Genomic DNA, 70160 nt, shown 5'->3' with positions numbered 1-70160 from the left:
GTGGGGTGGCCTGCATGCGTGTGAGGTAGGCTGCATATCTGTGAGGGTGGCCTGCATATGTATGAGGTGGGCTGCATGCCTGTGGGGTGGCCTGCATGCGTGAGGTGGCCTGCATGCCTGTGGGGTGGGCTGCATGCCTGTGGGGTGGGCTGCATGCCTGTGAGGTGGCCTGCATGCCTGTGGGTTGGCCTGCATGCCTGTGAGGTGGGCTGCATGCCTGTGAGGTGGCCTGCATTCATGCGTGGTGACCCCAGGGCAGTGAAGGGAAAAGCCCTGGCTCTCGGCTGGAGGGCTTCTCCCTGTGAGTCAGGACTGTACCTGAGTCACAGGATTCCTGGGGCTGCAGTGGCCTCTGAAGCTGCTCTCTGGGTCACAGAACATCTGCCTCTTGGCCTTTCTGGCTCTCCTGGGACCGGAGAAGGAACATCAGCCACCCCAGGATGCCATAGGCTCCAACAAGGTTGCTCATCATGTGAGTGTGAAGCTCTGAGCTGTGTTTCAGGCAATGGGAAGAGACTAGTAATCTGGGTGAATGGATCAGGGGGGTGGATTGCCTGAGCTCACAGGTTCAAGACCAGCCTGAGCAAGAGCCAGAGCCCGTCTCTAAAAATGCTGGGTGGCTCAGGACTGGTAGCACAGTGTTTATGGCGCCAGCCACATACACTGAGGCTGGCAGGCTGAACCCAGCCCGGGCCAGCTAAACGACAACTGCCAAAAAAAATAGCTGGGCGTTGTGGCAGGCACCTGTAGTCCCAGCTACTTGGGAGGCTGAGGCAAGAGAATCACTTAAGCCCAAGAGTTTGAGGTTGCTTGAGCTGTGACGTCATTATCACTCTACCAAGGGTGACAGTAAGCATCTGTCTCAAAAATAAATAAATAAATAAATAGGGGGCGCCTGTGGCTCAGTGAGTAGGGCGCCGGCTCCATATGCAGAGGATGGCGGGTTCAAACCCAGCCCCGGCCAAACTGCAAAAAAAAAAATAGCCGGGTGTTGTGGCGGGCGCCTGTAGTCCCAGCAGCGTGGGAGGCTGAGGCAAGAGAATCGCGTAAGCCCAAGAGTTAGAGGTTGCTGTGAGCTGTGTGACACCACGGCACTCTACCCGAGGGCAGTACAGTGAGACTCTGTCTCTACAAAAAAAAAAGGCTTAGTGCCCATAACTCAGTGGGTAGGGTGCCAGCCACATAAACCTAGGCTGGTGGGTTCGAACCTGGTCCAGGCCTGCTAAACAACGACAACTGCAACAACAAAAAAATACTAGGCATTGTGACAGGCACCTGTAGTGCCAGCTACTTGGGGGGCTGAGGCAAGAGAATTGCATAAGCCCAAGAATTTGAGGTTGCTGTGAGCTGTGATGTCACAGCAATCTACCGAGGGCATGAAAGTGAGATTCTGTCTCAAAAAAAAGGACGGCTTCTGTGGCTTAAGGAGTAGGGCATCAGCCCCACATACCAGAGGTGGTAGGTTCAAACCTGGCCCTGGCCAAAAACTGCAAAAAAAAAAAAAAAAAGAAAGAAAGAAAAGAAAAACTAGCCAGCCATTTGTGGTGGCAGGTGCCTGTATAGTCCCAGCTACTTAGGAGGCTAAGGTAGGAGGACCACTTGAGCCCAGGAGTTTGAGGTTGCTGTGAGTTACGATGATGCCACTGCACTCCACCCAGGGCAACAGAGTAATACCCTGTCTCAAAAAAGAAAAAAGTACGGGCGGCCCCTGTGGCTCAGTGAGTAGGGCGCCGGCCCCACATGCCGAGGGTGGCGGGTTCAAGCCCAGCCCCGGCCAAACTGCAACAAAAAATAGCCGGGCGTTGTGGCGGGTGCCTGTAGTCCCAGCTGCTCAGGAGGCTGAGGCAAGAGAATCGCGTAAGCCCAAGAGTTAGAGGTTGCTGTGAGCCGTGTGATGCCACGGCACTCTACCCGAGGGCAGTATAGTGAGACTCTGTCTCTACAAAAAAAAAAAAAAAGAAAAAAGTAACATTTATAATAATAACCAAAATAGGGAACATGGGGGTTTCCAGGCTGCCTGCACTTCTAATCAACTGGCAATAAGTTATGGGAATTCCCATGACCCCCTCAAATTGAGTAATTTTCTAAAACAACTCAGAACTCAATGAGGTCTGGGAGGGTCCCAAGGGTGAGGCTTCTGTGTCCTTGAGATGTGCCCCTCCTGGCACGGGGGTGTCCCCAGAACTTTGGCTCCGCGACTGAACTCAGTTGTTAGCCTTCCTCGCCTCTCCAGGATCATGAAGTTGTGCTATTGACTTGGCTCTAATCATGTAGTGGTCTTCCCAGTAAGGCCAGTCCCATCCTGAAACTATTTTGGGCCTTGCCACTAGGAGCCAACTATTAGCATAAAGTCAGGTAGGTCTGAGAGGCCCATCATGAATGAGAGACACTTCCATAATTTAGGGCCTTCTAAGGGTTTCAAGCCCGTAATAAGGCTTTCTCCCAGGAATCAGGGACACAGAACCAAGTTCTTTGTCACACACCATTGATAGTACCAAGGATGGTGAGTATCTGTGTCAAAGGAAATTCGCATGGCTGGTGGAAGTGTAAAATGATACAGCCACTGGAAAATCTTTTTATTGATACATTAAATATTTAGGTCATTTGTATCCATGGTTATTGATGATGGCTAGGTTTAGGTTCTAATTTTATGGAGAATGTTGGGATTTTTGTTTTAGCAGTCTATTGAGCTGGTTAGGTTCAGGCTATTCGAATCTGTGCTTGTGTGCAGTGGATTCCAATATCTCAGTTTTCTTTTTTTTTATTTTCCTTTTATACTAGCTTTTAACTAATAAATCTCATAAATTCATCCCTATTTTTCTTTTTCAGTATCTCTATTCTCAGAGCTTTGGTTCTCACACTTCGCTCTGGGATTTGCGATGAGCTTTGAATCTTAATGCAGTTCTCAAAGCCTTTGCTCTACTGCTCTGGGTCTGTCCTGAGACTTGTACAGGTTCACAGACAGATTTACTGGGTCTGCTTCCCCTGCCTCCTCCTCCTCCCTGAGGTCCACACATACACTCACTGGCCTTGGGGGGCCCTTTTTTCTGGTCCTCTTAGAGGATGTCCCATCAGGGTTTTAGCCAGCTCCAAGACTGAGCTGCCATCAAAGCAAAGCCATGAGACAAAAGAAAAACCAAGAAAGCAGGCAACTTGTCCCCTAATGGGTAGATGCCCTGTATCTTGATTCTCATCCACAACCTGCCTGCTTAATTTTCAGAGTCTTCCAGTAATTGCTTTGTGCATTTTGTCCTGAGTTTTTAGTTGGAATCAGCAGGGGAGGCTGTAGTGGCATTACCCTGCCAAAGCAGAACTGGAATTCTACTTTGTTTTTTAAAAAAGAGTCTCATTGTCACCCTGGTAAAGTGCCGCAGCATCGTAGCTCACAGCAACCTCAAACTCTTAGGCTGAAGTGATCCATTTGCCTCAGCCTCCCAAGTAGCTGGGACTATAGGTGCCAACTACAACGGCTGGCTATTTTTAGAGAAGAGGTCTCAGCCTGGCTCAAACTCCTAAACTCAAGCAGTCCACCCTCCCTCCACCTCCCAGAGTGCTGGGATTACAGGTGTGAGATGCCACACCTGGCCTCTTGTTTTTATTAAAAATAAAACCTTAATTTCCTTCTTTGAGAACCAGAATGAAGAAGCCTAGTAAATCATCCCAGATATTAAATCAGTGGTTCTAAACCTTCATGATACCTAATACTGCGACCCTTTAATACAGTTCCTCATGTTGTGGTAACCCCCAACCATAAAATTATTTTCATTGCTACTTTGTAACTGTAATTTTGTTACTGTTATGAATCATAATGTAAATATCTGATATGCAGGATGTATTTTCATTGTTACAAAGGGGTTTTGACCCACAGGTTGAGAATGGCTGTATTAAATCAAACAGCAGCTCACCTGTTTGGATGCAGTTCACTGTTGCTGCTGCTGTTCAAGAGAATACTAATTTACATTCATGCAGTAAGCCACATAAACAAGAGCTTCCACAAGGTAAAGCTAAATAGTTGTCCAGTCTCTGGACATTATTGCACTCTAAAGCAGAGCTGGGCAAACATCCATTCCTGCTGCACAGCCCTGTCTGTACATTGAGAGCACAGGACATTCAATTCTTAGGATGGATGTTCTTTTTTTTTAAGACAGGGTCTCACTATGTTGTTCTTGGTACAGTGCTGTGGCATCACAGCTTACAGCAACCTTAAACTCTTGGGCTTAAGTGATTCTCCTGCCTCAGCCTCCCAAGTAACTGGGACTACAGGCACCTGCCACAATGCCTGGCTATTTTTGCGTTGCAGTTATCATTGTTGTTTAGCTGGCCCAGGCTGAGTTCTAACCTGCTAGCCTTGGTGCATGTGGCTGGGGCCATAAGTGTTGGGATGAAAGAGAAGCAAGCCTAACTCCATTTTGATATAATTATTTTTCCTGAGAATCAGTGGGAAGGCAAAGCAGGCCTGATTCTGTTGTTTGCTACATTTTATTGCTTTAAAAGAAAACCGGTTCCGTTTGCCTCCCTACCCATGGCATGGTATTTTAAGTCTACCTGGTTAGAACTGTTAGAATTATTAGTAGTGTCTAGAAAGTCACTAACTACCTTTGTGATAACAACCCTTGTTGTTATGTTAAGGTGGTCTTCATGCCATCTGTATATGATATGGAAAATTTTTTTTTGCAGTTTTTGGCTGGGGCTGAGTTTGAACCCACCACCTTCAGTAGATGGGGCCGGTGCCCTACTCCTTTGAGCCTCAGGCGCCACCCTGATATGGAAATGTTAAAAGAGCAAATTTGACTCCACTTTACTGTTTACTCCTTTTCTGTTATATTCCATTACCTTTGAAACTGGTTCCTCTTATTTGCCCTCCCATTGTATAACTGTGAATGCATTTAACTAGGATTGTTAGTGATGTAGGTTACTGACTGCACTCCTGATTATATCCTTGGTGATTATCACTTTTTATGATCATGTTGTTTATGACCCTCAACTGTGAGTCCCCCTCCCTACACTGCCTTAGGATATTGTAGATTGTATTTGTTTTGTGAAAAAGAATTACTAAGTACTTGTGATCATAGCCTTGTAAACTGACTAAACTGCCTCATTCTAGTGATTTCCCCTAACTGCTGTCTTTCACTTCTGTAATTATGCATGCTTGCCCCCTGGAAAAGTTTTGCCTTATAAAAGTCAGAGCCTCAGGGAGGTGCCTGTGGCTCATTGAGTAGAGCACCAGCCCCATATACTGAGGGTGGAATTTTCGAACCCAGACCCGGCCAACCTGCAACAAAAATAATAGCTGGGTGTTGTGGTGGGCATCTTTAGGCCCAGCTACTTGGGAGGCTGAGGCAAGAGAATCACCTAAGCCCAAGAGCTGGAGGTTGCTGTGAGCTGTGATGCTACAGCATTCTGCCGAGGGTAACACAGTGAGACTCTGTCTCAAAAAAAAAAAAAAAAAAAAAAAGTCAGAGCCTCAGACAACTCAGGCTGCTCTCAGAAACCCCACGTTGAGACACCGAGGACTCTTCTTTAATTCATGTTGTTTGGTGGTGTGGTCTTTGAGAGACTCCTGGGCATAACATAACCACTGTGCTATGGGCACCAAGCCAGGATGGATGTTCTTTTTTTTTTGCAGTTTTTGGCCAGAGCTGGGTTTGAACCCACCACCTCCAGTATATGGGGGCAGTGCCCTAATCCTTTGAGCCACAAGCACCACCCCAGGATAGATGTTCTAATCAAACTGTGAGACTCAGCAATTTTTCTTCCACTTTTCTCCTGTTCATTTAGATGCTTTTATATATAAAAAAGTTACCCGACCCCAAGAGACTCCCACCACTCCAGAAACATGAGCACAGTACGGCCTGCTCCAGATGACTATACTGTGCTTCCCCAGAGCAGAAGGGGCTCCCTTCACTCCTGCCACATGGTCCACGTGGACCCGCCCCTCCCCCACCCCCTGCAGTTGCTCACAGAGTGGAAGATGTGCTGTCTCCACACTTGGGCTCAGAGGTGGCCTAATCTGGTTCCCAGGCCAGAGCTAAGAGGCCTTGGTAGCCAGCACATCTCCCAGGCACCAAATGAGACACAGCCACACAAACTCATCTGACAGGCAGTTCTCTTCTCTGTTCTGAAATCAGAAAAAGGAGCATGTATGGGGGGCAGGTGGGAAGAGAGAATAACAAGACAGATGTAGCAGCTTTTGCTAAAAATGGCTCATGTGCATTTTTTTTCAAATCTACTTATTTACTTAGTTAGAAAAACAATATTCTCAACCTCACCTAAAGTTGGGAAACTATGACAACCATGGGAGAGGCTGTGTGCTGTTGTCTGCCAGGCAGGGATCCTGAGACCCCACATGTGCACATTTGCAGACATCCTCAGCAATGTCCTGTGCAACAGCAAGCAATCACCACAACCCCAGATGTCAACCAGCAACAGCTGAACCCAGAGTGGTGTCAGGACTGAGCTAGGACAATGCTTGCACACAGCGGAATCTCACACTAATAATCTTGCACGAACTAAGACTTCTATATAGTATGATGCCATTTGTGACATTTAGAATCAAGCACAACCACACCACATATTATATGAATACCAGAGAAAATTCAGAAAAGTAGCTATCTCCAAGGAAAGGAGAGGGTGAAATTAGAGCATACACATGGGTAACTTAAATGATACTGACAGTTTCTAGCTAACCTGTGCTATGGCTACATAATCTGGGTTATAGTTAACGATATCATGATATAGTTTACTGTATCATGTTTTTTAAAAAATTGTTATTTTATTGGGCGGCGCCTGTGGCTCAGTAAGTAGGGCGCAGGCCCCATATACCGAGGGTGGTAGGTTCAAACCTGGCCCTGGCCAAACTGCAACAAAAAAATAGCTGCATTGTGGCAGGTGCCCGTAGTCCCAGCTACTCAGGAGGCTGAGGCAAGAGAATGAATCACCTAAGCCCAGGAGTTGGAGATTGATGTGAGCTGTGATGCCACGCACTCTACCAAGGGTGACAAAGCGAGACTCTATCTCTTAAAAAAAAAAAAAAAATTGTGGTGGTTATTGCTCAAGGCAGCACCAAGGCAGAGCAAGATGGCAGCCGTGTAACAGCTTCCTTGCATCTGGGCACCGTGAGTCTGGGGATATAGGACTCCAGGCATCTCTGGCTGGTGGGATCTGCCTATCATCACCCCTGAGAGGATACAGGGAGTCAGCGAGAGACTTCTGGACCCCAAGAGGAGGACTAAAACAGTGGAAAACCGGCAAGTGGTCGCGTGTGTTCAATCCGTCTAAACCCGCCCGCAACTTCCACAGGCATGAGAACTTAAAGAGCAAGAGGAAGTGAAAGGAAAATTAGGGCAAGGAAACAGATAAAAGAAATCACCCATGAGGAAGAATCAGCAGAAAACTCCAGGCAACATGAAGAACCAGTCCAGAACAACCCCGCCAAGGGACCATGAGGTAGCTACTGCAGAGGATTCCACCTATACAGAAATGTTAGGAATGACAGAAAGGGAATTTAGAATACACATGTTGAAAACAATGAAAGAAATGATGGAAACAATGAAGGAAACTGCTAATAAAGTGGAAAATAACCAAAAGGAAATCCAAAAATAGAATCAAATCAGAGATGAACGATATGAAGAATATAAAAAGGATATAGCAGAGCTGAAGGAAATGAAACAGTCAATCAGGGAACTTAACGATGCAATGGAAAGTATCAGCAACAGGTTAGACCATGCAGAAGAAAGAATTTCAGAGGTAGAAGACAAAGTTCTTGAGATAACTCAGATAGTAAAAGAGGCAGAAAAGGAGAGAGAGAAAGCAGAACGTTCACTGTCAGAATTATGGGACTTTATGAAGCGTTCCAACATACGAGTTATAGGAATTCCAGAAGGGGAAGAAGAATGCCCCAGAGGAATGGAAGCCATACTAGAGAATATTATAAAAGAAAATTTCCCAAATATCACCAAAGATTCTGACACACTGCTTTCAGAGGGCTATCGGACCCCAGGTCGCCTCAACTCTAACTGAGCTTCTCCAAGACACATTGTGATGAACCTGTCCAAAGTCAAGACAAAAGAAAAGATTCTGCAAGCTGCTAGGAGTAAGCGCCAGTTGACCTACGGGGCAAATCCATCAGAGTGACCACAGACTTCTCTAATGAAACTTTCCAAGCAAGAAGACAATGGTCATCTACCTTTAATCTACTTAAACAGAACAATTTCCAGCCCAGAATTCTGTACCCTGCTAAGCTAAGCTTCAAAATTGATGGATAAATCAAATCATTTACGGATATACAAACATTGAGGAAATTTGCCACAACAAGACCAGCTCTACAGGAAATACTTCAACCTGTTCTGCACACTGACCACCACAATGGATCAGCAGCAAAGTAAGAACTCATAAATTAAAGGACAGAACCAAACCTCCACACTGATGCAAAAGATAAAACTAAGCAATGGACTCTCACAAAATAAGACGAATAGAATACTACCACACTTATCAATTATCTCAATACATGTTAATGGCTTGAATTCCCCACTGAAGAGACATAGATTGGTTGACTGGATTAAAAAACACAAGCCATCCATTTGCTGTCTGCAAGAAACACACCTGGCTTCAAAAGACAAATTAAAGCTCCGAGTCAAGGGTTGGAAGACAATTTTTCAGGCAAATGGAATTCAGAAGAAAAGAGGAGTTGCAATCTTATTTTCAGATACATGTGGATTTAAAGCAACTAAAGTCAAAAAAGACAAAGATGGTCACTTTATATTGGTCAAGGGAAAAATACAACAAGAAGACATTTCAATTCTAAATATCTATGCACCCAATTTAAATGCTCCCAGATTCTTGAAACAGACCTTACTCAGTCTGAGCAATATGATATCTGATAATACCATCATAACAGGGGACCTTAACACTCCTCTTACAGAGCTGGACAGATCCTCTAAACAGAAATTAAACAAGGATATAAGAGACTTAAATGAGACCCTAGAACAACTGTGCTTGATAGAGGCATATAGAACACTCCATCCCAAAGATAAAGAATATACATTCTTCTCATCACCCCATGGAACATTCTCCAAAATTGATCATATCCTGGGACACAAAACAAATATCAACAGAATCAAAAGAATTGAAATTTTACCTTGTATCTTCTCAGACCATAAGGCACTAAAGGTGGAACTCAACTCTAACAAAAATGCTCGACTCCACCCAAAGGCATGGAAACTAAACAATCTTCTGTTGAATAACAGATGGGTTAGGAAGGCAGGAAGAAATAAAACAGGAAATCATTAACTTCCTTGAGCATAACAACAATGAAGACACAAGCTACCAAAACCTGTGGGATACTGCAAAAGCAGTTTTGAGAGGAAAATTCATCGCTTTAGATGCCGACATTTGAAAAACAGAAAGAGAGCACATCAACAATCTCACAAGAGATCTTATGGAATTGGAAAAAGAAGAACAATCTAAGCCTAAACTCAGTAGAAGAAAAGAAATATCCAAAATCAAATCAGAGATCAATGAAATTGAAAACAAAAGAATCATTCAGAAAATTAATGAAACAAGGAGTTGGTTTTATGAAAAAATAAATAAAATGGATAAACCATTGGCCAGACTAACGAGGAATAGAGAAGTAAAATCTCTAGTAACCTCAATCAGAAATGATAAAGGGGAAATAACAACTGATCCCACAGAGATACAAGAGATCATCTCTGAATACTACCAGAAACTCTATGCCCACAAATTTGACAATGTGAAAGAAATGGATCAATATTTGGAATCACACCCTCTCCCTAGACTCAGCCAGGAAGAAATAGAGCTCCTGAACAGACCAATTTCAAGCACTGAGATCAAAGAAACAATAAAAAAGCTTCCAACCAAAAAATGCCCTGGTCCAGATGGCTTCACTCCAGAATTCTATCAAACCTTCAAGGAAGAGCTTATTCCTGTACTGCAGAAATTATTCCAAAAAACTGAGGAAGAAGGAATCTTCCCCAACACATTCTATGAAGCAAACATCACCCTGATACCAAAACCAGGAAAAGACCCAAACAAAAAGGAGAATTTCAAACCAATCTCACTCATGAATATAGATGCAAAAATTCTCAACAAAATCCTAGCCAATAGATTACAGCTTATCATCAAAAAAGTCATTCATCATGATCAAGTAGGCTTCATCCCAGGGATGCAAGGCTGGTTTAACATACGCAAGTCTATAAACGTTATCCACCATATTAACAGAGGCAAAAATAAAGATCACATGATCCTCTCAATAGATGCAGAAAAAGCATTTGATAAAATCCAGCATCCTTTTCTAATTAGAACACTGAAGAGTATAGGCATAGGTGGCACATTTCTAAAACTGATTGAAGCTATCTATGACAAACCCATAGCCAATATTTTACTGAATGGAGTAAAACTGAAAGCTTTTCCTCTTAGAACTGGAACCAGACAAGGTTGTCCTCTGTCACCTTTACTATTCAACGTAGTGCTGGAAGTTCTAGCCAATACAGTTAGGCAAGACAAGGAAATAAAGGGAATCCAAATGGGAGCAGAGGAGGTCAAACTCTCCCTCTTTGCTGACGACATGATCTTATATTTAGAGAACCCCAAAGACTCAACCCCGAGACTCCTAGAAGTCATCAAAAAATACAGTAATGTTTCAGGATATAAAATCAATGTCCACAAGTCAGTAGCCTTTGTGTACACCAATAACAGTCAAGATGAGAAGCTAATTAAGGACACAACTCCCTTCACCATAGTCTCAAAGAAAATGAAATACCTAGGAATATACCTAACAAAAGAGGTGAAGGACCTCTATAAAGAAAATTATGAAATCCTCAGAAAGGAAATAGCAATATTAACAAATGGAAGAACATACCATGCTCATGGATGGGAAGAATCAACATTGTTAAAATGTCTATACTTCCCAAAGCAATCTACCTATTCAATGCCATTCCTATCAAAATACCAACATCGTACTTTCAAGATTTGGAAAAAATGATTCTGCGTTTTGTATGGAACCGAAAAAAACCCCGTATAGCTAAGGCAGTTCTCTGTAACAAAAATAAAGCTGGGGGCATCAGCATACCAGATTTTAGTCTGTACTACAAAGCCATAGTGCTCAAGACAGCATGGTACTGGCACAAAAACAGAGACATAGACACTTGGAATCGAATTGAAAACCAAGAAATGAAACTAACATCTTACAACCACCTAATCTTTGATAAACCAAACAAGAACATACCTTGGGGGAAAGACTCCCTATTCAATAAATGGTGTTGGGAGAACTGGATGTCTACATGTAAAAGACTGAAACTGGACCCACACCTTTCCCCACTCACAAAAATTGATTCAAGATGGATAAAGGACTTAAACTTAAGGCATGAAACAATAAAAATCCTCCAAGAAAGCATAGGAAAAACACTGGAAGATATTGGCCTGGGGAAAGACTTCATGAAGAAGACTGCCATGGCAATTGCAACAACAACAAAAATAAACAAATGGGACTTCATTAAACTGAAAAGCTTCTGTACAGCTAAGGAGACAATAACCAAAGCAAAGAGACAACCTACACAATGGGAAAGGATATTTGCATATTTTCAATCAGACAAAAGCTTGATAACTAGGATCTATAGAGAACTCAAATTAATCCACATGAAAAAAGCCAACAATCCCTTATATCAATGGGGAAGAGACATGAATAGAACTTTCTCTAAAGACGACAGACGAATGGCTAACAAACACATGAAAAAATGTTCATCATCTCTATATATTAGAGAAATGCAAATCAAAACAACCCTGAGATATCATCTAAGCCCAGTGAGAATGGCCCACATCACAAAATCTCAAAACTGCAGATGCTGGCGTGGATGTGGAGAGAAGGGAACACTTTTACACTGCTGGTGGGACTGCAAACTAGTACAACCTTTCTGGAAGGAAGTATGGAGAAACCTCAAAGCACTCAAGCTAGACCTCCCATTTGATCCTGCAATCCCATTACTGGGCATCTACCCAGAAGGAAAGAAATCCTTTTATCATAAGGACACTTATACTAGACTGTTTATTGCAGCTCAATTTACAATCGCCAAAATGTGGAAACAGCCTAAATGCCCACCAACCCAGGAATGGATTAACAAGCTGTGGTGTATGTATACCATGGAATACTATTCAGCCATTAAAAAAAATGGAGACTTTACATCCTTCGTATTAACCTGGATGGACGTGGAAGACATTATTCTTAGTAAAGCATCACAAGAATGGAGAAGCATGAATCCTATGTACTCAATTTTGATTGAGGACAATTAATGACAATTATGGTTATGGGGGGCGAATCAGAAAAAGGGACGGAGGGAGGTGGGTGGGGCCCTTGGTGTGTGTCACACTTTATGGGGGCAAGACATGATTGCAAGAGGGACTTTACCTAACAATTGCAATCAGTGTAACCTGGCTTATTGTACCCTCAATGAATCCCCAACAATAAAAAACAAACGAACAAAAAAAAACACATTGTTGTGGAGTTAAGAAATGATTAAGAAATGATTTATTCTCAAGTTTTTCTGATTCCAATGCTATTAATCTCTTACTGTACTATATTCCATAGATTATAATGTGATTCTTACATAAATAAATAGATGCCTTGCTTTAAAAAAAAAAAAATTGTTATTTATTTATTTAGACAGAGTCTCAGGCTGTTGCCCAGAGTAGAGTGCAATGGCATCATAGCTCACAGCAACCTCAAACTCTGGGGCTCAAGCAATCCTCTTGCTTTAGCTCCAGAGTACCTGGGACTACAGGCACCCACCACAAGGCCCACCTATTTTTAGAGATGAGGTCTCGCTCTAGCTCAGGCTGGTCTTGAACTTGTGAACTTAGGTGATTCACCTGCCTTGGCCTCCCAGAGTTAAAAAATTGTTATTTTATAACATGAAGTTTGGCTATGTTACCCAGGCTGGATGCAAACTCCTGAGCTCAAGCAATCCTCCAGCTGCAGCCTCTCTAGCAGTTGGGACTACAGGTACCATCATCCCCAGCAATACCATGCTTTTTTGTTTATTTATTTATTTGAGACAGAGCCTCAGCTGTCACCCTGGATATTGTGCTGTGGCATCACAGCTCACAGCAACCTCCAACTCCTAGGCTCAAGTGATTCTCCTGCCTCTCCCTCCTAAGTAGCTGGGACTACAGGCACCCACCACAATGCCTGGCTATTTTTTGGTTGCAGCCATAATTGTTGTTTGGCAGGCCCGGGTTGGATTCAAACCCGCCAGCTCAGGTGTATATGGCTGGCACCTTAGCGCTTGAACCACAGACGCCGGACCTACCACGCTTTTTTGTGTATTTGAAGTATTTTGTAACAACTTTGTAAAAATTAAAATAATAAAGCCTACCTCTCATTAGAAATGGTAAGAAATGGTAGATTGAAGGTTAAGTGTTTATCTTTATTCCCTCACAGAACACATGTGCTCAGGACAGCCAAAAGTAAGCACAGATAAGGAATGTCAACAAAATTTTAAAAGCTGACGTAGCCCATGGAGTCCTCTAACGAAAGCTGAAACTCACGCTGTAGGGTGTAGAACCTAGACAGAGAAAAAGTGTCCATTGCTGCAGAGCCCACAGGAGGCTCAAGAAGGAGAGGTCAGCACCTGCTGAGGCTAATTTGCAGATGGGCGTGTAAGCAGCAGGCCAAGCTCCAGGTCTCCTTCTCAGTCCCGCTGGGCTGGCATATAGCCTTTACTTAGGCCACAGAGCAGCAGGTATGTCTCTAGGGAAAGTGCAGGGGATAGGTCTGAGCATCAGGACATCAGGCACAAGTAAGGGCCAAAGAGTAACACCCTCAGACTCCTGCCCCTACACTGAGCCAGTGCCAGCGAAGACAGTGGCAGGTTCTTTCCTGGGAAGCTGCCCTAAAGAAAAGACCAGCAAACAATGAACTGTGAGCTCCCACTCCTAAAGGAAGGAGCCAGCTTCCTGCCTAGCTCTCCTGCAGGGAACACCCATTGACAATTCTCCACCACAAGCATACATATGGCTTATACCCAGTTTTCAAGTGGCTCATGCTATTTTTCTTTTTTTTAGTTAACCCATATAAATAGTTCCAAATCAAAGCATGGAACATTTCTAGCAACCTGTATCACCTTACATCTCCTCAACTCAATGTCCAGCCTAACCCCTGACGTCTGTCACAAGCTGACCAGCGCAGGCTCAGGGCCAAACCCTCCTACTGCCTGTTCACTCACACACTGCAGTGGCTCATTCACACCAAGGTAACCACACTGAGTAGCTGCAACAGAGACTATGTGACCCCCAAAGCTAAAATATTTACTCTCTGACCTTTTACAGAAAAATTGGCTGCCACTGCTTTGTCATCATGTGTCAGCACAGCCTGTCTTTGGACTTCACGTGAGGGGAATTATACAGTGAGAGCTCTTTTTAAATATGGTTTCCTTTGAAGAATAAGGAACATCAGACCAAGAGAGGTTGAAAAAAGAAGAAGGAATGACAAAGAAAGGCCCACCCCCATCTGCACTGAAGCCAGCCACCTGTCGTGGGATGGTACAGGTGCCACAGGTCTAGGTGGCTGGCAGCCATGAAGGCCCAAGCTCTGCCAGACCTTTCCTGCTTTTCTCAGCCCCACCAGTATGTCTGGTAAGTCCAGAGGTCCCCAAAGCCAGCCAGAGCTCTAGAGACACAAACCCACCAGAGGTCTGACCAGGAGCAGAGATGACTCAGTGTCTTGGACCCTGGCTTCCCCATCTGTGCTGGTGGCCCCCCCAGCCTGACCTTGTGCCCCGTGAAGACACATCCTATCCCAGGGGACTCAGCAAGTCCCATCTGTGCCCCACCCCAGTCCCCTAACAGCTCAGAGCAGGTTGTATCATCTGAGCACACTGGCACCCCAGCACCTGTCTGGAGTTGTTGCCTCCTTTGCGTGCTTAGTGACTCAGAGTCAGGTGCGGGGACCCCCAGCCTCCACCAGGAAACTCACACGAAGTTTCAGACCCTAGGCCCTGCCTGGATGCGCTCTGGCTGAGGCTCTAGAGACTAATCTTAACAAATTCTAGAGAAACTGAAGTAAAAGTTTCCTCACTATATAGCTGAAAACGAAAAGATATAACTTCAAAGAGATTGGGCGGCGCCTGTGGCTCAGTCGGTAAGGCGCCGGCCCCATATACCGAGGGTGGCGGGTTCAAACCCGGCCCTGGCCAAACTGCAACCAAAAAATAGCTGGGCATTGTGGCGGGCGCCTGTAGTCCCAGCTACTCGGGAGGCTGAGGCAATAGAATCGCTTAAGCCCAGGAGTTGGAGGTTGTGTGAGGCCATGGCACTCTACCGAGGGCCATAAAGTGAGACTCTGTCTCTACAAAAACAAACAAACAAAAAAAAACTTCAAAGAGATTAAAATCAAATACCCCTTTTGGGTTACACAGGTATATGCATTTAGCAAAATTTAGCTAATGGACACTGAAGATTTATTTCACTGAATGTAGGTTTTACCTAAAAGAAAAGGAAAATTAATTAAATATTAAATTCTAGTTAACAGGGAGGGAATAAGATACACTGAACAGAAGCACCTGGTGACAGGCACAGGGATTGATTCTATTATTCTGTATGTTTGAAATGCTCCACAATAAAAGTTTGAAAATCATGCTATGACACGAGATGCTGTTTTTAATCTGTCAGATTAGCCAAGATCAAATGTCAGATGGCACACCATGCTGCTGAGGGTGCACACACTACTGGTGGCACAAACTCTCCTTGGTAGCTGGGTCAGCACCTTTCAACATTATAAATGTGGATCTCTTGGCATCTAGCAAGTCTATTCTAAGGATCTGTCCTAGAGACTGGCCTTCTGGTATCTGAACTGATATGTATACAAGACCATTCACTGCAACAGTGAACAGTAAGAATGGGACAACAGAAAGACGCACAGCAACGGAGAAGCTCCCTGAGGGGACCTGCGTGAGCTGAGGGGGGTCCTGGGGCCTGAGGAGAGGAGGGAACATTGCCACTCTGCAACTTTTTTTTTTTTTGAGACGGAGTCTCACTATGCCACCCTTGGTAGAGTGCCGTGGCCTCACAGCTCACAGCAACCTCCAACTCTTGGGCTTATGCGATTCTCTTGGCTCGGCCTCCCAAGTAGCTGGGACTACAGGCGCCTGCTACAAGGCCCGGCTATTTTTTTGTTGCCGTTGTCATTGCTGTTTAGCTGGCCCAGGCTGGGTTCGAACCTGCCAGCCCAGATGTATGTGGCCGACTCTGTAACGACTGTGCTACAGGCGCCGAGCCACACTCTGCAACTTCTGTACCTTCTGAATCATGGATACATGTTACCCAGTCCAAAACCCAGTCATTTAAAAGACAACCAAAACCCTTAGCCAAACACCACACTATTCTCAAACACAGTCAAAGTTGTCCCACAACACCCCTTACTTACTGCAATGGGAATGAAGCCCCCACGTCCTAGACAATCCCCCACCCTGTGTCACTGCACAGAACTTGCCTTTAAAGACAGGGGACCTGCTGTCCAGGCAAGGTGGGAAAACCAAGGTCTCAGTACTGACCCAGGGACACATGGAGGACCAGTGACAGAAGTTCATGTGGGGTAGCCATCCCTGTGATGAGATCCAGGAAACTGAGCAGGCTATGGGTGCTGTCTCCTACCAGAACCTCAGTGCCACCCTGCACTTGGAGGGCACAGCAGGCATTGTCAGCCCACACCACAAGGCCAACAAGCCTCTGCCTCCACGTTGCCAGTGATAAGGTGGTACCTCAGACAAGGAGGCTGAGGACCAGCTGGAGGTGCAGAATTGGAGGTATCATATGCTCAAAAACAGAGGAAAAAAAAAGAAGGACAAGTGAAGAAACCCAGCCCAAGATAGATACCCAACCCTAGATACAGCCACTCAACCCCAGCTCATTCTTACTGGGTGAAATCTCACAAAACCTAAGTCAGTTTGCAGAGGACAAAATTCAGTTATTAGCAGTATAAATTATAGACGTTTAATACTATTTTCCAAGAAAAAAAAAAAAAGAGAAAAAACCCATGCCATTTTGGAGATCTAATTTAGGAACTTCCTCTCAGCTTGACTCAGGAAACTCTCTTGGAAGTTGTACAAATCCCAGGCTCGGCCATTTCACACAAAGGTTAGAGCGATGCTGGGTCCAGGCCTTCTGCGAGGCTCCTCGCAAACTGGCTAGAGTCTCTGGGGAGCAGATGAAGGACCATATGCCCCAGGGTCCACTGGAAAGGCCCTTTCCTTTGTAACAATGCCACTAAGTCCAGCCACAGACTAAGTCACAAACCCAAAAAACAAAAATTCTGTGCAGAAAACACATTTGTTCTAGGAACCCAGAAGGATTGCAGGAGCCATCTTGGGTTCGCTGCCCGCTCCCAGGAGCCCTTCAGGTCAGGAGACCATCATGCGAAATTCAGGATTCAACATGTATTTGATAAGACAAATGGGAAGCAATGGGACATACAGGTCCCAAACTGGCAGGACAAATAAACTGAAAGCAACACCACCAAGGAGGTCTCAGCAGGCCTGATCCAGCAGCCACAGGCAGCATCACAATTCAAAGGGTACTTTTTTTTTTTTTTTGGCAGTGTTGGCTGGGGTGGGGCTTGAACTTGCCACCCCGGGTATGTGGGGATAGCTGGCAGCCTACTCCTTGAGCCATAGGCACTGCCCCACAAAGGGTTTATTTTAACTGAGGCAGGAACAAATATTTAGCTCCTAGGTGAATCGGTACCTAAATTATTTTCTTATGATTAAAATTTATAATCAGAAATTTGAAAATACTGCCAGGGTTCAACTGATCGTGGCAGATCAATACAATGATTTTTTTTTTTCTTTAAGAGACAGAGTCTCACTTTATTGTCCTTTGTAGAGTGCCATGGCATCACAGGTCACAGCAACCTCCAAATCCTGGGCTTAGGTGATTCTCTTGCCTCAGCCTCCTGAGTAGCTGGGACTACAGGTGCCAACCACAACACCTGGCTATTTTTTTGCAGCAGTTTGGCCGGGGCTGGATTTAAACCCGCCACCCTCAGCATATGGGGCCGATGCCCTACCCACTGAGCCGTAGGTACCACCCAATACAACGATTTACTACCAAACCGTTTTTTTTTTTTTTTTTTCCAGACAGAGTCTCACTATGTTACCCTTGGTAGAGGGCCATGGCATTGCAGCTCACAGCAACCTTAAGCTCTTGGACTTAAGCGATTCTCTTGCCTCAGCCTCCCCAGTAGCTGGGACTACAGGCACCTGCCACAATGCCTGGCTATCTTTTTTTTTTTTTTTTTTTGAGACAGAGCCTCAAGCTGTTGCCCTGGGTAGAGTGCTGTAGCATCACAGCTCACAGCAACCTCCAACTCCTGGGCTTAAGTGATCCTCTTGCCTCAGCCTCCCAAGTAGCTGGGACTACAAGCGCCCACCACAATGCCTGGCCATTTTTTGGTTGTAGTTGTCATTGTTGTGTGTCAGGCCTGGGCTGGATTTGAACCCGCCAGCCAACTATCTTTTTGTTGCAGTTGTTTAGTTGGCCTGGGCTGGGTTTGACCTCTCCACCCTCAGTGTATGTGGCTAGCGCCATAATCACTGTGCTACAGGCGCCGGGACAGATTTACTACCAAACTGTTAAAAGAAGTATTCTGAGGATGTGAAAGAAACATTTTTGTTTTTTAAAAGATGGGATCTTACTCTCTATCCTAGGCTGAAGTGTAGTACAGATCACAGCTCATTGCAGCCTTGAACTCCCAGGCTCAAAGGATCCTTGAAAGAAACATTTTAACATGTTTAAAATTTATCAGGTAAGGGCAGCACCATAGCTCAAGCCTGTAATTCCAGCACTGTGGGAGGTCGAGGCAGGAGGATCCCTTGTGCTCAGGAGTTTGAGACTAGCCTGAACAAGAGTGAGACCCCATCTCTACTAAAAATAAAAAACTAGCCAGGTGTTGTTTCTGGCACTTGTAGTCCCAGCTACCCAGGAGGCTGAGGCAGGAGGATCTCTTGAGCCCAGCAGTTTGAGGTTGCTGTGAAATTATTGTGAGCTATGATGACACCATGGCACTCTAGACCAGGTGACAGAGTGAGACATTGTCTCAAAAAAATAAACAGGCTCAGCGCCACATACACTGGGCTGGATTTGAACCCGCTAGCCACATACACTGGAGCTGGCGGGTTCGAACCCAGCCCAGGCCTGCCAAACAACGACAACTACAACAAAAAAATAGCCGGGTGTTGTGGTGAGCACCTGTCGTCCCAGCTACTTGGGAGGCTGAGGCAAGAGAATTGCTTAAGCCTAAGAGTTTTAGGTTGCTGTGAGCTGTGACACCATGGCATTCTACCGAGGGCGACATAGTGAGACTCTGCCTCAAAAATAAATAAATAAAATATATGAGACAAGATACAGAAACAAACCACAAATGACACTACCACTACACTAAAACCAGGCACACACACACAAGGTAAAAGATAACGTACAAGAAGAAAAATAGCAGTCGTGTTTCAATGTCAAAATTCTGCACTAAGTTTTCAATGGAAATTTTTTTTTTTTTTTTTTTGTAGAGACAGAGTCTCACTGTACCGCCCTCGGGTAGAGTGCCGTGGCGTCACACGGCTCACAGCAACCTCTAACTCTTGGGCTTATGTGATTCTCCTGCCTCAGCCTCCCAAGCAGCTGGGACTACAGGCGCCCGCCACAACGCCTGGCTATTTTTTTGTTGCAGTTTGGCCGGGGCTGGGTTTGAACCCGCCACCCTCGGCATATGGGGCCGGCGCCCTACTCACTGAGCCACAGGCACTGCCCTTCAATGGAAATTTTTAAAAACTTTAGCACCATAGCTCTCACCACTCAGCACCCTGGTACAGACCTCCGGGCACCCATCCTGCACTATGTGGAGGCTGGAAGATGTACTCCCTTCCTGCAGCCACACAAAGACCATATTGTTTACAGAGCTCGAGGAACAAGGGCTTCTCAGAGTGGCCCAGGACCCTGAAAGAACCAGAGTACACCATGGGACACTCTTCCTGGGAGGCAGAGGAGGATGCATGGCCTTCGAAAGAGTCTCAAGAGAGCACAGGCCACTGTCCTGGCCAGAACTGACAGCTGAACAACAAACTACCTGTATTACTGTCAAAGAGAACTTCAAATTCTGAAATTCCCATGAGCCTGCTTTCTCATTATCTCAAAACACTTGAGCTGTGATAATGAATTTGAGCCAGGCGCCCCCTAGGATGGTTTGCAGCACCAGAAAAGGGAAGGGTCATCGTCCAGGGAACAAATGGCCAGATAGGGGACATGGAAAAGAACCCAGGCTTGCAGCTTTTGATCCACCCATAGGCTTCTCATCCTTGTTCTGTGTTTAGCATTGAAGACAGAAACACAGAAATTGTTAAACAGAACAAGAAAGATCCGGTGAGGGGCATCTAGGTTATGAGGCCCCTGAAGGCCTGTCCTGACACGGCTGAGCACTCTGCCTGCGGGGGCACAGAGACCAGCAATCCCAAGGCAGAAGGCAGGCAGGCTTTACAACCATGGCCTGGCAGGGCAGCCAAGCTGAAGACGGCCGGGAGAATGTGTGGAGACACCTGCACCCACTGCAGCTCCCAGGAGCACTGGGCTCTGCTGCAGGCCCTGTGCTTGTGCTCTTCCTGGACATTTTCAGCATGTACAGAACTTCTGATGGCAGGTAAGAACTCTTCACATCAAACTCTGAGATCAGCCTCCAGAAGGGAGGGCAGGGGCTCCTCTGGCTGCAGCCGTGGGGTATTCCTTCCTAAAGTGCAGAATCCTGCAGCAGACATGCTCACCTGGAGGTCTCTTGGGCAGTGCTGGTGGCCGGGGCAGCTCTGTGTTCACAGTGCCCCCTCTGAGTGGACAGGTGGGGCAGGATATGTTCTGAAGGACACTCCCAGTACCTCTTAGTCAAAGACAGCACCCCCTGGTCCTCTTCCTGGTCTGCTGCCAGGGGCTGCTGTGTTCCAGACCAGGGGGAGTGTGGTCACCTGCAGAGCTGAAGGAAATGCCCGGTCACCAAGCTCTGAGCCTTAGGGTCCGTCCTCAGGACCTGCCTGTGTGCCCCCTGCAGTCCTGACTTCAGCTCCTAGGGTTTGGGTATGCCACCTGGCCCCACCTGGCTCTTTAGGGGACATCATTGCTGACAGGAGCACATCACAAAGCACTACACATCCTTGTGTTATCCTTACTGCCCCGATAGCCCACCCTTCAGAGCTCATGGCCATACACCTGCTATGCCCTGGTCACAAGCCCCGCCTATGGCCCTTTAAAGACCTGCTGCTGCTCAGCTGCACCTTCCCAACCCACCCCCCTTCAGTCTAGGCCACTGCCTGACCTGTCCTAAATCTGGAATATTCTTCACCCCTTCTTCACAGATAGGGCCCATTCAGCTCCTCAGAACAGCAGTGGTCTCGGTGCAGAGGCCTGGTTCCCGCCTGGGACGCTGGCAGCATGATCCCAAGCTGTCTGCCCTGTGGTGCTAGTGGCAGTTACCAGTCTTGCTCCAGTTTCTTGGTTCCCCTGGCCTCCCGTCTCATCTCATTTGCCACTGCACAGCCCTTTGTGGAGAAACACTGCTCCCTGAGTCAGGGCTCAGGAATCTGCTACACACACTGAAAAGTGAGCTTTCACCTCGCACAGACATGCAGGTCATCAAGGAAGTGAGCCTTCCACAGCCCAGAGGGCTGGACCCCTTCCTCTGCCTACACCCCACGTGCTGGCAGAGACCACCAATCTCAGCATCAGACCCAGGGCCTCCATATTCCCCACCCCGGCACATTCCTGAAAAGCACTTTTCTGTTCTCCTCTTGTTCAAACCAACGTCCACATCTACTTCAGATAGCCAATGGGGCCTCCCATCTTTCCACACTGCCCACAGCAGTCAAAGGTGCTTCAAACTGAACATGTACCCCTCTCCCCAATAGCCACTGCCTACCACAGCCCTTCTGGCTGCCTCTGGATAGGTAGAGTTGGGCTTCAGGGTAAGAGCATTTCTGATTAAATGTGTGGGGTATGGTTGGGGCCTGATTTACAATGGCCCCCAAACTATGTGCCTAGCAGCAGGGGCCTTGGCGCTGAGAGAGGAAAAGTGCATACCACGAACCCGGGTTCTAGGATGCTGGTGGCAGGGGGAACCCTGTCCTTCAGGGGCCTGTTCAGGAGGGAGCCCACAAGCCCACATGGCCTACAGGAAGCACCTTCCTCATGATCTTTAAGCTGTAAAACATCACTTCACCTCATTTCCAGAATCTGTACTGACAAGTAGAGAGAGGGGTCTGCAAAGGCAGCCCCGAGGAGGTGCATTGGTGAGCATCACCGAGCAAAGTTGTCCTGGAAATGCAGGTGCTAGACAACTGACCTTATTCCTGTCCTGTACCTGCATGTGGACAAGGGTCTAGGCAACAGACTCAGCTCAGACAAAGACGAAATCTCATCTCTGCTTGCTGAGCCTTGTTGGGAAGGCAGAGTAGAAAAAGCTCTGAATAGACACAGCCCTGAGCTGATACACTCAGTCTGAGCCTAGGCCACCAGATTACAACAAAACCACCTCAGGCTTGAGGGCTACTCTCAGGAGCTCAAAAGACATCATCCCAAGACACCCTCCCCACAGGGCCAGAGACAGAATCAAGACATTCATGAAATTGTTCAACCCTTCTGTACACAAAAATACCATGATGCTGATGAAGGCCAGGGCTGGGAGGGCTCCGCTGGCAATCCCCATCAGCTGGGCAAGATCAGAGACAGACCACCCATCAACAAAGAGGCCCAGATGCCCCTCCCCCATCCCAACCATAGGATGGACATCAATGAGCCAGAGGGTGGGGGTGGTAAGACTGCAAGGTCTTGCCCCAGGGAGGCATGTGAGGTGGTAACCACGGTGTGCTGCAAAGGCTCCTACATGGACTGCAGCCCCAGGAGTGCAGCGTGGTACCCAGGCAGAAGCCAGCCTATAGGAGACAGCACAGTGGTCAGGATGGCAAGGATAGGGGTGGCCTGGTCAGGGCAGGAAGAGCAAAGGTGAGACTCAGGGAAGAAGACAGCAGCCCTAGAGATTTCCACAAAGTGATCTCACCAGGGGGTGCCGAGGTCCTCTGACCCCATCTGGGAAGCACATGGAGAGCAGTCTGTCTTCCTCGGGTACTGTGCATCGCTGATGCACCTGAACCCTGGATTCTCCAGCTTCTTGGGACACAAGCCCAGGCGAGCAGGCTGTAGCCATGAGGATGCCCTAAGGCTATTTCTCAGTGCCTACTGGACACCAACAGGGCCACGTGCCACTGGCCTCGGGACACATGGGAACCCACATGGCAGCAGTGCTCAGAAACCAAGGAGCCACCTGGATGGGGAGAACATCCAATACTAGTTCACATATAAAATAAATAAGGAATAGCAGAGGCTGTATGTGCCTACCATCCTGCCATCTCCTAAGGAGGCATCAACAGGACTTCAGAAGTCCAGATCTGTGGGTGAGAGGAAGAAAGGGAGGAGAAGGGCAAGGTCAGCATGGTGAGTGAGTGACAGCAGAGGATGCCAATGACTCCCTGAGAAGCAGAAGACCCAGCCAGATCGGATCAGTAGCCATACTCTACCCACTTCCTCTCCAGCAGTCTGTTAACCCTTTCAGTTTTCTGAACAAGTACCAAGAATGAAAGCAGCTCCTTGGCCTTCAGAGAGCCAGGGCTCAGACAAGGCAACCCATCCAGAAAACCCAAGGAAATCTGAAGGGCACTCACAAAAGCATCTGAAAAGCATGATTCTGCGTCAAGACAGAATAACTAAGTGGTCCAAAAAAGGCAACCCTTTGAACTTGGTACAAGAGACAAATAAAGGCTCGGGAGGGCTCAGGGCCCTTAGCATAGTGGTTACAGCGCTGGTCACATACACCAAGGCTTGCAGGTTCCAACCTGGTCCGGGGCCAGCTAAACAACAATGACAACTGCAACAAAAAAATAGCTAGGCGTTGTGGTGGGCACCTGTAGTTCCAGCTGCTTGGGAGGCTGAGGCAAGAGAAGCCCAAGAGTTTGAGGTTGCCACAGCACTTTACCAAGGGTGTCATGATGAGACTCTATCTCAAAAAAAAAAAAAAAAAGCTCTGGGAGGACTAGCCTGAGCAATGTAGCAACACTGCCTCTACTACTACAACAACAACAACAACCAAGAGGCCTGGTGCAGTAACTCATACCTGTAATTCCAGCACTCTGGAGGCTGAGGCAGGTGGATTGCCTGAGCTCATGGGTTCTGAGCAATAGTGACACTCCCCCGTTTCTAAAAATAGCTGGGTGTTGTGGCAGGTGCCCATAGTCCCAGCTACTTGGGAGGCTGAGGCGAGAGAATTGTTTAAGCCCAAGAGTTTGAGGGTGCTGTGAGCTGTGACACCATGGCACTCATGGCACTCTACCGAGGGCAACAAGGTGAAACTCTGTCTCAAAAAGAAAAAAAAAAAAGGGGAAAATTAGCTGGGTGTGGTGACGAGCACCAGTGGTCCCTATTACCTAAGGGCCAAGATGAGAGGATCACTTGCTCCCCAAACTGGAGGCTGCAACGAACTGGGATGGTGTCATCACACCCCAGCCTGAGTATACTGGGGGCTCTTGTTATAGAACATGCAGAACAGAGGTGTCCAGGATCCCTTCCCTCCAGGTTCCAGCAGGCACTGTAGCACCCACAACATGCCCTTCACTCCAGCGTGTCCCTCTGAGTTGCGACCCACAGGTTGAGAACTGCTACTTTAGTGCATCTAATTCTTAGATTTAGAAATAAAGGCCTCGGAATGTGGCTACAGATTTTTGACTAAGAAAATGACACTAAGCAGAACCAGCAGGCAAAGTCCTAAGGGGAGACCAAAACCTGAAAGGAACAGGGCCTCCAACGATGTCCCAAGGTTCAAGAATGTCTGGTTGTTTAATGAATGTCAGCAGAGAAGGGCCACTGCCACTCTTCAGGCTTCAAGAAGCCACCAGGCAGGCCAAATAAGGCAAAAGAAGCAGACGCCAAGAACCTTTTCTTGGTTCAGAAATGCACCCCCATCCCCCAGAAATCCATGGGTCTGATTCCTCACTGGCCCCCTGGCTTACATACCTCCAGGCAGGCATCCTTCTCTTCCTCTATGGCTAAAAAACAACAGTCAAGGGTGTAAAGGCAGAGAAAGGCAGTTACCAACTCTTGCGTACATCAGGGAAGCTGTGGTTCCAGGCTTTTACCTAGGTTCCTTTTCAAGTCAAATGAACGCTTTCATCCTGCTGAAAAATCCTGTTCTCTATAAACAGAAGTTGTGTTTTGAAAAGCAGCCGCCGTGCCTCCTTCTCCCTATAAGCAGCCCTCACGTGGCTGCTGGGAACTCAGAACAGCAGCCAAGTTACTGGGTCAAGGGAGTCTGGGCAGCTCAGCATGCCTGGGACAGGGTAGAGGGACTGGGGAGGCATCGTTGAGCTGTGAGCACCGCGAGGGAAGGACTGTGGAAGGCGCTCTACAGGGGAGAGAGCACCACTGGGGAGGAGGCGCCGCTGGCATCTGGGGAAAGGACTCAACTGAGAAGGGGCTGAGACTGGGGAAGGAGTTCCCCTATCCTCCAGGGAGGGACTAAGACTGGGGAGGCGGCTCCGCGGCGGAGGGACCATGGAACTTCCGGGCTGGCAGGCTACGAGGCTAACGGTGATACTATCTAGTGCAGCGGGCTCAGAGCGCAGAGCGGTGTGCGGGGCCCGGAGATGATGAATTCGGGGACCCCATTGGCCAGAGTCTCCAGTAGAGAGGGGCCCGGCCCGAAGACGCCTCAGGGCTGCCCGGACCGCGTCCCACTCCGACGCCACGGGCCCAGCAAACCCGAGGCAGCAGCGAATGACACCAAGGCAACGGGCCCCGTAGGTGTAATTTGCGGAAACCGGAACGGAGGGACATAGCCGCCCGAGGCCTCGTCTGGGACCCCCCACCCCCCCGCTACCTCGGGGCGGGCAGGGGAGTGACTCCTCACCCCGCCCCCCGCCTTCAGCCCCGCGCCCGGATCTTTCCACGCATTGGCCGAGTCCCCTGAGGTCACACCCCATCATAGGGCGGAGGCTGCGCATTGAATGCGGCAGTGGCCAATCGGAGCCGCTTTTGCTGCAGAGTGGTGGCTGCCCGGCAGTCGCCTGGGAGCGGAGTAGGCTAGCGTGCGGGTCGGGGGTCGCATCGCTGCCTGTCGCGTACCGCGTGGAACTTCTGAGCCGTCCGCAGACGGACGAGTGCCCGAGTGGGTCCGACGGGCTCTGCAGGCGCAGCATGGGCGTCCTTGACGCGGCGGCCCGGGCGCTGATCCGCGGTGCGGACAGGATGAGCAAGTGGACGAGCAAACGCGGGCCGCGCACCTTCTGTAAGGGCCGGGGCGCCAAGGGCACTGGCGTCTTCGCCGCGGGCCGGAAGTTTGTGCTCATAAAGGAAATGGTCCCGGAGTTCGTCGTCCCGGATCTGGCTGGCTTCAAGCTCAAACCTTACGTGAGCTACCGCGCTCCCGCCGGCGTCGACACGCCCCTCACAGCTCGGGAGCTCTTCGAGGCTGCAGCCGCGCCCGCCATCGAGAAGGACGTCAAGGACGGCACCTTCGACCCCAACGGCCTGGAGAAGTACGGCTTCGAGCCTACGCAGGACGGCAAGCTCTTCCAGCTGTACCCCAGGAACTTCCTGCGCTAGACGGCGGGCGAAACGGACCGCTCACCCGGGTGGGAGGGAGCGCCCTGGTCTCAATTCTATTAAAGGCCTTTGCCGCTCTGCACAGCATGTGTTCTTGGATCAGGTCGCACTTTAGAGACAGTCTCACTTTATCGTCCTCGGTAGAGTGCCGTGGTGTCACACAGCAACCTCCAACTCCTGGGACTACAGGTTCCTGCCACAACGACCAGCTATTTTTTGTTGCAGTTTGATTCGAACCCGGCCCCCCCTCGGTATATGTGGCCGGGCCCTACCCCCTTAGCCACAGGCGCCGCCTGGTCCCCCCAGAGGCTTAGCCTGAGAAACAATGAGCACATTTCCTATGGGGTTCCAAGGCCACAGGTTTGTTTTGGTTAGGTGAAGGTAACTATACCTCTTGGGGCAAACCTAACGTTCAGGCCACACAAAAAGTGCCAAACTGGGGTTTCTCCTATACACCAGTCTGTGTGTGTGCCTGTATCAGCGCATGGTCCCTCAGATCTTATGTACTTTAATATTAGTTGACCTTAAGTATCAATAACACACACCCTGTGGGAGGATTCAACATTTTTCTGTAGAAAAAAAAGGCCATTAGCTGGATTTTTTCTTTTGTTTTTTTTTGGAGACGGAGTCTCCCTCTATTGCCCTAGGTGGAGTGTAGTGGCCTCAGCCTAGCTCACTGCAACCTCAAACTCCTTGGCTGGACTACAGGTGCCTGCCACTACTGTGCCCTGCTAATTTTTCTGTTTTCAGTAGAGACAGGGTCTTGCTCTTGCTCAGGCTGGTCTCAAAACTCCTGACCACAAGCTGTCCACCCATCTCGGCCTCTGAGTGCTGGGATTATAGGCCTGAGCCACCATGCCAGGCCGATTAGCTGGAAATTTTGTTGCCTTAATGTAGAAAAATTTCTTGTAGCAGTCTGACCTACATTGGCATGTAGTGCCCTATCAGAAAAGAAGAAAGCAAAGGATAGAAGTGCATGTTTTCTGCTTCTAAACACCCATGTCTATTTGGGTTTTACAATGGTTTGTACTTTAGCAACACAGCTTCACCCCGAGAGACAAGAATATTCAAAGTGGGAGTCATGTCATACACCTAGTTTGTTGCTGCAGTCACCATCTATGTAAAATTTGGAAGCTAATAGTCCTTTTTTTAAGAGACAGAGTCTCACTTTGTCGCCCTCAGTAGAAAGCCATGGTGTCACAGCTCACAGCAACCTCCAGTTCTTGAGCTTAGGCGATTCTCTTGCCTCAGCCTCCCAAGTAGCTGGGACCACAGGTGCTCGGCTATTTTTTGTTGTAGTTAGGCCAGGGCTGGGTTTGAACCCACCACACTCAGTATATGGGGCCGGCGTCCTACTCACTGAACCATAGGCACTGCCCTGGAAGCTAATAGTTCTTTTAATGCCACAATTATGATGAAAGTCATTAGTGCCTCACACTGATTTAACATATTTCCCATTTATGAGGCACTAAGGCAGCAGTTCTCAACCTGTGGGTAACCCACAGGAACTCTATTTTTTTTTTTTTTTCACAGGAACTCTATTAAAGTGCCGTGGCCTTAGGAAGTTTGAGAACTATTGCCCTAAGGCAACATTTCTCCCTGGAGGAGCCAAGACCAGCAAAAACACTTGGGCTCAGAAGTGTTGCAGATTTCAAATTCTTTTGGATTTGGGAATATATGTATATATATAATGAGTTATCTTAGGGATGGGTTGATCCAAATTCAAACATGACATTCAATTATGCTTCATCAACATCTTATACACATAGCCTGAGGGTGATTTTATACAGTATTTTTAATAAATGGAACCTATCACAGGAAATTAGGTGTGGAATTCTCCACTTGTGTAGTAATAATGTCTGCATTCACAAAGTTTCAGACTTTAGAGTATTTCAGATTTGTGGGTTAGGCATGTTAAAACTGTACAAGTGTTTCTGGTGCTATGATGAGATCTTTTAAAGTCTTCATTTGAAATTACAATACTCTCATGTTATAAAGTAACTTTTGTTCTTAAGTTTCATTATAGTTAATATAAATACAGTAGAAACATCATAGTTGACCACTTTAAGTGATCCTAATTTTCATAGACTGGACGTGCATCACATGTGTGTTATCAGTGCAGTGGGCTTAGCTCTTTACGCTGACCACTTCAATATGTCGACCAGTTTGCTACAGCACCCTTAGGTGGTCAACTTACAGAGGTTCTACTCTAGGTGCTTAAACATGTATAAAAGGCTGAAAGTTAAAAGTCTCCCTGAGAAACTAACAAGTTGCAAGCTGGAAACCAAGTTTTTGTCCCACTTACTGCCAGACAGCACCACACAATCCACTTGCATGACCGGGCAGGGAAGCCAGCAGCATTTCTGACTGTCCACTGTCAAGATTCCATAAGGTGCAGTCACAGTCAGGGTTGCAGTGAGAATCTCAAATGACTCAAAAAGTCACATTCTTGGTTTACTTGTGGGAATGATCTTGAGCCCAGTTCATCTTCCACTTCCAGAGGTGGAGAGCATGATCATAAAAGGAGCAAGTGGCCAGCAGGCTTATGTCTGAGTTTACCCCTTCCAGGTACAGGTTGCAGTCACAGGGCTTGGCTTCCTTGGCAAGCGATTCAGTGCCCATCTTCCTCCTGTCCTCTGTGAGTGGTTTGGTTTCACGCTGGAGTTTGGCAGGGCCCTCCCCATCATCCACTATGCATTCAAGAGAGGGTGCTGGCAACTTGCCTGCAACCTTTAGGTCTCCTGTTCTGACTCCTGGGTCACTATGAAGACAGGACCAGGAAGGAACTGGCTGTGGAGAACGGACGAGGAGCCAAGACCAGTCAGCTCCATACACCAGAGAATTGGGTAACACTTGGGACACCAATACTGTCGCTTCTTGCCTCTCTGGAGTGAGAGAGAACACAGGGAACAACATTACCTAGAGTTGATTAGCCCCAATCAATGTCCCTGTCCACCCTCAAAAGGAGATTCCATGAGAGCAATCCCTGTAAGTCATGCAGAAGCATCAAGACCTGGATAGACAGGTGGAGAAGAGAACAGACATTTCACCTTGCAGCGTATGCACGTGTTCCTCAGAAAACAACAGGACTACAGACCATGAGGAAGGGGAGCTTTTCCAAGTTTGGAGAACTCAATAGTAGCTTCTCAGACATGGATGGATATACCTCAGGAAAGACTTAAAAGCAAAGAACAAAGGAGCCAGCCAAATAGGAGGGCAGGGGGTGTACGAGAAACAGGACAAGGAGAGAGAAGCCACAGCACAGAGAAGAGCAGCACACAGAACAGCGTTGCCCGCCCCACTTCAGAGCTTGGGTTTTAGCATGGAAGGGGGTCACTGATAGGGCTGCACTAGAAGATGGAGAGCAGGATGAAAGAGGTCTGGGAGCATGCCAGACAGGGCACAGCAATGAACAGTGTGCAAGGGACATGATGTCCAGGAAGAAATGAGGAAGTATGGCCACACCTGAGACCAGAGGTGGTCTGGGGTCAGAAGGCCAGGCCAGGGCTGAGAATAGTCATGGAGAGCCAGGAGGAAGTGAGCTGGGGGTGTAGACTGGCTCAGCATGGCCAGGAGGCCTGTCACACCACTCTGAAAGGGCTGTCCCTCACTACCTCTAAAGCACAGGGATTACTGCCAGAGATCTGAGTTGAAACCTGAATGACCACTGCTTGAAGAAAGGCTGAGGGCAGCACAGAAGGAAACTGGATTAGACCACATGCCGAGAATTTGGTCACAGCATCAGAGACTTGGCTCCCTGGCCCCAGGGCTTCAAATGGGCAGAGGTGGGGCCTAGGAGGAGCAAGATGCTGAACTTTCTGAGACAGGCACAGGGGCCTCAGGCAGGAAGCCCCAGAATGAGGCTGCTGCTGTTCCTGGGGGATGTTTCCCCAGCTAGTCCTTCACCTAATAGTCATCCAAAATGCCAGGACCTCTCCTATGGATTCAGAAAAGGTACCAAGATAGAGTCTGTGCCCTCACAGAGTTTACAATGAATGAACAGACAAAAGACAGTGGGAAGTAAGTGCTTCACAGATGGAGCAGGGAGGAGATGCCAAAGTGGGCGCTGAAGGTTCAAGTGCACGGAGGAGTGGGTGCAGTGGTTCATGCCAGTAATTCCAGCACTTTGGGAGCCCAAGGCAGGAGGATCACTTGAGGCCAAGAGTTCAAAACCAGCCTGTGCAACACAGCAAGACCCTGTCTCTATAAAAAATAGGAAAAAATAGCCGGGTGTGGTGGCCTGCACCCACACTCCCAGATAGGAAGCTAAGGTGGGAGGATCTCTTAAGCCCAAGCGTTGGAGGCTGTAGCAACCTCATTTGCACCACTGCCCTCCAGCCTGGGTGACAGAGCAAGACACTGTCTCTAAAACTGATGGCGCAGTGATGGCTCCCCTATCCCCTCTACTGGGTGAGAGGTATCTATAGGGCTCCCGCTACTGCTGCCAAGTGCTATCTCTATGGTGAAGAGGAGGAGGAGGAGCTTGAGCTCAGCAACCCAAGTACATAAATAAGAGACAAAGTATTTTATGAAAGAAGTCTTCAGCCAGGTGCGGTGGCTCATGCCTGTAATCCCAACACTCTAGGAGGCCAACGCAGGTGGATTGCCTGGAGCTCACAGGTTCTAGACCAGCCTGAGTAAGAGCGAGACTCTGTCTCTAAAAATAGCCAGGCATTGTGGCAAAGGCCTGTAGTCCCAGCACTCTGACAAGCTGAAGTGAGCAGATTGAGCTCAAGAGTTCAAGACCAGCCTGAGCAAGAGCGAGACCCTATCTCTACTAAGAATACAAATAACAAGCCAAGTGTCATAGTGGGTGCCTGAAGGTCCCAGCTACTCAAGAAGCTGAGGCAAGAGAATCTCTTGAGACCAAGAGTCTGAGGTTGCTGTGAGCTATCACAACACCACGGCACTGTACCAGGGGTGAAAAAGTGAGACTTTCTCAAAAAAAGGAAAATCTTCAATTAAACATAACATTTTAATGCTTGGCATCTAGGGTCCTTCGTGCCCTCACTATACCAGAGGCAACTGTAGATCACAGCCAAAGAGTCTGTCAAGTTTGGGTTTGCAACCTGGATAAAGAGATGAAGAAAATTCATCAAGTTATTCGAAAATATAATTATGTTGCTATGGACACCAAGTTTCCAGGTGTGGTTCCAAGACCCATTGGAGAATTCAGGAGCAATGCTATCAGTACCAACTACTGCAATGTAATGCAGACTTGTTAAATAACGATTCAGCTAGGACTGACATTTATGAATGAACAAGGAGAATACGTCTAAGAACTTCTTCAACTTGACAATTCAATTTTAAATTTATTTATTTATTTATTTTTTGCAGTTTTTTGCCAGGGCTGGGTTTGAACCCACCACCTCCGGCATATGGAGCCAGCATCCTACTCCTTTGAGCCATAGGCACCACCCTAATTTTAAATTTAATATGATAGAGGACATGTATGCCCAGGACTCTATAGAGCTACTAACAACATCTGGTATTTAGTTTAAGAAACACAAGGAGGGCTTGGTGTCTGTGGCTCAAGCGGCTAAGGCGCCAGCCACATACGCCTGAGCTGGCAGGTTCAAATCCAGCCCAGGCAACAATGATGGCTACAAACAAAAAATAGCCAGGCATTGTGGCAGTCGCCTGCAGTCCCAGCTACTTGGGAGGCGGAGGCAGGAGAATCACTTGAGCCCAGTAGTTGGAGGTTGCTATAAGCTGTGACACCACAGCACCCTACCGAGGGCTATAAAGTGAGACTCTTGTCTAAAAAAAAAGAATCAAATAAACGTAAATGCACTTCAGATAAATAATTTCACTAACACACAAAACTAATACAAGTAACTTTTTTTGGACATTGGTTTATTTATTTATTTTTTTTTTTTTTGTAGAGACAGAGTCTCACTTTATGGCCCTCGGTAGAGTCCCGTGGCCTCACACAGCTCACAGCAACCTCCAACTCCTGGGCTTAAGCAATTCTCTTGCCTCAGCCTCCCGAGTAGCTGGGACTACAGGCACCCGCCACAATGCCCGGCTATTTTTTGGTTGGAGTTTGGCTGGGGCCGGGTTTGAACCCGCCACCCTCGGTATATGGGGCCAGCGCCTTACCGACTAAGCCATAGGCGCCGCCCTGGTTTATTTTTTTTCTTCTAGAATTTTCTTTTTTTGTACCTATTCATGGGTACACAGTGATTTTTTTTTTTTTTTGAGACAGTCTCACTTTGTTACCCTCAATAGAGTGCCATGTTATCATAGCTCACAGCAACCTCAAACTCTTGGGCTCAAATGATTCCCTTGCCTTAGCCTCCCTAGTAGATGGGACTACAGGTGCCCACCATAATGCCCAGCTATTTTTAGAATCAAGAGTCTTGCTCTTGCTCAAGCCGGCCTCAAACTCCTGAGCTCAGGCATCCATCCTTCTCAGCCTCCCAGACTGCTAACATTTTGGGTGTGAGCCACCACACCTGGGCCCAGTGAAGTTTTGATACGTAGAAATGTATGGTAATCAGATCAGGTAATGATTACAATGTATCCATCTTCTCAAACATTTATCATCTCTCTGTGTTGGAAACATTCAATATCCTGCTTCCAGCTACCTCAAACTATTATATATATATGTAATTGTTAACTATAGTTATCCTGCAGTGGTGCAGAGTACTACAACTTATTCCTATCATCTAGCTGTAATATTATGATTCTTATAACTTTGTTTTTTAAAGCTATGTGGTCTCATGATGTTGTCCAAGCAGGTTTCAAATGCCTGAGCTCACATAATCCTCCCACCTCAGCTTCCAAAGCAGTTTACTCTCAGGTATTAGCTACTGCGCCTAGCCACCAGACTGACTAGGTACACCTTGATCTAAAAAAAAAAAAGAACTGCAGAAATGTCTTGAATTTACTTAATAAGTGTGCTTTTGATAGTACTAGCAGCAAACTTACAAGGTTAAGCAAGTAAGTAAATGTTTGCTGGGCACCAGGGTTCTCACCGGAGCTGGGAGATACACACGTAATGGGGAAGGCAAGAGAGGGCACTGTGATGTTAGGCTGGAATTAGAGGTGTCATGATGAGCGTGTGCTCATGACACACATGTACACACACATACATGCTTGGCTCTCTAGGACTGTGAGAACAACTGTCAATAGGACCTTGGCTTCAAAACACAATTCACCATTAACAGACTCTAGGACTCCTTCCAGAGACAGCTGATTGCAGGAATGGGAGGGAGAACACACAAAATGAATTTGGAATATCTTGTACCAAAAAGAGTTAAAAAAAAAAAAAAAGACAACAGAGGCCAGGCACAGTGGCTCATGTCTGTAATTGCAGCACTCTGGGAGGCCAAGACCAGTGGATTGCTTGAGCTCATGGGTTCAAGACCAGCCTGAGTGGCTCAGCACCTGTAGCTCAATGGTTAGGGCGCCGGCCACATACACTGGGGTTGGTGGGTTCAGACTCAGTCTAGGCCTACTAAACAACAATGACAACTTCAACAACAACAACAACAATATCCAGGTGTTGTGGCGGGAGCCTGTAGTCCCAGCTACTCAGGAGGCTGAGGCAAGAGAATCACTTAAGCCCAAGAGTTTGAGGTTGCTGTGAGCAGTGACGCCATAGTACTCTACCCAGGGCAACAGCTTGAGACTCTGTCAAAAAAATAAAATAAAAAATAAAAGACAATGGGGACATGTGAAAAGAACAGAGAAGCCAGCTAAAAGGGGCTTTCATGCTTAAACTCTAGGACAATTTGAACATTATAACAAATAATGACAATAATAGATTATGAACCGCTAAATAACAAAAAAACATGTATCTACATGGATATTAAATAAATATAGACAGACATAAAGAAGAGAAAGCTCTACCTTACAAAAGAATGTTAACTAATATAGAAGGTAAAGCATTCTATAATTATCACAGTAATAATTTATTCAGGCAAGAATCATCACTAAATTGGGTGAAAGTCTGGTAAGAAATAGTTACTTACACATTCAAAGACTCTCACCACAGATTATTTGTTGATTATAAAGAGAAAAATCACATCTCTACAATGATGAGATCTGGCAGACACCACCTGAACAAAACAGAGTTCAGGTCACCAATAATGGGTAAAGAGGCATCACAAACCTCTTGGTGTGAGGCACAGAGAGGTCACAGGGGCCAGGCCCAGTGGCTCACGCTTGTAATCCCAGCGCTTGGGGAGGCCGAGGTGGGTGGACTATCTGAGCTCACAGGTTTGAGACCAGCTTGAGCAAATGCTAGACCCCGTCTCTAATAAATAGCTGTGCATTGTGGGGGCACTTGTAGTCCCAGCTACTCAGGAGGCTAAGACAAGAGAATCATTTAAGCCCAAGAGTTTGAGGTTGCTGTGAGCTATGACGCCACGGCACACTAAGGAGGGCAAAAAAGTGAGACTCTGTCTCAAAGAATAAATAAATATTGGCTCAGTGCCTATAGCTCAGCGGCTAGGGCACCAGCCACATACACCAGAGCTGGTGGGTTTGAACCCAGCCTCGGCCTGTCATACAACAATGACAACTGCAACAACAACAACAAAATAGCCAGGCATTGTGGCAGGCACCTGTAGTCCCAACTACTTGGTAGGCTGAGACAAGAGAATTGCTTAAGCCCAAGAGTCTGAGGTTGCTGTGAGCTAAGACTCCAAGGCACTCTACTGAAGGAAACAAAGTGAGACTCTGTCTCAAGAAAAAAAAAATGTATGTGTATGATACAATAGCAACCATAAGAAAGCTTGCTGGAGGGTGGCACCTGTGGCTCAGTGGGTAGGGCGCCGGCCCCATATACTGAGGGTGGTGGGTTCAAACCCAGCCCCGGACAAACTGCAACAACAACAAAAAAACAGCCGGGCTTTGTGGCAGGTGCCTGTAGTCCAAGCTACTCAGGAGGCTGAAGCAAGAGAATCCCCTAAGCCCAGGAGCTGGAGGTTGCTGTGAGCTGTGTAATGCCACAGCACTCTACCAAGGGCGATAAAGTGAGACTCTGTCTCTTTAAAAAAAAAAGAAAAAAGGAAAGCTTGGTGGGGGGGAAAAAAAAAAAGAAAAAGAAAGCTTCAGTGGCTATACTGATCTCAGACAGAGTTGACTTTAAAACAAAAAATGCTACTAGATATAAAGAAGGACATTTTATATTGAAAACAAGGTCAACACATCTGGAAGATACAAGAATTACAAACAAACATACATCTAAAAACAGAGCTCCAAAATACAAGCGCAAAAACTGACAGAAATAAGAGTAGGAATAGACAGTTCTACAGTGATAACGGAAGATGTCGATATTCCACTTTCAATACTGAACAGACTAATCAATAAGGAACTAGAAAAGGCCAGGCACAGCAGCTCATACCTACAATCCTGGCTTTGGAAGGCTGAAGCAGGAAGACTGTTTGAGGACAACAGTTTGAGGCTTCATTGAGGTATGACACCACTGTGCTCCAACCTGTCTCTAAAAAATCATAATAACAATGATAAAGAACTAGAAGATCTGAACAACACTATAAACCAATGAGACCTAACAGATATCCATAGAACACTCAACCCAACAATGCCAGAACACACATTCCTCTCAAAATGTCAGATCATATTCTAGGCCACAAAACAAGTCTCAAAAACTCTGAAAGGGATCAACAGTAGAACAGAATTAGAAATCAAAAACAAGGCAGCACCTGTGGCTCAGTGTACGGTAGGGCGCCAGCCCCATATGACAAGGGTGATGGGTTCAGACCTGGCCTGGCCAAACAGCAACAAAAAAATAGCCGGGTGTTGTGGTGGGCACCTGTAGTCCCAGCTACTTGGGAGGCTGAGGCAAGAGAATCGCCTAAATTCAGGAGTTGGAGGTTGCTGTGAGCTGTGATGCCACAGCACTCTACCGAGGGTGACAAATTGAGACTCTGTCTCTACAAAAAAAGAAAAAGAAAGAAATCGATAACAAAAAGAAATCTGGGACACCTCACAAAAATGTGGAAAATATACGACACACTCCTAAATAATGGTTAAAGAAAAAAAAACATAAGGGAAATGAGAAAATACCTTCAGATAACTGAAAATAAAGATACAACATGCCAAACCGTGTAGCAAAAGCCATACTCAGAGAAAGGCTTATCACCATAAATGGCTACGTTAATAAAGACAAAACTCTCAGCAAGTTCTAAGCTGGGAAGTCTGGTGGTGTGCTCACATAACTAGTAGGAGTGATGCAGAAGGAATGGAGAAACTAAAGACGCAGAAAAGGCAGGCTAACAGTGCAGGAGTTGATTCCTGGGCAGAGGCTGCAGCAGAGCAGGAGCCTGGGTGTCACTGTGGCAGGGGAGAGGCGGCCCACATGCAGTGACTGAGGAAGGATGGTGGGAAGAACAAGCAGTTTTCCAATCGCTTTGTTTTGGAGGAGTGAAGAGGACAGATTGAGAGCTTACAGTGAGGAAGGAGGAGGGGATGGTGGGGGTTTGAGAAGAGAGAAAATATTCCAACAGCAGGAGATTAATGCCAGAGGGACGTCAAGGACCACAAGGAAGCACAAGGACCCTCTGGAGTGAGACCCTGAGAGGAGGGGCCTCCAAGTGGACTTCTCCCTGCAGCCACACTCCATGGCTCAGGCACAGAGAAGCACGTGCCCAACAATGCTGTGCTTTGGGGAGAATTTGAGAAGGTAGCAAGGGGAAAGAGTTGGAGCACTCTAAGAACATCAGGCCATGGGCTCAAACTACCTGCAGACAAGAGAGCTGGTAGTTATGCATGAACAACACAAGAGGAAGCAGTAGTGAAGAGTACAGAGCTCTCAGGTACTGGGATTGGCATGGTGACAAGTCATAAGTTCTAGGGAGTGAGCCTGGGAAAGTGTGAAAGATGACAGAAGAGCTTGAAAGGGTAAGGGGGGGAAAGGAGGCCCTCAACCCAAGGCCCAGCAGCCAGGGTTCCCACACTCACCGGCTGCCTTTTGGCAGTCGAGGATCTTGAAGCCACCGTGCATACAGGCCGCCAGGAGCAGGTGTGGGTGGGCAGGGTGCCACCTGAGCCTCCACACCCCGCCTTGCACAGGGGTGTCTGCAAACGGCTGCTTCATGTTCCGAGTGTCCCACAGTAGAACGTGCTCATCATAGCTGAAACCAACCAACCCCCACAGGCTGGCAGCAAAGCCCATGCTGGCTTATTCCCCAGGGAACAACTCCTAGGGACCCATCCCACTTGCTCCATGGGACAAAGTCCCCTTTCCCAAACCCAGACATCTGCACTCTGGCCACATGCAACACTGTGATTGGCTTCCACCAGAAAAGGACATGAAAGATGCAAGGGCCCCTTTGAGTCCACCCTAGCAGACTCACCTTCCAGTGGCCAAGATGTGCTCCCGATGGGGACTGCTCTGGATGCTGCACACGCCCATGGAGTGTCTGTGGGTGAGAGGATGGCGCCTGAGCGAGTGCCCCACAGGGACACTCTGTAGCAAAAAGTGCAGAGAGGAGGAGCTCAGACCCTGGGCCAGTTACCTCTGACTGGTGAACAGAGATGTGCCAGGTGCCCTGGTGTCCCAGCCCTTCAGAAGGCCATCATCTCCCCCTGAGTGAAAACAGAGAAGCCTGTCAACAATGACAGTGATGACAGGAAACGGCTGTTTCTCAGCCAGGCAATTTATGTCTGTCAGGCAGTTTTGTGGACCTGACCAGGCCAAAATTGGTCCACAAAACTTTCTGCGTGACCAGGAGAGCCTAGAAACAATATGCAGGAACAGTCACCCTATGCCCTGACCACCTACAGACTTGAAGCAGGGCCTGCAGGGAAGAAGGGACATGTCTCCAGTTCCACCTGTAGGAACAAAAGGGGAAAATGGTAACTATGGGCTTCAGTACCAGGCAGCTGCCGCTCATGAGGAACTAGTAGGTCACACGTGGCCAAGCTTCTGCGCCCACCACGTGTCCGAAAGGGGAATGGGCTATGTAACCTCAGAATGAAAGACACCCTGCACTTGTTGTAGAGGAACTAAAAGGATAAGAGGAGCAGAGAAGCTGCAGCACTGAGCCACCAAGACAGAGGTGTCCCGAAGGCTCAGAAGCAGGGCCCATGGGGAAAGTGACAGAAGCAAAAGGGCCTGGGCTGATTGATCTGCCCACCCACTATCTCTGGGGTGATGCCCAGGGCCTGTCCCCCACCCCCCACCGTCCTGCCCTGAAAGAGCAGTCTGCACCTGCCCCAGCTCCCCCATCTCCTCACCTCCTCTACCTTCATTCTTTCCAAAGTACGTATCACCTCTGACCCACACTGCAATCTCCTTATTTACTGTAGGTCAAGTTTGTGTTCACTCTCCCACTCCCCACTCAATGTACAAGTGATGGAAGAAGGAGCTTCTGCTTATTTTGTCCACTGGAAGGGTCCCAGTCACCTAGAACAGTGCCTGACACATAGTAAGGGCTCAGTAAGTGCTAAATGCATGGATTGGCCTGACTCATTAAATTGCTGCCCCACCACACTCCTGCCAAATCCAAGAATGAGAGACCTCAAGAAATAAAATTTTTATGGTTCTTACTGTTCAAAGTTGTGACAGCGAATAGAACAGACTAGGACCCCGCCCTCCAGGGACAGATCAGCCCTGAACACATGATCATACTGAGGATGACCCTGAGGAGTTGTGAGAAGGGTGGCAGGGATCGGGGAGTACGGGCTGCCAAGGGTGCATGTTCCACGTTAGCTTTTCCAAAGGTTTGCAGCTGAGCACGCCAGGAAAGTAGAATTAACCTGTGGAGGAAATGTCATATGATGAAAGACTGCACCTGGGGGAACACGGATCGTTTGAGGAAAGGAGATTGAGAGCACAGGCTCAGCACCTGTAGCTTAATGGTTAGGGTTCCGGCCACATACACTGGGGCTGGTGGGTTTGAACCCAGTCCAGGCCTGCTAAACAACAATGACAACTACAACAAAAAAACAGCCGTGCATTGTGGCAGGAGCCTATAGTCCCAGCTACTTGGGAGGCTGGGGCAAGAGAATCACTTAAGCCCAAGAGTTTCAGGTTGCTGTAGCAGTGACACCATGGCATTCTATCAAAGGCAACATAGTGAGACTGTCTCAAAAAGAAAAAAAAAAAAAGAAGATTGAGAGCAGAGAGCAATCATCAAACAGACTGGAAAGGTAGGTCTGCCCAAATAATACAGGGCCATGGGGAATCTCACCTTATGTTTTGAATGTTACCCTAAACGAAACACAAACATGAAGGGCTCTAACAATGAGTGAGGTGCGATAAACAAATGCTCTGGCCACTGGGCTGGAAGGGGCCAAGCATGAAAGCAGGGCCACCACTTATTACACTTCTGTCCAAATGTATGCAATGGTGGTGGCTGCAGGGAAAACAGCAAAAATGGCCAGTTCTGAGAGACACTCAGAAGACAAACCAGTGCACCTGGGACTCACAGGAGGGTAGGGACCCACCATGATGCCAAGTTTTTGAGCTGAGCTCTCAGACCACATCCTATGACAGAGATAGGGACAGAGATGGGGCAGGAGGTCTCCAGTAGGGTGGGACAGAGAAAAAGAGCCCAGCTGCACAGCAGGGCACAAAAACCAGGAAGTGTCCAGCAGGGACAGTAGGCAGCCACAAGACAAAAGGACCCACAGCCCAGAACAAAGATCTGGGTCCAACAAGGAAAATATTGTCACTTCTGGAATATAAGCAGTGACTGAAGTTAGGAGAGTAGGGAGAGGCGAGCGTGTACAGCAGAGGGGCACTGACCTGAGTACACAGTCTCTGTCTGCCAGTAATTAAAAGCGGCGATCCAGGCCTCGAAGTGATGGGCCTGCCATGAGGCCACTTTCTGCAGCCTGGGCTCCATCTCGCTCACTGTCAGCAGGTGAAGCTGCCCCTTTGAGTCACTGCTGATGATTTTCCAGGGCTGGTCACTGGCCCTAGACACAGGAACGATGGGGGAGTCAGCTGCACTTTACTCCCTTTAAGGGGAGCCTTTTCTAGTTTAAAAACCTGTCCCAGGAGAGGTTCTCCATAGATGTGACAGGTGGACACACCTCTTAAGAGACTTGCATAGGCATCTGACAAAGACCAAAACTGTCCCTTAGCTTGTCAAAAAAATCAGTATCAGCTTCTCTGGATAAAAATACTATTACCATTTACTTAAAATGCTGGACATTGGGGCAGCGCCTGTGGCTCAGTGAGTAGGGCGCCGGCCCCATATGCCGAGGGTGGCAGGTTCAAACCTAGCCCCGGCCAAACTGCAACAAAAAAATAGCCGGGTGTTGTTGCGGGCACCTGTAGTCCCAGCTGCTCAGGAGGTTGAGGCAAGAGAATCGTGTAAGCCCAAGAGTTAGAGGTTGCTGTGAGCCGTGTGACGCCACAGCACTCTACCCGAGGGTGGTACAGTGAGACTCTGTCTCTACAAAAAAAAAAAAAAAATGCTGGACATTTTCTTTCTTTTTTTGTTTTCTAAGATTACGACTGGGAGACTCTCAGGTCTAAACAGTGCAATCAAGGCTAACAAGCTCGATGCAGTGGCTCATGCCTGTGATCCCAGCAACTCGGGAGGCCAAGGCAGGAGAACTGCTTGAGCCCAAGAGTTCAACACCAACCTGGGCAACACAACAAGACCCCATCTCTAGAAAAGAAAGAAAAAGAGTTCTTGACCAGCTGGAACTAGAGCAAGACCCAGCCTCTAAAAATAGCTGGGCGTTGTGGCCGGTGCCTGTAGTCCCCAGCTACTTGTGAGGCTGAGGCAAGAGAATCGCTTTAGCCCAAGAGTCTGAGGTTGCTGTGAGCTATGATACCATAGTACTCCACCAAGGGCAACAAGTGAGACTCTTGTCTCAAAAACAAAAAATAAGTAAATAAATAAGCTGAATTAACCAGGCATGGTGGCTCATGACTGTAGTCCCAGCTACTTGGGAGGCTAAGGCAGGAGAAGTTTGAGGCTGCAGTAAACTATGATGATAACACTGCACCCTACCTGGGCAACAGAGAGGGTAGACAAAGCAAGAAAAATGGAGAGAGGGAGGGAAGGGAGGGAAAGGGGGAGGGAAAGGAGAAGGAGAGGGGGGCGTGGAAAGGGTAGGCAAGGAAGGTAAAGAAGGAAAAGGAAAGGAAAAAGGAAGAAGGGGAGGGGAGGAGGGAGGGAGGGGAAAGGGGGCCACGAAAAGGGAAGGGAAGGAAGGGAAAGGAAAAAGGAAGGAGGGGAGGGAAGGGGTGAGAGGGACGGGAGGGAAAGGAAAAGAAAAGGCTATCAGAAGGTGGCTTTAATTCTCTATAGCATGAAACCAGGAAGTGACCCTGGGAGGAAAGACTCAAGACCCCTGATCAACCCTGCCCCTTACCTTCCAGTTTTCCCAGTGGACCAATCCAGAGACAAAGCCAGACACCACTCCTGCAGGGCAAGGCTAGACAATGGCAGTAGTGTGTAACTGCTCTCCTACTGGAAATAAAGGAACTCTGTCAAAAGGAAACAGCCCCAAACCAGGTGCAGTGACTCACTCCTATAATCCCAGCACTCTGTAAGAGTGAGGCAGGAGGACTGCTTGAGGCCAGGAGATTGAGAACAGCCTCAACCACAGAGTGAGATCCTGTCTCTTAAAACAATAAAAACAAACAAACAAACAACAAAAAAAACCAAGGGCCAGGCAAGGTGGCTCATGCCTATAATCACAACACTCTGGGAGGCAGAGACCAGTGGATTGCTGGAGGTAGTTCAAGAGCAGACTGGACGCCAACAGCTCAGTGGTTAGGGCACCGCCCACGTGCATGGGGGCTGGTATGTTGGAACCCAGCCTGGCCTGCTTAACCCCCCCCCCCAAAAAAAAACCTGGGCGTTGTGGCAGACACCTGTAGTCCCAGGGAGGCTAAGGCAAGAGAATTGCTTGATCCCAAGAGTTTGAGGTTGCTGTGAGCTATGATGTCATAGCACTCTACCAAGGGCAACAAAGTGAGACTCTGTTTCAAAAAAATAAATAAATGAAAACAGCTGGGCATTGTGGCGAGTGCCTGTAGTCCCAGCTACTGCGGAGGCAGAGGCAAGAGGATCACTTGAACCCAGGAGTGTGATGTCACTGTGAGATATGACACCATAGCACTCTACCCAGGATAACAAAGTCAACAAAAACAAAAACAAAAAACAGGGAAACAGCTTCAGAACCCTAAAAAGATTTTTCCAGTTGTTTAGGTGAGCCATCATTCCCTCATTTACTCCTTATGTGAACATAGCATGTCAGTCACTGATTCACACATTCAACTAACATTGAACCCCCTGCCACATGCCAGACACTGAGAAGGACCTGAGGACGCCACAGTTCATGCACTTAGAGGAGCCCTTTCCCACACATAACCAATGAGGTAGAGGTCTTTTTTTTTTTTTGAAATGAGGACTTTCTTCTGGTTCTCACTTCAGAAGCCATTCAAATGTCATTTCTCGTTCTCAGAGGTGCATAAATGTAATGACGCCCCAACAACCTGGCCAGCTAGAAACCTGGTCCTTGGGCCCAGTCTTCCTAACACAACTCCTTCCCTTGTTTCTTAGATAGGGCAGCTGCTCTGAACTGGCCCGAAGCAGACTCTTTCTACACAGGCCCTCAGTGCCCATGAATCAAAGGCTAGCTGGACCTACACCCCAGCCCCTCACTGCCCTCACCAGTGTGTGTCCCTCCCTCCCAGCAATGGGGCACAGCCTCGTGGGCTGTTTACACCACTCCACCACATGACATCCCATTTCCCTACTCCACCACAATTAGATGAAGTCATTTTGTAAGTGCATGGAACAGGATTACTATAGACACTTGAAAAATTCAGAGGAATCTTATGCTTTCCTAATAACCTATGAGAAACACCATTTCCCCGTAGGAAATTCATTGCTATTCTTAGCTCCACCATCAATCCAAAACATACTTATCAGGCTTTCCTTAGAGAACTTTCAGGCTCACTAACAGGTAAGTGAACGCCTGTCACTCCAGACCTTCTGCTGGTGACACCAGACAAGCTCTTCTTCAAGTCAGATGTAGAACAAAATACAATTTAAAATAGATTCCATTCTATTTTAAAATATTTATGTATAGCTAACCATTGAAAAGAGATCAAGCCCCTACCACCCAACAGAGCCTGGCCCCAGTCACTGACCTCAGATCTCACCAGGTGGAACAGCTCTATGGATCCACTGGCATTTGCCAAGCCCAAGAGGACATGGCCAGCCACTGGGATATGGCACCTGACGAGAGAATCTACACGTTAGAACATAGGATGTACCCAAGCACAGAAGAGCATTATGCATCCCAGTGATTTATTATAGTCACCCACTGCTCCACAAGGATATGCTCTGAGAAAAGCATCTGTAGGCAATTTTGTCATTTTGAGAGCATTGTAGAGAACACTTACACAAACCTAAGTGGTACAGCCTATTACTCCTGGGCTACACACCTGTACGGCATGTGACTGTGCTGAGTACTACAGATAACTGTAATACATGGTAAGTATTTGTGTGTCTAAACCTATCTAAACATAGAAAAGGTATAATAAAGATGTGGTATAAAAGGTTTTCTAAAAGGTGCACCTATATAGGGCAGCTCTATTATAATCATATAAGATCATTGTACATATGGTCCATCACTGAAACATCATCATACAGTACATGACTGCATTGAAATTTCAGCTCCAGGCCAGGCGTGGTGGCTCATACTTGTAATCCCGGCCCTTGGGAAGATGAGGAGGGTGGATTGCCTGAGCTCAGGAGTTAAAAGACAAGCCTGAGCAAGAGAGAGACCCTATCTCTACTAAAAACAGGAAAAACAGCTTGGAGCCTGTAGCTCAGCGACTAGGGCGCCAGCCACATATACCAGAGCTGGCAGGTTCGAATCTGGCCTGCACCTGCCAAACAACAATGACAACTATAAGCAAAAAATAGCTGGGCACTGTGGTGGGGGCCCGTAGTCCTAGCTACTTGGGAGGCTGAGGCAAGAGAATTGCTTATGCCCTAGAGTTTGAGGTTGCTGTGAGCTGTGATGCCATAGCCCTCTAACCAAGGTGACATAGTGAGACTCCATCTCAAAACTAACTAAATAAACAAATACAGGAAAAACTAGCTGGGTGACCACCAGCGCAGCTATGCCAGAGCCATGAGGAGCCCTAGGTCGCTTGGACCTGTTCCAACAATTATTTAAAACATGGTCGATTACTATGAAGTTCTAGGCGTGCAGAGACATGCTTCAGCCGAGGATATTAAAAAGGTGTACCGAAAACTGGTACTAAAGTGGCACCCAGATAAAAACCCTGAGAATAAAGAAGCAGAGAGAAAATTCAAACAAGTAGCTGAGGTGTATGAGGTTTGTCAGATCCTAAAAAGCGGGACATCTATGACAAATATGGCAAAGAAGGATTAACTGGTGGAGGAGGTGGAAGTCATTTCGACAATCCATTTGATTATGGCTTCACATTCTGTAAGCCAAGGATGTCTTCCGGGAATTTTTTAGTGGAAGGGACCCCTTTAGATTTGACTTCTTTGAAGACCCATTTGAGGACTTCATTGGGAATCATAGGGGTCTCCGAGGAACAGGGTCATTTTTCTCTGGCTTCAATGGATTTCCACCTTTCGGAAGTGGATTTTCTTCATTCGGGTCGCTAGATCACGGGGGTCTCACTTCATTCTCTTCCACATCATTTGGTGATAGTGGGATGAGCAACTTCAAGTCTATATAGACTTCTACAAAAATAGTTAATGGCAGAAAGATCACTACAAAGAGAATCGTGGAGAATGATCAAGAAACAGTGGAAGTTGAGTAAGATAGGCAGCTCAAGTCCCTGACAATAAATGGTAAGGAGCAACTGTGCTTGGATAACAAGTGACTCAACGTATGCGGTTAATAGAAATGTTAACTGTAACAAGCACCATTTGAGGATTAACGGGAACTTTTTTTAAAGATTTCAAATGAACTCGACTTTCAGTATCACTGTACCTAATCTGAGTATTTATAAACAGCTCATTGGAGCCATATTTGTCATAGACTTTTGAGTTTATTGTTGGGACCACATAATTGGACCATTTATTTGTCTTTAAAATTGTTGTAAATTTCTGTATGCACTTTTCTTTTTTATTAAACGTACTCCAGGTGAGCCCCAACTCCTCACTAGTGGTAGAACAAGAGTGTGCCCTAACACCAGCATGGACCTGCTTGTCCATTGTGTCTGAAACATGAACCAAGTAGCGTCAGCCTGCTGTGAAGTTAACACCGCAGGATGAACCTTCTACACAAATAATTTCAGTTTTTTCAGTATTTAGTAGTGAAAGATATTAACACATTAATGGTAAAACATTTCTGGTTTACTATAAGGATGTTTTCTAGCTGTGCATGAATGCTGGCATCTTAGTAAGTTTTGACAGTTCTTTAAATATGTAATGTTAAGCTTAGGTTTAAAAAGTAAAGCTGGTATACTGGGTCTTTGTCATTTGCTTTAAAAAAAAAAATAAATGTGAATGTCTTTGGTGCATTCTTTTCTGAGTGGGATCTGTAGCCTTCTTGTGTCTGTGTATGATTTTGTGGCTGGGCTTCTGGTTTCACTTCACTAGTGTTTATTCTGTTCATTAAGGTGGATGCCAACCTGCAGTTACATGTCGACATTTTCTTCGGTATATTTGGAGAGTATATGGAGATATTCGCAAGTAATGATTTAGAAGTTTATCACACAGTTTATTATGGTAACATTTCTATGGGGGAGGGAAAAAATAGTTACATAATTTTTCATTCTTAAAAGTATGTTCTAGTTTTTTAGGATATATCGATGTAAGATCACTTATGGACAATATACTTGATAAAATCATGGAGTGATTAAGGTGTGAGCAAAAATAAAGGCATTTCTTTTGTTTCTCAAAAAAAAAAAAAAAAAATAGCTGGACGTTGTGGCGGGGGCCTGTCGTCCCAGCTACTTGGGAGGCTGAAGCAAGAGAATCGCTTATGCCCAAGAGTTTGAGGTTGCTGTGAGCTGTGATGCCATAGCACTCTACCCAGGGTGACACAGTGAGACTCCATCTCAAAACTAACTAAATAAATAAATACAAGAAAAACTAGCTGGGTGTTGTGGGGGGCACCTGTAGTCCCAGCTTACTAGGAAGGCTGAGGCAAGACAGTCACTTGAACCCAGGAGTTTGAAGTTGCTCTGAGCTATGATGCCAAGGCACTCTATCCAGGGAAACAGAGACTGTCTTAATTACTAAATAAATAAATAGACATATCTCCAAACTGGGTTAGAACCTACAATTTTGTTACTAAAGGAGTTTGAGTTGCTATGAGTTATGATGCCATGACACTCTACCCAGGGCAACAGAGATGCTATCTTAATAAATAAATAAGTTAATTAATTAATTCAGCTCCAAACTGGCTTAGAACCTACAATTTTGTTCCTAAAAAAAAGATCTTCCAGCTTATGAAAACAAAATGTGCATTGCCTACCAGACTGATACTAACTCTAAGGCTATGAAAAGCACTCCCCAAGTGCCAACAGGTAGGTAGAAAAGTAAAGGAATAAACCCAATGTTCAGGTATTTTGCTATCTTGTTGGAGGCTATTAGGTATCAGCCTTCCCTGATTAAATGACTAGACACTCATGACAAATTCCAGACCAAGTGGGGTTATCCAAGTTGTACCATTTCATGTCCAGGATTGCAGAAGTATCTCTTCTTTGGACCTCAACCAGAGGGTGAGCGGAGTTGTCCTCATTGAAACTGTACAGGTAGAGCCGACCCAAACGGATTTGAGGTTCATCAAGGTCCAGTCCACTCTACAAAAAATGCAGATGTATTCTCCAATTACCTTAAAATACTGAGGAGCCCAAAGGACAGAAAGAGAGATCCAGGGAACGAAAAGGTTTGCCAGAGTGGAAGCAGAACCTCTGATTTTCTGAGCTGGAAAAGTACTTTTTTTTTTGTAGAGACAGAGTCTCACTTTATGGCCCTCGGTAGAGTGCCGTGGCCTCACGCAGCTCACAGCAACCTCCAACTCCTGGGCTTAAGCGATTCTCTTGCCTCAGCCTCCCGAGTAGCTGGGACTACAGGCGCCCACCACAACGCCCGGCTATTTTTTGGTTGCAGTTTGGCCGGGGCCGGGTTTGAACCCGCCACCCTCGGTATATGGGGCCGGCGCCCTACAGACTGAGCCACAGGCGCCGCCCTGGAAAAGTACTTTTTAAAGACAGAGTCTCACTTTGTCATCCTCAGTAGAGTGCTGTCACATCACAGCTCACAGCAACCTCAAGCTCTTGGGCTCAAGTAATTCTCTTGCCTCAGCCTCCCGAGTAGCTGGGACTACAGGTGCGGGCCACAATGCCTGGCTATTTTTTTTTTGTGTGTGTGTGTTTTTTTTTGGCCGGGGCTGGGTTTGAACCCGCCACCTCTGGCATACGGGACCGGCGCCCTACTCACTGAGCCACAGGTGCCGCCCTATGCCTGGCTATTTTTAAAGTGGAGTCTCACTCTTGCTCAGGCTGGTCTCGAACCTGTGAGCTCAGGCAATCCACCCTCCTCGGCTTCTGAGTGCTGGGATTACAGGCATAAATTACCAACCCTGGCTGAGAAGTGCCTTTCTATGATTATCTGGACCCAGCTGAGAAGGCTGGGGTGACAAGGATGACCCAGTTTGTCAGGGACAATCTTGATTTAGGCCTGTTGTTTCTGTACCCGTTCTCCTTCTTAAAAATGTCCTGGTTTGGGGCCGGGCGTGGTGACTCACGCCTGGAATCCCAGCACTTGGGAGCCTGAGGTGGGGGATTACCTGAGTTTACAAGTTCAAGACCAGCCTGAGCCAGAGCGAGACCCCTTCTCTAAAAAATAGCTTGGGGTTGTGGCAGGCACCTGTAGTCCCAGTTACTTGGGAGGCTGAGGAAAAGAGAAACACTTGAGCCCAAGAGCTTGACGTTGCTGTGAGCTGTGGTGCCATGGCATTCTGCTAAGGGCGACAAAGTGAGACTGTCTAAAAAAAAAAAAGAGTTCTGGTTTGGATCCAGAGATTAGATAAAATTCCTAAGAAATCCTATTTTCTCCCTACTACATGGATTTTATCCATAAACTTGAGCCACATCTGTATACAGGGAACGTTCTGCTCTCAATAGTTTCTACCCTACTTTCTGGCAGTAAGGCCATGTCCCTTCTTCCCTGCCGGGCGATTCTACAAGCGGGACTCTGTCCTCTCCACCACCGCGAACCAGAGAGGGTTCCCCGTGTGCACCCGCTGTACTTCCCCGGGGCAGAGCTCGACCGAGTGCCGCGCACCTGGCTCTGGGCGCCGGCCCCCACTTCCGGCTCCCGCAACTGGTAGGTGCCGCACGCCAGCAGGTGCCTGTGGCCGTCCAGTGGGCACCACTCCACCGAGTCGGCGGTGAGCTCAGTGTCCACCGCCTGAACCTCCCGGGCACCTATGTCCGTCATCCAGCCTTCAGAATACGCCGACTCGGGACGGTACAGGCAACACGCGGTGGCGAGAACGAGCGCGGAAATGCCAGGACACGGTCAGACCAGGTAATTTTCGTCTCAACCTCCCCGCTCCTTCAAACTCCTTCCGGGGCGCGAGGCAGTACTTCCGGTCGACAACTGGGCTGCTGGTTGCCCAAGAGGCGAGCTCCCGTGCCCCCTGCCGGCCAGCGGACTTTGGCGGCACCTGCCGGGGACCGGGCCAACCACGCGGCACACCTGACGCGGTGGGGCGAGGAGCCGCTGTGCCATCCCTGGGGGCTGAAGTCTTTGAGAAAATGTTCTACTCCTTGGAAAAGATTGAGGAAGGCAAGTTTTAAACACTTATAGGCTGACTTTGTATCCCTCCCCAAAAGATACTAAGTCCTAACCCTCAGGACCTCAGAACCCGACCTTTGGAAGGTCTTTACAGAAGAAATATTCAAGTTAAATTGGGCGCAGTCGCGCACGCCTGTAATCCCAGCACTCTGGAAGGCAGAGGCAGGTGGATTGCTTGAGCTCAGGTTCCAGACCAGCTTGAGCAAAAGTGAGACCTCGCCTGTACTAAAAATAGAAAAATTAGCCAGGTGTTGTGGCGGGTGCCTGTAGGCCCAGCTATGCAGGAGGCTAAGGCTTTGGTTTTTTTTTTTTTTTTGAGACAGAGTCTCAAGTTGTCAAAGTGCTGTGGCATCACAGCTCACAGCAACCTCAAACTCTTGGGTTTAAGCGATTCTCTTGCCTCAGCCTCCGGAGGAGCTGGGACTACAAGCGTCCGCCACAGTGTCCGGCTATTTTTGTTGCAGTTGTCACTTCTGTTTTAGCTGGCCAGGGCCGGGTTCAAACCAGCCACCCTCCGGATATTGTGCCGGTGCCCTACCCACTAAAGGACAGGCGCCGCACAAGTTTTTTTTCTTTTCTTTTTTAAAGACAAGATTCTCGAGCTGTCACCCTGGGTAGAGTGTGGTGGCATCACAGCTCACAGGAAACCTCCAACTCCTGGGCTCAAGTGATCTTCTTGCCTCAGTTTTTGTTTTTTTTAGCCTGAGATTTCTGTGAGCTAAACGCCACAGCACCATACCCAGGGTGATGGAGTATCTCTCTAAAAAAAAAAAAAAAAAAAGGAGAGAGAGAAAAAAAAAATACTCAAGTTAATATGAGGTTGTTAGCATGGGTCAATCTGGACCAAATGAAATCCTCACAAAATGGAAATTGGGACAGACCAAAATGGAAATTTGAGCAGACCAACGTGCAGAGGGGAAAGTAGATGATAGGGGAAGAGCACGTGAGGCTGGGGGAGCAGCTGAGGTGGGACGAGCACCTGAGGACAAGAACTTGAGGATGGGGATGGATGCACACATGAAACCACCTGGGGCCACCAGGGCTGGGGCAAGCACAGAGCACCTGTCCCAGTATCTTCAGAGGAGCAGGCCCTACCAGGACCTGGCCTCCTGAACTGAGAGACAATAAACCTCTGTCATTTTAGACCACCAGTTTGTGTTGCTGTTACAGCAGCTACAGGAAAATAATGCAGGCATATTGAGATGGAAATTCAGATAACTGGGTATTCAGCCTAGGGTCGAAATAAGGCCATGGGGAGACACCCAGAAGAGCCAGCAGCTGTGAAGGCAGCAGGAGCAAAAGCAGCAGTGTGTTGTAAAATGACCTACTGGTGAGAGAATGATCAGGTCAAGTAGCCCAACACACCAAACAAGGTAGAAACAGCCTATTTTAACTACCTAAATGTTCTTTCATTGAATGTCTTAGATACACTGCTAAAAACCCAGAGATCAGGGGTGTTAGGAGGGGTTAAGGTGGTCAGAGTGTCGGAGAAGAGACCAGGGAAACACATGAGAATAAAGGCCATCATGGATCCCACCTCACCTTCAAGGGGTCATCTGTGCCAGAGAGCACAGTGAACAAGAAAAGGAAAGGAGATCCCTAAGCTCCTGAGGGACAAACCTCAGACCCGCACCACGTTCCCCAGCCCAGCCTTTTACAACCTAGTCAGAAGACTTGGGCACCTCTTTCAACACAATTTTACAATGAAAAGATCCACTGCAGAACAAGGCAGCCCCTCCCGGTCAGCAGACTTGGACAGGCCCAAGTGCCAGTGTGGCCATTCCCCTGGGGACACAGGCAGAGACAGCCTGCAGTATGTTTCATCCCCAGAGCTTGTCTGAACAAAGATCACCTGAGGGTACCCACAACCCCAACCGACAGTCCTGGCCACAGGTGGACTCTAGAAGCAGGAAGGTCACCCCCGCCCTGTCAACACTCTTGAGGGCTTGAGCCATCTCTTGGGAAATACATATTCCCCCTTCTCTAATACCTTTCACTTACCCAGCAAAAACATCCCTGACCCTCACAGCAGGAGGTGGCGGCTTCTTGGTGCAAGCATGAGGCGAGCATAAAGAGTTCTTTAAGCTCCAGAAAATCCCTCAGGGGTCACCTGTTTTCAGCATCCTTTCTTCCAGGAGGCCCCAGGGAAGTGTAATAGAAGCTACTAGAGACCAAAGACCACGAGAGGGCTATGCCTGGCCACTTCTCAGCTGTGGCAGAGAAGCTATAAGAGGGAAAAGCATGGCCAAGAACCTGCAGGACTGAGACAGGGCCAGGGCAGAGTTGGACGGCCAGTCGCCCCATTCCCAGGAAGCAAGGCCTCTGGGCAGGATGGCTGATTGGACCTCGAAGTCAGGTAAGATCCCAGCGACACACCCTGGCCTGTTTCCCCAGAGGTGGCCCTAGATGGACAGAACAGTTTCCCAAAGGGAGGAGAGCTATCCTGGCTGCCCAACATTCTCCCACCATGTGCTCCAACTAACAGGTAGAGGACAGTAGCAGGTGGGACAGAGGCAGCATTGAGCAGGTCTCGCTGTGGAACTTCCACCACTCATGCGTACATCATGGTGAGATTCACCAAGGTTGAGGCCTAGAGCATCCCACGCCCAAAGCACTGGCTGCCCTCCTTGAACACCTCCAGCACTCAGTCCTGACACAGGACAAGAGCAGGTCTGGGTTTCACGCATGCTCCCAGCCAGACTCTGCAGCGTTCCAACATGCTCTGCTCCTCAGAAGAATTGGAAGTGAGGCCAGGCCTCCCACCCTACATCTGCCCTAGCTCCTTGGTCCCACTCAAAAGTACAACTGACCCTAAACCACACAAGGAGTGAAGCACAGCACAGAAAATAGAGACATGAGATGGTTCCACCCTTTACTCTGCCCCTTTTGGACACAACTCCCAGGCAGGCTGCGCTCCGTGAGGTCCTGCCACCCAGGAGAGCAGCTCTGGCTACATGACAGTTCTAGACATGTGGCCTGACTGTTCACCATTTAAGGATTACAGCAAATGATTCTATTGGTAATTTCTACCCCTCCCACTGCCTCCCCCCAAAAAAACTGTACATGAGTTTACAAACATATTAACATATAAATAATGAGAAACGTCCTGGCAGGAGCCTCCAGGGTTGTCTCCGCTGGAGATTAACACTGGAGCAGGCGCTGTCCCCATGGACTGCATGACAGCGGGAGTCTCATGGCGGCTGTTCTGGGCCTGAAGCTGGCTTCTCTGGCATCTCCAGGTTCAACCATCAGTAGTCTCCGCTGTGCCCAAGAAAGAGCCCAGAAGCCGCGAGCAGACGGCAGTGCCAGTCACCGCTCCGGCTCGAGCTCATGCTGGAAGGGACGCTTCCTCTCCCGACAATGCTTCTTGTGGGCTGGCCAGTCCTTCTGCTGGCACTGGGAACCACAGTATCGGGCCACCTGGCAGCGCCCACAGATGTTGAATTCCCGTAGCTGAAAACAGAGAGCACCGTAGCCTCACTGTCTCACCTGGGAAGCAGTGTGGAATAGAAGCTACATCTTGGAATCTGGAAAAACCTGGCAAAACCCATGCACCAAGGCTGGAGGGCCTGGGTAGGCCAACTCAACAGCAAAGGGGAAGCCGCCTTGGTGGGAGAGCCAAAGGAGCAGAGTGGTTTGCTGGAGAGCTCTGCCATGAGGAGAAAGACCCCAAACCAAGGTGAGCTGCAGGGTGAAGGTAGCCAGCCCTCCCTACAGCAGACCTACCTGCTTCTCAATCACTGTGCAGGGTGGGTAGTGGCATTCGTAGTAGGTGCAGGAATTCTCCTCCTCTTCTACCACATCCCCATTGGCATTATAGTACCGGGTCACATTTAGCACAGGAAACTGCTCTTCTATGGGGTCGGTGGGAAGCTGCTGGATTGCGAGCCAATACAAACTTTGTTCCCTTAAAAAAAGCAGCAGACATTTCAGTGCACTTCAGCCAGAGAACATCAATACATGGGGAGATGACACCATGGACAGAGATGTCCTCCTGCCCAGGATGCCCCAACTCCAATTTTTTGTTACCATGACTTGATTTTTTTCTCAGGGCCACCCCCACTGCATGTGCTTATCACTATGTAATATTAAATGTTTTGTATGTTTTGGTTCACACTAACACAAATGCACCTGCAGCTGTCACACCCTGCCCAACACTTAGCAGGCATTGGGCCAGCCCCTCAGGATGCTGGGTGAGGCCATTCAGCCCTCTCCTATCCTGGACACTCAGAGGCACCCACCACTGCCCCTCAGCCCCCACTCTATGCTGGGAGCTGATGTATGACCTTCTGAAAACTGTTCTTGATTGGGCCAAATACTTGAATCTGAAGATTCCCACCAAGAACTAGGTCAGAAGGCACATGCAGCACACAGCAGGCCCAGACCCACATGGACGAAGCAGTGAAGCCACTTTAAGCACCTTTTACCCAGCCCATTCTCGATGGACACCAGACCTAGGTCAATTACTGAAAAGGGGAAGGGGAGGATGCAGAAGATACAGTGAAGTTCGAGACAGAAGCAAGTTCCAGATGCAGCTGGCTCTTGAATGCAGAACGTTGAGGGAAATAACCCTTTGCAAAGACCACTTTTATCAGTGGCTGATCTGACCTCATGGCCCCACAATGGCAGTGCCAGGAAAACAGAACTGATGCTCAGGCCTGGGAAGATCCTGTGTCCTATTCGGGGCCTGACAAAGACACTGCCACAAACAGCCAGCCCACATGGAAGCCACAAGCCAAGAACCAGAAGGACACACAGCACTTGGCCAACTGCGATCTTCGGCCCCTCAAGCCAGATTACTGCTGCTCTTGACCTGGAGTGCCAACCCAGATGACCACACCTGATCATTCCTGAGCCAAGCCAGGCCCACCTCCACCAGCAGGGGGTCCCTGGAGGGCAGGGTTTTAACAAGGCTTGCCTTGGAGTGGCCATGGAGGGGGCAGGGGAAGCTAGGTCAGACGCCCAGAAACATCAGCTGGCTGTTCCCTTTTGCAAACAGGGGTTCTTAAATGCAATCACCTCCTCTCATGACTACAAAGGGTGTTCAGAGGAGTGAATCTAACATTCTACCCAAGGCTGATCAGACCATGAGTCACGTGGAGACCATATGTACCACAGCTAGGCAGAGTAGTGGACAACAAGACATATTAAGTTAGGGCGGGCATGTCCCTGCATGTACACTGAACATATACCAATCTGAGAGAACCAAGGGACAAATGCTATGGATGCTGGAGTGCCCTCCCCCCTCCTGACGATAACATATCCTCGCTTCTTCTGATGAAAGAACACACCCCTCCCTCAAACCCCAGCATAGAAAAATGATTCAAACCAAGCTAACTAGAACTGATCTTGGGACTTCTTTAGCCACCACCAGGTCAGGGTACACGCTTCACTCCACAGGTGGTAGGTAGCTGCAGGTACCCATGGGCCTCCTAGAGGAGCCAATAAGAGATCAGTGTTGGAGGGAGAGGTAGGGTCCCCAGCTCTCCACATTTTAGTTGAGGTGCCAGTAAGTGCTCTGCTTGTGCTTCGGCCAAATTGATCTGTTTGTTACTTACCACCAAAAGTGCAGACTAGCATAATCCCCAAAAGGAGAAAAGGGCACTTTTGCTGAAGAGCAATATGAGCAAATCGAAGGGTCAAAACTTTATCAAGCAGGAAATAAAACCACCCACCCAACTGTGTGTGACTCTGCCTCTGCCCTGCCAAAGCCGGTTAAGAAGCAGTGAGAGTGTGCTGCACGGGGTGTTCCTCCTGAGCTGCAGCAGCACCTGAGAGGCAGAAACATCAATCCCAGTGTGGGTTCTGAAAGCCTGGGACTGTCCCCTCACATCCCCAACCACTGGGGTTGGAGGAAAGACTGCCCAAAGGCTTGAGAACATGCATAGTACCCCCAGGGAGCCCCTCTGAGTATGTCAGTGATGCATGTGTGGCCAGGGCTCCCATCCTACTGGTCTAGTAGCTCTTCCCAAGGGCTCCGCCAAGCTCACAGCTGGGCTGGAGCTGGGTTAGCAGGAACTATCCTCCCAAGCAGGAAGTCTAAGCCTAGCACTGTTTTCAGGACCACAGGGAGGTGGGAAATGAGAGACCAAGCCGCTGAACCACGTGGTCTTGACTCTTTTAAAACACTGCTTAGGGAAAATTATTTAGCAAAAGAGCACGAAAATAGGGCAGCACCTGTGGCTCAGTGAGTAGGGCACACTGGCCCCATATATTGAGGGTGGCGGGTTCCAACCTGGCCCCAGCCAAACTGCTACAAAAAATAGCCGGGTATTGTGGCAGGCGCCTGTAGTCCCAGCTACTCGGGAGGCTGAGGCAAGAGAATCGCCTAAGCCCAAGAGCTGCAGGTTGCTGTGAGCTGTGACACAATGGCACTCTACTAAGGGTGACAGAGTGAGACCCTTATCTCTAAAAAAAAAAAAAAAAAAAAAAAAGAATAAATATGAAGAAAAGACTCATCTGTGTGCATGGTGAGGGATCCCAGGATGAAGCAAGCTGATGTTCTCCAGGGGTGCAGAGCAATAGCTCACTCCCATAGGGGCCCAAGCCAGCCCTGCCCAGGATAGGTACCCCTTCTCCCCACGTCATCACAACAGCTGAGGGAGGCTCCTAGAGCCAGTTATGAGAATAAACCCAAAAAGATCATCATCAAAGACCCTTCCCACTCCCATTAAAAAAAAGACCCATGTGAGACAGGCACAGTGGTTCACACCTATAATCCCAGCACTCTGGAGGCAGGTGGATCACCTGAGCTCAAGGATTTGAGATCAGTCTGAGCCACAGTGAGACGCCGTCTCTAAAAATAGCTGGGCGTTGTGGCAGGTGCCTGTAGTCCCAGCTACTGAGGGGGGCTGTGGCAAGAGACTCTCTTGAGCCCAAGAGTTTGAGGTTGCTGTGAGCATTTATACCACGGAGTTCCACCCAGGGCAACAGAGACTCTATCTCAAAATTAAAAAAAAAAAAAAAAAAAAAAAAAGACACACAACAACAAATAAAACCCCCAAAATAAACCATAAAAGTCCCCCCCCTCCTTTTTTTTTAAGAGATGGGATCTCGCTCTAGCTCAGGCTGGTCTCCAACTCATGAGCTCAGGAGATTCGCCCACCTCAGCCTCCCAAAGTGCTAGGATTACAGGCGTGAGCCACTGCGCCTGGCCCGAAGTCCCATGTTTTGAAGAAAAATAATAAAAGTCCCAAAACACACAGAACCATCAAGGCACAGAGCAGGAACACAGGCTCCTCTTGGTAACCAGAGCTGGGAGGCAGCCCTCCTCAGAAGACACCTGCCTGGCATCACTAGGCCCCAGGGACCCACCTTTGTTTGCTGGAGGTCTCTTCAGCTTTGGGCTGCCAGCCCCATGGCACCAGCTGCAGGTTGTCCAGCCGATTGTCCACAGTCACAGCGTTGAGATGTACCACCTGAAACCCAGGAGCGATGCCTCCCCTGTGTCGTTCCCTAGGAAAAAGACGTCTCTCTAGATTGCCACTTCTGACCCTCACAAATATTTCTGGCTAAGCATGAAAGGCCAACAAGGAAACATCAACCATGTGATCTAACCCAGCCCCTCATCCCTCTCATGAAGACACCCAGGAAGAAGCTGCTAAGGGAAACCCAACAGGACAGGGCCCACACTGATGATTTAGCTACTAGTCAGAGCTAGACTCAAGAGAGGCAAGGACAGAGCCCCCAAAACCATAGGAACAGACAGTATGGAGACAGCCCCCATCTGAGTGGTCCAGAATGTTTGAGAACCCTACCACACACACCAAGGGGAGACAGATATCTTCCCAGGAGGTAGCCCCTTCTGCAAATCCCACCAACACACCCCAATACACCAACAAGTTCAGCAAAAGCTCAGCAAAGAGAGCAGACTCTAACCTCCCCCAGAGAAGGCCAGTCCAGAGCAAGTTCCCCCTCAGAAAGTTCACTTGGTGTCTGAAGTACTACCATATGCAAATTAATCATTCTAATGACTCACCAAAATTAACCAGACCAGTGGGTTAGTGGCAAAGGACACAAAAATAACTCTGAGACTCAGGGAAGGTGAGGGCAATCCACAGGGTAAGGGAGGTTCTAGTGTCCTATGCACGTAAGTGCTCACATGGGACCCCTGTGGTGGGAGACAAGACAGCTGGAAAATACCCACCACAGCAGCTCATGGAGGAGTCTTCCTGCTCCCCTTCCCCGGTTTTTGTCAAAAGCATATGCAAAGATCTTAGCACCATTTCCATCTGCATCTACTTCCATTCGGGCCTGGAAGGAACAAGGAAAAGTTCTGTTAAAAAGCCTCCAATTTTCAGCAACATTTTAATCTCTCTTAGAAATGGCCAGAGGGACAAATGCTGGCCCTGCTCCTGGGCCCCTGGAGGGAATGGAGGTTTCCAGACACATGGCACCAAGACGCCAGCCATGTTCCAACAACCACTCTGTCTATTCAGGCCAGGAATACTCACGTACAACTTTTCACAAAATTCTATGGACACAGAGTAGTAAATCTCCCTGCCCCTAAGAAAGCCCACAACCCAGTGAGATGGACAAACCCCTGACCAAGTTACTGTACACGTGTGAAGCACTGAAGTGAACGTGTGGTGAGGAGGCCACAAACTCCTGGAGGCTTTCAAAGAAAGGAAGGCAAAGGTCAGCAAGAATGGAAGCTCCTCGTGTAGAGATGCTGGGAAGGGCTAGACAATGGGAAGTGGCTGGCAGCCACGTGGGACTGGCCAGACCAGGGCCACAGAAGAGGAGGCCTAGTATTGAGGAACAGCTCCTCTGAGTTAGAATTCAATCACAAACAGGACAAAATTTAATTTGCTTTCAGGAAGAGCCAGCAGCCAGAGGAAAGACCAGTATCTCAGAGGCTGCCTGGAACTGCCCAGTGGATTCTACTCAGACCTGGAGTCTGGACATAGTGGCCAAGGAAGTAACAGGCCAGCACCAGATATCTACTTGTGAAGCCACTTCCTCTCATAGCACAGGGAAGAAAACTCACTCCCCATGGCCCTTTCAGGGCACTGACCAAAAGCAACAGGAGGGTACAGCCACCCTTACCTCAAAGGAGTAGCTCTCCACCAGCGGGATGTCCTGCTCATCTATCAGGGTGTATTTGGTCTGGAAATTAACCACACGTGTCACATCACTGCATTTGTGAGCTGGTCCAAGCACAGAAACGTTATAACCACTAACAGGCAGGAAGAGTTGCATTGGAACTTGGAATTAGAAAGTAATGGGCCGGACTCAGTGGCTCTTGCCTGTAATCCTAGCACTCTGGGAAGCCAAGGTGGGTGTATTGCCTGAGCTCACAGGTTCAAGACCAGCCTGAGCCAGAGCGAGGCCTGGTCTCTAAAAACAGCTGGGCGTTGTGGCAGGTCCCTATAATCCCAGCTACTCAGGAGGCTGAGACAAGAGAATAGCTTGAGCTCAAAAACTTGAGGTTGCCATGAGCTATGCCACAGCACTGTACTGAGGGTGACAAAGTGAGACTCTGTCGCAAAAAAAAAACAAAAAACAAAAACAAGATAAAAAGAAACTACCTGCCTCCTCAGGCTGAGACTCATACATCAGAAGCAGGTGGGTGCCCATCCCCACAAGACACACTAAGTGGCACTTAACTCTAGTCAAAGTCTCACTGGAATAGACCGAGGGACCCCACCAGAACTGAGGCGTAATATCTAGAAGGTTTCAATTAGTGTTTATTAAGGTAGGGTGTGCACTGAATTACCCGTTTTAGCTTTTTGTTTATTTGCAATGTCCCAAATTAAAGCTTTAAGGGATGGCAATGCAATCAGTGACTAAGTCGGAAGGGGTCTCGGAGGCGACTGAGGAACCACTTTCCCCAGTCAGAAAGCCACATCCCAACGTCCTAGCCTGAGCTATTGAGGAGGGGCAGGAAATGGTAACAGGCCTCAAGTTTCTCTTCTAGGACCTGAACCGTTTTTCCTTCCCCAGGCTGTATAGTACCTCTGCAACTCTTTCTCCTAGAAGCTGCACCCAAGGCAAGGGAACAGGGTTCCCATGCAGGGGAAGGTCCCCGACTACTGCAACGGCACAGGTGGCTCCTGGAAACAACCGAGCCTCACGCCCACGTGTGCCATGGAAGCCCCAACCACAACACGCGGGCAGGTCAGGGGGAGGAGCGGAGAGGATCTCCCGCTCCGAAGCCAAGGGTTGGCCAAGTTAAAAAGCGCCCCGGAGCTGCCAACCGGGAGGCACTGAGCTCTACACCAGACCGCTCAGCACGAGATGCGAGGGGCCTCTGGCTTCAAAGAGCGCTGTGTCGGCACCCAGCGGCCTTGGACGCAGCCCCGACGCCGCACTAGGCCCCGCTCGCGGGACTGAAGGAAAGCCCCAGACCAAGGCGAGTGGGGCCGGGCCGGGCCCGGCCTAGCGCCGTCGGAGGTGCTGGCCGTGCGTCTCCGCACCCAGCGCCGGGCACGGCCAAGGCCTCCGCCCCCAACAGGGCCGGGCCGACGGCGGCGAGGTGCGCTCCGAAGCCGCGAGGTGCGCGCCCTGCCAGCCTGCGGGGGAAGGCGGCGCCCGCGGAGACACGCAGCCAGGCCCACACAGCGCCCCAGCCGCCCCCGGCCCGGCCCGGCCCGGCTCACCTTCCCGGCCACCCGGCCGAGCCGCACGATTCCCAATTTGAAGTCAGTCATGGCCGGGCCTGCGCTCTCGGCCGGCAGCGCCGCTCCCCCGGGAGGCGCCGGGCTGGGGCCGGGGCTGGGGCCAGGGCGAGGCCGCGGAGCGCCGGGCCGGGGCGGGGGTCGGGGCCGGGCGGGCCCCGGGCGGGACGAGGCTGGGCCGGGCTCGGGCCGCCGCCGCCGCCGCCGCCTCGCGCCCGCCGGACCTGCCACGCGCCGCCGCCGCCGCCGCCGTCGTCGCCGAGCGCACCACCGTGAGCGGAGCTGAGGGGCGGGGCGCGGCCCGGGACACACCTCCGGCCCGCCGCAGGCCGGCCAATCCCGGGGTGCGTATGGCGCTGGCCGGCGCGCGCGGCCGGGCGGCGACCAATAAGAGGAGGGCGAGTGCGCCGGCGCGCAGAGGAGCTGGGCAACCGCGGAGGAGGGGCGAGGCCAGGGGCGGCGCCTGCGCGGCCGGCCTGCGCAACGTCAGTTTCGCGGGAATCTTTGTGCCGGCTGTGGTGCGACTTTCCCGGAGAGCGGTATGGCGGTCCTCTGCCCGGCTCGTCGTGACCCCATCATGAGCTGCCTAAGTCCTCAGAGCTGGGAGGGAGGAGGTGGCCCGAACAGGCAACGCGGTGTCCCGGGGGGCCGGCTGGGCCGGGGGGATGGTGTGGGCGCCGGTGCGAGGGCTGGAGGAGTTTGTGTGAGGGTAGGGGTCAGTGGAGAGTCCTCGATGTGAGCGCTGGAGGGGCCGGTGTGAGGCTGGGGGACACGGGGGAGCGGTGTGAGGGTGGGGACACCGAGGGGTCGGTGTGAGAGTGGGGACACGAGGGGGGCCTATGGGGGTTACGGATGTCCAGGAAAGCTTGCGGCCCTTTACCCGCGGAGGAGTTGCTGGCTGTCTGAGGCACTGACCGCTATGGCCGCGGACTTTTATCGCGCAGCCCAGCCTCGGGCGCCACCTGCAACCTCTCTGAGCCCCAGTCTCTTAAACTCAGGCGTGGAGATGCGCACAGGTTTGTAGCCAGCAGGTCCAAGTGTCCGGCCACGGTGCTTGCAGACTCCATCGCTGGCTTGGGCCGCTGTGGCGGCGCGGCGTGGACTGCGAGGGGGCCAGGTCTTGTACTCACGCTGCCTGTGTCCAGTTGCTCAAGGGTAGGTCCCACCCTGCTTCTAGAGTGACCCCAGGCACTTGAGGATCTGCAGAGGCTCTCGGGGAAACCCCCTTCTAGCTTACTGGGTACTGTTTTTTTTTTTTTTTTTTGTAGAGACAGAGTCTCACTTTACCGCCTTCGGTAGAGTGCCATGATGTTACAGGACTCACAACAACCTCTAGCTCTTGGGCTTCCGCGATTCTCCTGCCTCAGCCTCCCGAGCAGCTGGGACTACAGACGCCCGCCACAACGCCCGGCTATTTTTTGGTTGCAGTTCAGCCGGAGCTGGGTTTGAACCCACTACCCTCCGTATATGGGGCCGGCGCCCTATTCACTGAGCCACAGGCGCCACCCTTTACTGGGTACTGTTGTGTACACAGTTTATCAAGGCAAGGGGATGAGTTGAGTTCAAGAGGATGTTTGCAGAGAGTTTTCATGAGGAGGCCAGATGTTCCATCTCTGGGCCTCCTCTGGACTCTTATCTCCTCCATATACCCCAGAGGGGAGGAGGGGCTGGTGGGTCCTGGCCCACCAGAAAGAGACAGCTGGGTTCTCGCGGGCCCTTACTGCCCATACCTGTCCTACCAACCTCACCTAGTGGTAAAGATGGAATAGATGATTAAGAAGTGCTTTCTAAAAAGAAGTGGGGGGTGGGGGAGTGGGCGGCGCTTGTGGCTCAGTGAGTAGGGTGCTGCCCCATACACCAAGGTTGGCGGGTTTGGCGGGTTTGGCGGGTTCAAACCCGGCCCCTGCCAAACTGCGGGCTTTGTGGCGGGCGCCTGTAGTCCCAGCTACTGGGAGGCTGAGGCAAAAGAATCGCTTAAGTCCAAGAGCTGGAGGTTGCTGTGAGCTGTGACGCCATGGCACTTTACTACGGAGGGCAACTGAGTGAAACTCTGTCTCTAAAAAAAAAAAAAGAAGAAGAAGTGGGGGTGGTCCCTGTGGCTCAAGGAGTAGGGTGCCAGCCCCATATACCGGAAAGACTAAGTAGTTTCTTTTTTTTTTTTTGCAGTTTTTGGCCAGAGCTGGGTTTGAACCCACCACCTCTGTCATATGGGGCTGGTGCCCTACCCCTTTGAGCTACAGGCGCCACCCAGTAAGTAGTTTATTTTTTCTTTTTTTTCCAGTAAGTAGTTTCTTAAAAAGAAGTGGGGCTCCACAAGGTGGAGCTCAGTGCGTGCTCCTATAGGACAGCTGAGAAAAACCAGGACAGTTTAGGTTCCCTCTGCAGTTGACTTGAAACAAGGATTCAAGTCCAAGTTGTTTGATAGGAGACCCCAGGAAACATGAATAGGGGCATGAGGCAGGGAAAGGGGGTACTATGACTCCAGTTACTGGGGGGAGGGGCGCTGGAGGGGTTGGGGGAGGGGGGCAGTATAGAAACTGCCTTCAGTACCTTCCAAAAGGGTGGGATTAGGGTTAGGGGATGCTCTGCTGCAGTTGTTTTAGAAGCCGCCAAGGGGTGGCTCCTGTGGCTTAGTGGATAGGGCACTGGCCCCATATACTGAGGGTGGTGGATTTGAACCCGGCCCGGCCAAACTGCAACAAAAAATAGCCAGGCATTGTGGTGGGCACCTATAGTCCCAGCTACTTGGAAGGCTGAGGTGAGAGAATCGCTTAAGCCCAGGAGTTGGAGGTTGCTGTGAGCTGTGACGCCATGGCACTCTACCAAGCGTGATAAAGTGAGACTGTCTCAAAAAAAAGAAGCTGCCAAGGTCACTTCTTGGCTCTGCAGTCACATCTAGGAAAACCTGCAAGTGTTAAGCAGATGTGGCACAGGCTATGGGCAGGGCCCCCAACATCCTTGTGGCCGCTGTGAGCTGCTTCGCCCACCCATTCTAACCCTAACCACAGGTGATGAATAAAGCACTCTCACCTTTCCGTCCTTATGAGCTGAGATGGGGTAACTCAGGTATGGCTCCCTCCCTCCAGCAGCATCTATCTCTCACAGGCAGGTGCTTGAAAAGGAACCCTAAACCCCATAGCCCTGTCCAGCCACTGCCTCATTTTCTTGAGAAAAGTTTTTCAGCACGGGTCTTTGAAAGGGTTGTCTGTGCTTGTTATCTCCATCCACTAGTAGATAACCAGTGAAGCAGTTTTTATTGCACATACAGTGCCATAAAAGGACACAAGTATCTCACAGATCTGTGAGTTAGAAATCCAGGTGGGTTTGTCTGGACTCCCCTTTGCATGTCTCAAACCTGGGCTCTTACGTGAACATACAGGGAAGGATCTGTCACTCATTCAGATTGTTGGCAAAATTTAGGTCTAGGTGGTTGTGTGAGGTTCCAGTTGCCACCTGGGGCTGTTTCTCTTATATCTTTAGAGCCAGAAGTCTTCACACAGTCTCTCTGGCCTCCCTTTCTGCCTTGTTTCTCTCTCCTTCAGCAGGGGAAAGTTTTCAACTTTCAGGACTAACTAGATTGGGTCAACCCATGTAAACCAGGATAATCTCCCTATTTTAAGGTCACTAATTTGCAATATAATTATATCAGTAAAGTCCCTTTTGCCATGTAATGTAGCATATTTACAGGCTACAGGCATGAGGTCTTTAGATGACAGTCTGCCTACCACCCACCTCTCCTGGCAACCCATTCCAAGTTGGGCTTCACTCCTACCATCTACTGAAACAATTCTACACCAGTGAGTAAAACATTGGAGCACTTCAGATTCTGGATTTTAGGATATGGATTGCTTAACCGGGTAAGTATAATGCAAATATTCCAAACTGCAAAAAATTTTGATGTCTGAAACATTTGTGGTACCAAGAATTTTGTGGGATTTTTCTCCAAAGGGCCAAATTTTATTTAAGCATAGAATGTTCAGAGATGAAAAGGGTCTACCCCCTCAAGTGAAGAAGACTCTGGGTTAAATGAGCTTTTTTACCTTTATACTGATTTCCTAACTATGTTAAGTAGGGTGGTGGTAAAAATATCAGAAATGGAAGGAATTTCCAGAATGGAGAGTCCTTCCCTTTTCTAAACTTGGAAGGCAATTTCTAAGGATTGTCATGGTATTTGTAAAGTGTCATGGAACTGGTGTATGTAATTTTTGCTATGTTTTTTTGAAGACAGAGTCTCACTCTGTTGCTCTGGGTAGGGTGCCGTGTTGTCATAGCTCACAGCAACCTCAAACTCCTGGGTTCGAGCAATCCTCTTGCCTCAGCTTCCCAAGTAGCTGGGAATACAGGTGTCTGCCACAATACCAGGCTATTTTTAGAGACAAGGTCTTGCTCTTGCTTAGGCTGGTCTTAAACTCCTCAGCTCCCAAACTGCTGGGATTATAAGCATGAGCCACCACGCCCAGCCCATCACAAGAATTTTGGATAAGGGATACTCAACCTGTACATCACCAAGAGATAATTGTGTTTGTACATCTGTGTTGGAGTGATTGCTGTATCAGGATGGCCTGGTTATCCTGCAGTAACAGCCTAAATTCTCAGTGGTTTAAGAAAATAAAAGTGTATTTCTCATGATACACTTTTAGGTTACAAGGCAGTTGAATATATGAGTATGGTCTTTTTTTTTTTTGAGATAGAGTTTTATTTTGTCACCCTCATTAGAATGCTGTGGCATCATAGTCCATAGCAACCTAAAACTCTTGGGCTCAAGTGATTCTCTTGTCTCAGCCTCCCAAGTAGCTGGGACTACCAGTGCCTACCAAAATGCCTAGGCTATTTTTAGAGTCAAGGTCTCTCTCTCTTGCTCAGGCAATCCACCTGCCTCGGCCTCATAGAGTGCTGGGATTACAGGCGTGAGCCACAGCACCCCGCATGAGTATAGTCTGGAGGGCAGATGTCCAGCCTGGGGGTATAAATTTGGCATTCATGGGCGGCCCCTGTGGCTCAGTGAGCAGGGCGCCGGCCCCATATACCGAGGGTGACGGGTTCAAACCCGGCCCCGGCCAAACTGCAACAAAAAAATAGCTGGGCGTTGTGGCGGGCGCCTGTAGTCCCAGCTACTCGGGAGGCTGAGGCAGGAGAATCGCCTAAGCCCAGAAGTTGGAGGTTGCTGTGAGCTGTGTGACGCCATGGCACTCTACCGAGCTCGATAAAGTGAAACTCTGTCTCTACAAAAAAAAAAAAAAAAAAAAAAAAATTTGGCATTCATTAGCATATTTATTGTATTTAAAGCTCTCTTAGGTGCTGTGATTCATACCTGAGGTCCCAACACTCTGGGAAAGCCAAGGCAGGAGGATCCGTTGAGCCCAGAAGATTGAGGCTGTAGTGATCATGTCACTGCAGCCTGGGCAACTAAGTGAGATTATGTCTCAGTTAATCAGTCTATAAAATCTCTCAGTACATTTTGGCTGCTGTAACATGGTACAAAATGCCTTGGACTGAGTAATTGGTAAATAATAGAAATTTATGTCTTACACTTCTTGAAGCTGGGAAGTCCAATATCAAGATATCAGCAGTTTTGGTTCGGCGCCCATAGATCAGTGGTTAGGGTGCCGGCCACATACACTGAGGCAGGCGGGTTCAATCCCAGCCTGGGTCTGCTAAACAACAATGACAACTGCAACAAAAAAAAAATAGCCGGGTGTTGTGGCGGGCGCCTTTAGTTGCAGTTACTTGGAAGGCTGACGCAAGAGAATCGCTTAAGCCCAAGAGTTTGAAATTGCTGTGAGCTATGATGTGTGGCACTCTACCGAGACTTTGTCTCAAAAAAAGTCAGCAGTTTCATTGTCTGATTAGGGTTGCTCTCTTCAAAGATGGTACTTTTTTTGCTCTGTCCTCCTATGGCAAAAGGACAAAAAGGGAGAAACTCGGTGGAGAAATGGTTAGAAACTGGACCTGCATCTCTCACCACTTAGAAAAATTAGCTCTTAATGGATAAAAGATCTAAATCTTAAAACACAAAACAATAAAAATTCTAGAAGACTGGAAAAAACTCTTGATATTACTGGTATAGAGGGAAAGAATTTATGGAGAAGACCCCACTGACAATTGAAGCAGCAACAAAAATAAATAAATAAATGAGACCTGATCAAATCAAAGTTTGTTTTTTTTTATGAGACAGAGCCTCAAGCTATTGCCCTGGGTAGAGTGCTGTGGCGTCACAGCTCACAGCAACCTCAAACTCTTGGGCTTAAGCAATTCTCTTGTCTCAGCCTCCCAAGTAGCTGGGACTACAGGCTATTTTTTGGTTGTAGTCGTCATATTGTTTGTCAGGCGTGGGCTGGGTTCGAACCTACCAGCTCTGGTGTATGTAGCTGGCGCTTTGGCCGCTTGAGCTTCAGGTGCCACCCAAGTCAAAAAGTTTTTGCACAGCTCAGGACACACTCCACAAAGGAAAAAGACAAGCTTCAGAATGAGAGAAGATATTGGCATGCTTAAAGCATATTAGCAAGGAAAGAACAAACAACCATGTTAAAAACATGAGACATGAATAGAAACATTTCTCATGAGGACAGAATATTAACCAATAAACACATGAAAAAATGCTCATCATCCCTCAGATAAATGCAAATCAAAACCACTTTGAGAGGGCAGCACCTGTGGCTCAAAAGAGTAGGGCACCGGCCCCATATGCTGGAGGTGGCAGGTTCAAACCCAGCCCCGGCCAAAATCTGCAAAAAAACCAAAACAAAACACTTTGAGATAATCACTGAACCCAGATGAGAATGGCTATATCACAAGCTCCCAAAGCAACAGATATTGGCGTGGGTATGGAGTGAAGGGAACACTCATGCACTGTTGGTAGGATTGCAAACTAGTACAGCCTCTATGGAAAGATGTATGGAAGCCCGTTTAGGTGGCTCGTGCCTGTAATCATAGTACTCTGGGAGGCTGAGGCAGGTGGATTGCCTGAGCCCACAGGTTGAAGACCAGCCTGAGCCAGAGTGAGACCTCATCTCTAAAAATAGCCAGGCATTGTGACTGGCGCCTGTAGTCCCAGCTACTTGGGAGGCTGAGGCAAAAGAATCAATTGTGCCCAAGAGTTTGAGGTTGCTGCGAGCTAGGATACGACGGCACTCTACCGAGGATGACAAACTGAGGCCCTGTGTCAAAAACCAAACAAACAAAAGATGTATGGAGATTCCAGCCTAGTAAAGTGGCTCACACCTGTAATCCCAGTATTCTGGGAAGCTGAAGCAGGTGGATTTCTTGAGCTCAGGAGTTCAACACCAGCTTGAGCAAGAGCAAGACCCCCATCTCTACTAAAAATAGAAAAACTAGCTGGGCATTGTGGGCAAGTCTAAGCTATTGGGAGGCTGAGGTTACTGTGAGCTATGATGACTCCACAGCACTCTATACCCAAGTTGACAGAGTAAGCCTCTGTCTCCAAAAAAAAAAGGTATGGAGATTCCTCAAAGAACTAAAACTAAAAGTAGACCCATCATTTGACCGCAATCCCACTACTAGGCATTTACCCAAATGAAAAAAGTCATTTTAGCCGGGGCGGTGCCTGTGGCTTAAGGAGTAGGGCGCAGGTCCCATGTGCCAGAGGTGGCGGGTTCAAACCCAGCCCCGGCCAAAAAAAAAAAAAGAAAAAAGTCATTTTACCACAGGGACATTTTCACTTGAATATTCACACTACCTCAGTTCACAGTCACAAAAATGTGAAAATAATCCAAGTTGCCCATCAACACGTGAATAGATTAATAAACTGTGGTATGTGTATACTGTGTGGGATGCTATTCAGCCATAAAAAGTATGTACTTTTTTTTTTATACTTGTGGATAATTTTCATGATATCCAACACCACAGATAAGCAAAACAGGTCTCAACCTTCATGCAGCCTGCAGGTTGGACATCCCTGCAAGGGGAAAGAACTAAAATGTTAGGACAGAGGCCAGACCCTGTGGCTCATGCCTGTAATCCAAACACTCTGGAAGGCCAAGGTGTGGGGGGACATCTCTGGAACTCAGGAGTTCGAGATAGCCTAAGCGAGAGCAAAATCCTGTCTCTACTGAAAACAGGAAAACTAGCTGGGTATTGTGGGAGGCCCCTCTACACAGCTGGTAGTCCCAGCTACACAGGAGGCTGAGGCAAAATGATCACTTGAGCCCAGGAGTTTGAGGTTGCTGTGAGTTATGACAACATCAGACACTCTACCCGGGGCAACAGAGTGAGACTGTCTCAAAAAAAGAGAAAAGGGTGGCGCCTATGGCTCAGTGGGTAAGGGTGCCAGCCCCATATACTGAGGGTAGCAGGTTCAAACCCGGCCCTGGCCAAACTGCAACAAAAAATAGCTGGGCATTGTGGTGGGCACCTGTAGTCCCAGCTACTCAGGAGGGTGAGGCAAGAGAATCACCTAAGCCCAGGAGTTGGAGGTTGCTGTGAGCTGTGTGATGCTTACCAAGGGCGATAAAGTGAGACTCTGTCTCTATGAGAAAAAAAAAAAATAAAGGAAACTGAAGAAGGAGGGGGTGTAGGAGCCAAGTAAAGACTGGCAGAGATAGAATCCTGCCAAAAGCTGCCAATAGTTTCTGTAAGGTGAAGATTGAGAATCAGTGGATTTAGCAACACAGGGGCACAGTTACCTTGAGAAGTACAGTTTTTCTGGAGCAGTAGGGAAAAGTCTAAGTGGGCTGGGGAGGAATGAATGGAGAGGAGCCACAGATCACAACTCTTCTGAAGAATGCAGAAAAGGAGAGCAGAGAAATGGGGCTGAACCTGGAAAGAGAAAGTGTTCTATGGTGAGAGAGAAAATAACATGTTCACTGATGGGAATGATTCCATAGACAGTGAAAATTGATGATGTAGGAAAAGGATGAGAGAATGGTTGGGAGGGAATTCATCAGTTTCAGGTAGGAACAGGGGTGGCTCACCTCAATAATAGAAGAAAGGAGAATTTGACATAAAGGTTTTGGAAAGGTTAGTAGATGTGTGGTGGGAGTTGGAGCAGTTCTCTTCTGATGTGAACTTTCCCAGTGAAGTAGAAAACAGTTATCAACTGAGAATAAGGAGGAAGGAGCAGATATTGGTGGGTGATCCAAGCACAGAGGACCAGATGATGTGACCAACTCCTGGCACAGGGGTTAGGGGGAGTCTAAAGAATGATCACAATGCTTGTCCATGGTATTAGAACTGATTGAGGAAGGAGCAGTAGGTTGAGGTCCAGCTTAGGCATGGAAACTTTTTTTTTTTTTTTTCAGACTGTTCCCTAGGTTAGTGGAGTGCCATGGTGTCACTGTAGCTCACAGCAACCTCAAACTCCTGGGCTCAAGCGATCCTCCTGCCTCAGCCTCCCAAGTAGCTAAGGCTACAGATGCCCACCACCATGCTTGGCTAGTTTTTCTATTTTTAGTAGAGATGGAGACTCACTCTTGCTTAGGCTGGTCTCCAACTCCTGAGCTCAAGGGAGCCACCCACCTCGGCCTCCCAGAGGGCTGGGACTACAGGCTTGAGCCACCATGCTTGGCTGGAAGCTGTGTTCTAAGTAACATTTCCTATTATGCAAACATTAATGGGCCACTGTTTCAATCCTGCTTGCTAGTATCCCATTGGCCAAAGCAAGTCACATGGGCAGATCAAAGCAAGAATACTGGGAAGCATGGTTCACTGGGAAGCTGCTATAGTGCACCTTATGGCCGCCAATGAGTCAGCTCTTCCTAAGACCTCCAAAATTACTGTCTTATTAAGGCATAAGAGCAGGAATCCAGCATCCTACAATCTGTAACAAGTCTAGATATGGGTGAGGCACCTTGGGAATGGCTCCTTTTTCTCTAGAGCAGTGTTTTTCAACCTTTTTTGTCTCACAGCACACTTGAACATATAAACTGCTGCACACTTAAATTATGTTGATAAAAAAAGTAAAAAAAGGAATATACTTAACGTGCTTTGAACTTTTTTATTATTTATTTTTTTGAGACAGAGTCTCACTATGTCGCCCTTGGTACAGTGCTGTGGCATCACAGCTCACACCATCCTCAAACTCCTGGCTTAAGAGATTCTCTTGCCTCAGCCTCCCAGTAGCTGGGACTACAGGCGCCGGCCACAATGCCCAGAT

At 48.4% G+C, this 70160-nt stretch overlaps 3 protein-coding genes, 1 long non-coding RNA gene and 1 pseudogene across 4 annotated transcripts in view; 2 read left to right on the top strand and 3 right to left on the bottom strand.

Annotated features, from left to right (window-relative positions):
• The window catches only part of LOC128567366 (uncharacterized), a 20299-nt gene extending 14186 nt beyond the window's left edge, over positions 1-6113 (bottom strand). The window contains exons 1-2 of the long non-coding RNA XR_008374885.1: positions 5962-6113; positions 319-406 (exon numbers count right to left, since the gene is read on the bottom strand). This is a non-coding gene — a long non-coding RNA (uncharacterized LOC128567366). The remainder of the gene's footprint in view (positions 1-318; positions 407-5961) is intronic.
• A 19993-nt stretch (positions 6114-26106) lies between these two features.
• MRPL41 (mitochondrial ribosomal protein L41) lies at positions 26107-26762 on the top strand. Its single transcript, XM_053564591.1, has one exon. The coding sequence runs from the start codon at positions 26275-26277 to the stop codon at positions 26680-26682; it is 408 nt and encodes a 135-aa protein (XP_053420566.1). The 5' UTR covers positions 26107-26274; the 3' UTR covers positions 26683-26762.
• Positions 26763-28332: 1570 nt separating this feature from the next.
• Positions 28333-49238, bottom strand: DPH7 (diphthamide biosynthesis 7). The gene is made up of 9 exons (XM_053572662.1): positions 48915-49238; positions 47295-47428; positions 43781-43868; positions 41992-42086; positions 40406-40578; positions 38172-38241; positions 38010-38075; positions 37615-37787; positions 28333-29567 (listed from the first exon to the last, which is right to left on the bottom strand). Exons 1-9 carry the CDS (start codon positions 49068-49070, stop codon positions 29137-29139), a joined length of 1386 nt encoding a protein of 461 aa, XP_053428637.1. The 5' UTR covers positions 49071-49238; the 3' UTR covers positions 28333-29136.
• Positions 44821-45499, top strand: LOC128572656 (dnaJ homolog subfamily B member 6-like; annotated as a pseudogene).
• Positions 49239-52420: 3182 nt separating the features above from the next.
• On the bottom strand, positions 52421-60332 carry ZMYND19 (zinc finger MYND-type containing 19). The gene is made up of 6 exons (XM_053576071.1): positions 60032-60332; positions 58479-58538; positions 57577-57683; positions 56745-56885; positions 53157-53337; positions 52421-52883 (listed from the first exon to the last, which is right to left on the bottom strand). Exons 1-6 carry the CDS (start codon positions 60080-60082, stop codon positions 52740-52742), a joined length of 684 nt encoding a protein of 227 aa, XP_053432046.1. The 5' UTR covers positions 60083-60332; the 3' UTR covers positions 52421-52739.
• Positions 60333-70160: the final 9828 nt, after the last annotated feature.

Source organism: Nycticebus coucang, chromosome 2 (assembly GCF_027406575.1).
Source record: "Nycticebus coucang isolate mNycCou1 chromosome 2, mNycCou1.pri, whole genome shotgun sequence".
Taxonomy (NCBI): domain Eukaryota; kingdom Metazoa; phylum Chordata; class Mammalia; order Primates; family Lorisidae; genus Nycticebus; species Nycticebus coucang.
The sequence above is the reverse complement of the archived record's forward strand: the minus strand, read 5'-3'. Positions and strand labels throughout refer to the sequence as shown.

Bases quoted from the DNA above. Each gene is read 5' to 3' on its own strand.
- ZMYND19 (XM_053576071.1), bottom strand. From the start codon at position 60,082: ATGACTGACTTCAAATTGGGAATCGTGCGGCTCGGCCGGGTGGCCGGG. The intron at 56,886-57,576 runs GTGGGTATTTTC...TCTTTTTCCTAG, and splicing joins CTCCTCCATGAGCTGCTGTG to GGAACGACACAGGGGAGGCA. The intron at 52,884-53,156 runs GTAGGTCTGCTG...CTCTGTTTTCAG, and splicing joins GCACAGTGATTGAGAAGCAG to CTACGGGAATTCAACATCTG.
- DPH7 (XM_053572662.1), bottom strand. From the start codon at position 49,070: ATGACGGACATAGGTGCCCGGGAGGTTCAGGCGGTGGACACTGAGCTC. The intron at 47,429-48,914 runs GTGCGCGGCACT...CATTTTTTGTAG, and splicing joins GGGCCGGCGCCCAGAGCCAG to AGTGGACTGGACCTTGATGA. The intron at 43,869-47,294 runs GTACAACTTGGA...TTCTCTCGTCAG, and splicing joins GCAATCCTGGACATGAAATG to GTGCCATATCCCAGTGGCTG.
- MRPL41 (XM_053564591.1), top strand. From the start codon at position 26,275: ATGGGCGTCCTTGACGCGGCGGCCCGGGCGCTGATCCGCGGTGCGGAC.